At 45.6% G+C, this 71,870-nt stretch overlaps 3 protein-coding genes, 1 long non-coding RNA gene and 3 other non-coding genes across 8 annotated transcripts in view; 3 read left to right on the top strand and 4 right to left on the bottom strand.

Moving 5' to 3' along the window:
- shank1 (SH3 and multiple ankyrin repeat domains 1) overlaps window positions 1-14,932 on the top strand; it is a 68,653-nt gene extending 53,721 nt beyond the window's left edge. Inside the window, exons 17-26 of the mRNA XM_063018475.1 lie at window positions 139-263; window positions 359-494; window positions 1,730-1,810; window positions 2,842-2,850; window positions 3,269-3,295; window positions 3,384-3,440; window positions 4,554-4,666; window positions 5,912-6,032; window positions 8,556-12,108; window positions 13,621-14,932. Coding sequence (XP_062874545.1) covers window positions 139-263; window positions 359-494; window positions 1,730-1,810; window positions 2,842-2,850; window positions 3,269-3,295; window positions 3,384-3,440; window positions 4,554-4,666; window positions 5,912-6,032; window positions 8,556-12,108; window positions 13,621-14,536 — 5,138 coding nt within the window. The 3' untranslated portion in view covers window positions 14,537-14,932. The remainder of the gene's footprint in view (window positions 1-138; window positions 264-358; window positions 495-1,729; window positions 1,811-2,841; window positions 2,851-3,268; window positions 3,296-3,383; window positions 3,441-4,553; window positions 4,667-5,911; window positions 6,033-8,555; window positions 12,109-13,620) is intronic.
- A 4,467-nt stretch (window positions 14,933-19,399) lies between these two features.
- LOC134300109 (uncharacterized) lies at window positions 19,400-21,383 on the bottom strand. Its single transcript, XR_010007305.1, has 4 exons — window positions 21,320-21,383; window positions 20,254-20,284; window positions 20,010-20,055; window positions 19,400-19,751 (listed from the first exon to the last, which is right to left on the bottom strand). It is a non-coding gene; the product is annotated as an uncharacterized LOC134300109 (long non-coding RNA).
- LOC134300446 (small nucleolar RNA SNORD88) lies at window positions 19,823-19,912 on the bottom strand. The gene has a single exon (XR_010007367.1). It is a non-coding gene; the product is annotated as a small nucleolar RNA SNORD88 (small nucleolar RNA).
- On the bottom strand, window positions 20,136-20,226 carry LOC134300447 (small nucleolar RNA SNORD88). The gene has a single exon (XR_010007368.1). It is a non-coding gene; the product is annotated as a small nucleolar RNA SNORD88 (small nucleolar RNA).
- Window positions 20,353-20,442, bottom strand: LOC134300445 (small nucleolar RNA SNORD88). The gene has a single exon (XR_010007366.1). It is a non-coding gene; the product is annotated as a small nucleolar RNA SNORD88 (small nucleolar RNA).
- Window positions 21,384-24,023: 2,640 nt separating the features above from the next.
- si:ch211-51c14.1 (protein kinase C and casein kinase II substrate protein 3) lies at window positions 24,024-40,440 on the top strand. Of its 2 annotated transcripts, XM_063019058.1 has the most exons (10): window positions 24,024-24,108; window positions 29,603-29,670; window positions 31,293-31,449; window positions 32,427-32,662; window positions 33,820-33,975; window positions 35,356-35,531; window positions 35,753-35,873; window positions 36,769-36,863; window positions 37,161-37,240; window positions 38,802-40,440. In XM_063019058.1, the coding sequence occupies exons 2-10, from the start codon at window positions 29,611-29,613 to the stop codon at window positions 38,909-38,911; spliced, it is 1,191 nt and encodes a 396-aa protein (XP_062875128.1). In that variant the 5' UTR covers window positions 24,024-24,108; window positions 29,603-29,610; the 3' UTR covers window positions 38,912-40,440. The 2 variants fall into 2 exon arrangements, with proteins under 2 accessions (XP_062875128.1, XP_062875129.1); XM_063019059.1 differs by lacking the exons at window positions 24,024-24,108; window positions 29,603-29,670 and adding an exon at window positions 30,822-30,861.
- Window positions 40,441-57,842: 17,402 nt separating this feature from the next.
- The window catches only part of syt3 (synaptotagmin III), a 36,515-nt gene continuing 22,487 nt past the window's right edge, over window positions 57,843-71,870 (top strand). Inside the window, exons 1-2 of the mRNA XM_063018998.1 lie at window positions 57,843-57,895; window positions 69,147-69,916. Of these exons, the coding sequence (XP_062875068.1) occupies window positions 69,769-69,916 (148 nt within the window). The 5' untranslated portion in view covers window positions 57,843-57,895; window positions 69,147-69,768. The remainder of the gene's footprint in view (window positions 57,896-69,146; window positions 69,917-71,870) is intronic.

The following is a 71,870-nucleotide window of genomic DNA, read 5'->3' as shown; positions in this document are numbered from 1 at the left end:
GGTGCCCTCATGACATTAAAGACAGGACTTGTGGAAAGATGACTAAGACAAACACCTCATTGTTGACTAGCTTATCATAACCGTGAAAATATCCAACCATAACGCCGCTAATATACACTGTGTGTGTGTGCCTTGTAGCTCAGACCCCTATAGAAGAGTTCACACCCACCCCGGCCTTCCCAGCTCTGCAGTACCTAGAGTCAGTCGACGAGGGAGGCGTGGCGTGGAGGGCTGGTCTACGAATGGGCGACTTCCTGATTGAGGTGCGTAGATTAAAAGCCGTCATGGAACCCACTGATAATTTTTTTTCTAGACTGAGTAGACTCCAAACTGACATGCCAGTTTTCTCTTGCTTTAGGTGAACGGTCAGAACGTGGTGAAGGTCGGGCACAGGCAGGTGGTCAACATGATCCGACAGGGTGGCAACAGCCTCATGGTGAAGGTGGTGATGGTGACGCGCAACCCCGACATGGAGGAGGGATCCCGAAAGAAAAGTAAGAGACAGAGGAAGTAATGAAAATGATGTGGTACTGTGGTAATGACGTACTGTGCACCACCGCTGAAGACCAGGTTCAGGTCTCGGGTGCAACTGGACTGGCCGAGCGCTCTGTGGACATAGTTGGTCTACAAGAGGAAAAGTCTGATGCTACATGTGGTTGAAGGACTGGAAAGAGAAGCTTCACGTGTCAGAGAGAGCATGTTAGTCTGCAGCCCTCCTTAGCCAGCATAGATGCATCGTTTCTAAATAAAAAAGTCACATTTAGAGCCATTTCAGAAAAAGCACAGCTATCTCGAGACCTTTAATTGATAGATAGATAGATAGATAGATAGATAGATAGATAGATAGATAGATAGATAGATAGATAGATAGATAGATAGATAGATAGATAGATAGATAGATACTTTATTTATCCTGAAGGACATTATTGCACACAGCGGGCATTAATAACAGTGTTATACCGGCTGTACAGAATTACTGATTAGGACAGGGCACAGTGTGACCTTACACAGTGGGTACAGCAGGTTACTGTTAAAAAGGTTTTATGTAAGAGCTGTTGAGAGGATTTTTACTCATCAGTCTACACTAAAACACCCATAAAACAACACAAAAAACATTTTAAAAATTAATTAATAATAAAAAAATTTACTATTTTATTTATAAAAGTTTTTAGACCCATTGTAACACTTTGAAGCCCCTTTGGCTGCAATCACAGCTATAGCTATGTCTCAACAAGCTGGATTGGGGCGATTTTACCCCATTTTTCATGACAGAGTCATTTGAGCGCTGTTAGATTGCTCATATTCAGGTCTAGGGTTTAAGTCTAGGCTTTTGCTGGGCCACTTAAGGAAATTTAAAGACTAGCCCTGAAGTTAGACTGGCCCTAAACTTCAATGTTGTTTTGGCTGTTTGAAGATGAAATGTTATTGTTACTGCCACCGGTTCGACAGGTTCGACACTGTGCCAAGCTTCTTTCTTTTCAAAATGATGGAGGCCACGGTGGTCCTGGGATTCTTATATCCTTGCTACAGTTCGATCTTGGAGATCCACGGACGGTTCCTTGGACTTCATGGCTTGGTTTTTGTCCTGACATTGCAGGGTAACTCATGGGTCCAATCAACTTGGATAGAAACAGATGTTATCCCACTGATGTATCTAATAAAGAGGAGAGTACGTTTATAATTGTGATGATGATGATGACTATCATGATGATTATCTCTTTTTCCACAGTTCCACAGCAGAGTAAGAGGCTGAGCACACCGGCCATCGCGCTGCGCTCCAAATCCATGACCTCAGAGCTGGAGGAGATGGGTAAGAACTGAACTACATGGACCAAGAGCACTGAGCTAGAGAGGGTGAAAGTCTAGAGAAATTCAGACAGGCTAAGGAGATGTGTTGGGTGGGCTGGACTTGTTCCACACATGTTCCAAACATGCTAAGGGTGGTGGAACTTGAGTCCCGGACCCAAAGGTGAGACTTGAGTCATGATTTTCACGGCCTGTAACTTGAGTTATGGCTACGACCTACGTCGTTGGACTGGTTCTGTGAACGCTCAGTACTGGCTATACTGGGACTAAACACCACAGTGCAGACTGGACGTGTAGGAAGACAGGATGGAAACTGTTATCCCATCATCTTCAACTTCCTCCAAGTTCTTCCTCAGTGTCCGAGTGTCTTTCTCGCTGTGTCTTATTAACTTTATAACCTTCCGCTTATGAATAAGTGCCAGGTGTTCAATGCATGCCAGTGACGTGCCAGTCTCCACCATATGCCCATTCTACTGCAGTGAATTAATGTAGCTCTGTGTTGCTCATCCCATTTCGCCCCTGATCACCCCTGCAGAAATATACTATATGGACAAAAGTATTAGGACTCCCCTTCTGATTACTGAATTTGCATGTTTCAGCCATAGCAATTGATGACAGTAATAAATAAACAATATAAAGGAATCATCTATGCAAGCTCTATAAAGACATGACCTTTAACCCTGCTGAACACCACTGGGATGATCTGGAATGTTGACTGCAAACAAAGCCTTCTCACTGGTGTTCTTTTCTTCTTTTGGATTGGCACAAATTCCCACAGGTACCCCAATATCTTGGGGAAAGCTACGATTAAAAAATACACCATACATGGACAAAACATTTCCATAATTTAATCTTAGAACAGTAGAACAGAAAGAACAGTAGCAGCAAGAATTGAAATCTGATGTGATATACTGTACATGCTCCACACAGGAGAACTTTTGAAACGTACTGTAGTTGTTGTAGTGCTTTAACCCCTAAACGTACTGACCTTTGCTCTCTCCTGTCTTTCTCTCCTGCCCTGGTTGTGCCATCCAGTCGACAGAGGTAAGAGATTCTGATTTTTACCAGTACAACCAGTGTGAAAAATAATAACACACAAAAGCATCAGGACGCCCTTGTAATATGCAGCTTATGGAAATTATATGCTTCCGACTTTGCAGCAACAGTTTAGGGAAGGCCCTATAAAAACAGAGCCCTGACCTGAAACTGGAACATCAGCTGAAGCTTTCTTGATGAGCATGTGCTGGTCTTTCAGTGCCCAGCCACACAAACGCCATCAGCCTTTGACCGAATGGGCACAAATTCCCACAGTCTTGTGGGAAGCCTTCTCAGACGAGCGGCTGTCGTTGTAGCCTTTGTTTTTGTAATGGGACGTCCAACAAGCTCATGGTCAGCTGTCCAAACTGTGTGTTAGAGGTAGAACATTTAATATTAAGTCACTTTGTGTTTCTGTTCCACACAGCGTCGGCACCTTGGAAAAAGAAACCAGGTAACGGACCGAGCAAAGCTGTAAGTCAGTCTGTTCTGTTTTCCTCATTCATTCAGGACTTAAAATGTGTGTGTGTGTGTGTGTGTAGAGTTGGAATCCTCACAAGCTACAGAGAAGAAGAGGACGGTCTATCAGATGGCTCTGAGTAAGCAATACGGATGTACACCGATCAGCCATAACATTAAAACCACCTCCTTGTTTCTACACTCACTGTCCATTTTATCAGCTCCACTTACCATATAGAAGCACTTTGTAGTTCTACAATTACTGACTGTAGTTCATCTGTTTCTCTGCATGCTTTGTTACCCCCTTTCACCCTGTTCTTCAATAGTCAGGACCCCCACAGGACCACCACAGAGCAGGTATTATTTAGGTGGTGGATGATTCTCAGCACTGACATGGTGGTGGTGTGTTAGTGTGTGTTGTGCTGGTATGAGTGGATCAGACACAGCAGCACTGCTGGAGTTTTTAAATACCGCGTCCACTCACTGTCCACTCTATTAGACACGCCTACCTGGTTGGTCCACCTTGTAGATGTAAAGTCAGAGACGATCGCTCATCTATTGCTGCTGTTTGAGTCGGTCGTCTTCTAGACCTTCATCAGTGGTCACAGGACGCTGCCCACGGGGCGCTGTTGGCTGGATGTTTTTGGTTGGTGGACGATTCTCAGTCCAGCAGTGACAGTGATGTGTTTAAAAACTCCAGCAGCACTGCTGTGTGTGATCTACTCATACCAGCACAACACACACTAACACACCACCACCATGTCAGTGTCAGTGCAGTGCTGAGAATGATCCACCACCTAAATAATACCTGCTCTGTGGGGGTCCTGTGGGGGTCCTGACCATTGAAGAACAGCATGAAAGGGGGCTAACAAAGCATGCAGAGAAACGGATGGACTACAGTTAGTAATTGTAGAACTACAAAATGCTTCTATATGGTAAGTGGAGCTGATAACATGGACAGTGAGTGTAGAAACAAGGAGGTGGTGTTAATGTTATGGCTGATCGGTGTAATTCTGATATTATTGTACCTCCCTCCCAAAACTGTATCAGTCCTCTCGTACCTGCAGTTGTTGGTTTGATTGGTCCCGAAGGCTTTAATCCTTTTTATTTGAGTTGTTTGGACAGATTTCGTCAGTCATGCTTGATGAATTGTGATAACTGTGATCATTTGAAGACACGACGTCCCTCTCTCCTCTCCTCTCTCCTCTCCTCTCTCCTCTCCTCTCCTCTCTGTTCTGTTTTGGTTTTGTTAGATAAGCTGGATGAGATTTTAGCAGCAGCTCAGCAGACCATCAGCACCGGTGAGACGCCGGTGCCACGGACTCAGGGGATGAAGCGGGAGAGAGGACGAGGCTTTTACAACGAGGTACGTGAGGACCATTGTGAGCCGTGTGCATTCATTTTACTAAAGCTGCAACTAATCACACAGATTATGACCTACTAACGCGGCATCCAGGTTCAGGAACATACACTATATCGACAAAAGTATTGGGACACCCCTTCTAATTATTGAATTCAGCCACAACAGTTGCTAACAGGGGTAATAAATCAATAATATATAGGGAATTACTGCTTCCAACTTTGCAGCAACAGTTTAGGGAAGGCCCTGGTTGAGTCCTGATCTCAGCCTGACTCTGGAAAGAACCGGAACATCAACATCAGCGCCCAGCCGTACAAATTCATTCATTCATTTCCTTAACCGCTTATCCAATTAGGGTCGCGGGGGTGCTGGAGCCTATCCCAGCTTTTCAATGGGCGCAAGGCACACAGTAACACCCTGGACGGGACGCCAGTCCATCGCAGGGCAGACACACACACACACACACACACACATATAGGGCAATTCTGTGTCTCCAGTTAACCTGACTGCATGTTTTTGGACTGTGGGAGGAAACCGACGCGGACACGTGGAGAACATGCAAACTAACATGCAAACTCCGCACAGAAAGGACCCGGACCGCCCCGCCTGGGGATCGAACCCAGGACCTTCTTGCTGTGAGGCGACAGTGCTACCCACTGTGCCGCCCGCCGTACAAATTATGGGTACAAATTCCAACAGACATACTTGTCTGCTCAGAAAAATGGCTGATCACATACAGGATAATAGTATTTGTTTGTAAAACACGCTCATGGTCGGGGGTCCAAATGCTTTTGGCGACTGTATATTATTACAGAAATTCATTAATATAAAGAGTGTCTATTAAAATAAGTACATAAGCGACTTACAGTAGTGTGACAGTATACAGTCTGAGCAATCGAGGGTTAAGGGCCTTGCTGAAGAGCCCAATAGCAGCAACCTGGCAGTGGTAGGGCTTGAACCAGCAACCTTTTGATGACTAGTCCAGTGGCTTACCTGCTTGGCTACAGCTGCCCTCTTTACATCGACGATACCAATCAATCTGTATACGTTTATTAATCAGAACGTACAGCTAATGTTAAAAATATAATAATAAGGGGAAAGTGTGAGAGACTCATCTAAGTTTTAATATGAATAATAAATTAATAAAGCAAAAATATCACGTCCAGAGACTTTTGAAAACTAAAGAATGCTCAGATTTTAACTAAATGCTTTTGATTAATAACGAATCTCTTCTTTCTCCCCTTTCGCCAGTCAAACTATGACCAGTTAGGAATGGTGCTGCCATCGTCCGGGGCGGGGCTGGGATACGGCCGTGTCCCCTTCGCGTCTGGCCACGCCCCCCAGCACGGTATGCTGCGACAGAAGTCCATCGGTGAGGCTGTCTGTCTGTCTGCCTGTCTGTCTGCGCAGCTGTGGGTGTTTTTTTTGCCTGTGCCTGTGCTTCTCCAGCGCTCGTGTGCTTTCTGGGGATGCTGAAACCCCGCCTGCAAAGAAAAGAAATTGCACAAACGTTTGCTTTGTTTGTTTTTTACTGTTGTTTATCTATCGTTCGATCATGTCAACAGAGGAGAAGAGAACTCATCTAGATGCCCTCTAAATATCTAAATATCTTACAAGGTGGCATCTTTGGGGTCTCAGATTCAGGATGGTTCGAACCAGCACGTGTTTGTGTTTTTGTAGCTTGTAGTTAAGTAGCACCAGTGTTTACAGAGTAAAGCTAGCTATTAACTATTATTAATTATTATCATTATTATTAGTAGTAGTAGTATAGAGACGCTTGGGTGGCGCAGCAGTAAAGTACACTAGCTCACTAGTGCTGACATAAAGGAATCCAGGGTTCGAATCTCAGCAGTGCTATCGGCCTACATGGACAAGACTGACTAATGTCCATATAAATAGGACTAGTTTTATTGCACTTAATTGATTAAAATGCACCGTGGTCTCCAAAAAAAACAAATAATGCCACAAGTAAATGTGTCTTAATGGTCAGAACATGGTTGGGACTGGACTGTCCATGGTTTGGTGAGTCTTATGTCACGCGTCCAATTGCCCGATTGCATCACGCTTCCTCTCCACCAATGCCGATCCCCGCTCTGATTGAGGAGAACGAAGCTAACCCACGCCCCCTCCGACACGTGGGCAGCAGCCGTATGCATTTTTATATCCATGTGTATGGAGAGACGCACCCTGATCAGCGCACTCCTCATAGGCCCATCAATCAGCCAGCAGAGGTCGTAGTTGCATCAGTTACGAGGAGACCTTATCCCACCCCTATCTTAACAACAGGCCAATCGTTGTTCATGTGGCCGCTCAGCCCAGTCGGATGGCAGAGCTTAGACTCCAGACCATGTATTAGAGATCCTGATTTGATGTGCTAGCGTGTGTTTTACCGCTGCGACACCTGAGCAACCTACGTCGCCACAGGCTTTGAGGATACCCGCTCCAAAACTAGCATCCTAAAGGGCTTTTATTCATGCATGATCACCTTAAAGCCTCTGGTGACACCACCATGTAATTTATTTGTAATAATTATGTTGCGTCCGATATATCTGAAGAAAACTGATGATCTGTTCAGTGAAAGCGCTTCAATTTGTGTTTGTATACTGTCATACATAAATGTTCGACCTGTTGTATAATGTTTTATTAGGTTGTGTTAGACTAACCACCAACGAACACTCAATACTCAAACTGTAACAAACAGGCAAGCAGACAGACAGACCGGCAGATGGAACCAGTGCAAGATGAACTTTGGTCCTGTTTACATTTAGTCATTTTATGTGTCTTGAGGATTAAAATAGGCATCCAGATTAAGATTATCACTAGTTTTGCATAACGTAAGGATCCGTCTGTGTTCCAGTCAGTTGTTGATTCGCAGGAATGTTTTAGAATGGTGGGATCCCCACCCCTACTTGGTTGATTTGGTCCCCCTTCATGGCTACACTGACGAGGCATAACATTATGACCACTGACAGGTGAAGTGAATAACACTGATTATCTCTTCATCACGGCACCTGTTAGTGGGGGAGTATATTAGGCTGCGAACATTTTATCCTCGAAGTTGATGTTAGAAGCAGGAAAAATGGGCAATGTGAGGATCTGAGCGAGTTTGACGAGGGCCAAATTGTGACGGCTAGACGACGGCTGTGACGGGTCAGAGCATCTCCAAAACTGCACTTCTTGTGGGGTGTTCCCGGTCTGCAGTGGTCAACCGGTGACAGGGTCATGGGCGGCAAAGACTCATTGATGCCTGAATGGGAGAGAAGGCTGGCTCGTGTGGTCCGATCCAACAGACGAGCTACTGTAGCTCAAACTGCTAAAGAAGTTCATGCTGGTTCTGATAGAAAGGTGTCAAATACACAGAGCATCAATGTTGCAGGGACCCAATATTAGGAAGGTGGTCATAATGTTATGCCTGATCGGTGTATGTCGTGTCCCTTGAGGTTCATTAGTGACGGGGAACCAACCCATTCTGGATATAAGATTATATTGAAAAGCAACTAACAGTTCAAGCAATTGAGGGTTAAGGGCCTTACTTGGGCCCTTCCTTCTTTAAGGGCCCAACCTACGGATGTAGGATGTAGGGCTTGGTCCAGCAACCTTCCAAACACTAGTCTAGTACCTCAAACACTAAGCTGTGTAAAAATACGTGGTTAAAACTTAATACAGTCCTGATAAAAGACACATAAAATGACAAAATGTGAACAAGGTGTGACCGCATTTCCATTTTATGTAATTATTCCTGCATCCTAAATTCTGATCCCTCTTGCCCACCCCTTTCTTACTTTGTTTTGCTTGTTTGTCCTCCAAAATTTCTATACTACATTCTTTAAAATCTATTTTTTAAATGTATTAGAATTTTACTTCTCTCTCAAACATGTTATCTCTGGATCTGTAGGGGTTCCAGAAGAGGAGAAGCAGTTTCTCCATCCTCCCGCTATGAAGTTTACACGAAGCCTTTCGGTCCCCGGGCCAGAGGAAATCCCCCCACCGCCCACCACAGCTCCCCCTGAGCCCCCCTTCTCCTCGGCACCCCCTCTGGGCTGGAGAGGGAAGACGTCTCAACAGCCGGCGGTCTCTCAGTCTACCGCCACTTCAGCTCACTATCAGCTTTACTCTCAATCCTCTCACTACGCTCACGGACCCAGGGACAGGTCCCCCGGACCCCCGACGAGTTCTGCAGTCACTGACAGTGCAACCTCTTATTCCCATGCCCAAGCGCACCCATCTGTGCCCACCAGGACTGCCTCCAGGAAGGTGATGGGCTACACGGGAGAGACTTCAGGGGCTGGAGGAGCAGCAAGTGTAAGGTCGGCCGGTTTGAGAAGAGGCTACAGCAATGCGGTCCCACCTACCAGCGTGGCCACGGTGATCCCGCAGCAGCAACAGACCGCACAGAGCCAAGTGGCAAGGACAGAACGCACAGTGGCAGCAACGGCAGCTGCCGGTGTTGCGAAAGCGGTTCCACGGAGAGGCAAGGGGCCCTTGGTGAAACAATCAAAGGTGGAAGACCTGCGTTCTGGTCAGAGTACCCTAGTAGGAAAAGGCTCCGTGGAGAAGAGCTCCATCCCCATCCCTACCATCATCGTCAAAGCCCCGTCCACCAGCAGTAGTGGGCGCAGTAGTCAGGGAAGCAGTGTTGAGGCTGAGCCACCCCTTCCTGGAGAGAGCGACAGCTCCAAACCCGCACCCGTGGTGCCCCCTCCTGCCCCCAACATACCCCCTCCTGAGCCACCCTCGGTACCCCCGCCTCCACCCCCTTCATTGCCGCTGCTCAGAGCTCAGGAGAACCTTGACTACACCAGCCAGTTTGGCGCCGCCATCGTAGGAGCAGCCCGCAGAGATCGTGAGCGCTTTCACGAAGCCCGAAGGAAAAGCGCATCATTTTTTCTTTCTGCTGAGGAAGAACTCGGAGGGAGTGCTGGTCTTGGTGGAATGGGAAGGAGTCCAGGCTCCCAGCAGCAGCTTCAGCAGCAGCAACTAAGCTCTCAACCCTCACCCCGCCTGAGACCCTCAAAGTCTATAGATGAAGGCATGTTCTCAGGAGACACGTTTATCCAACACACCCGCAGCATGCCACCTGCATTTGGCCTGCCAGAGTACTCCACACAGGTACCACCGGGGGACTATCAGCCCAAATCTGTACCTGCTGACTTTTACCTGGGAGCAAGCCGTCAACAGCCACAGCAGCAACAGCCTCCCACCACCACCTTCATCCACCCACTGACGGGGAAGGTCCTGGATCCGTCGTCTCCTCTAGGACTGGCTCTGGCTGCAAGGGAGCGCGCTCTCAAAGATGATGGGCGTATGCGCAGAGAAAGAACCAGTGATCACCATTTTACCCGTCAGCTCTCCAGTGTGGGGCCGTTTCCTTCATCCGCTGCCCCGCCGGCATCTGTTCTCTCGTACTCTGTTGCTCCTTCCTCCTCCATCGGTGCTTCCGCCGCTCAGTCCTCCAGCACCTCCTCGTACCTTGTCACCTCATCTTCACTGGCTGCTACCACCACCTCCACCCGGCCTCCGTCACCCAGGATCCTGAGGAGAGCAGGAGGAGGCTGGGACGAGGAGGCCGGGGAACGATCTGAAAGAGAGGCCGCTCCTTCCAGAGAAGGGCTAAGGGTTCGATTCTCAGAGGACAAAACAGTCCACACGCACCACTACCAGTCGCAGCACTACCAGCCGACGCAGAAGGAACGGGAAAGGGAGCGGCAGAGGGAACGTTCCCGGGAACGCGAAAGAGAGAGGGAGCGAGAGATGGATAGAATCCAGGGCCATCAACAACCATCCACACAGCAAACTCCTCAGCAGCCTCGGAGACCGTCGTTTTTGAGAATGGAAAGCGAGGCTGGGCCGTACATCCTCTCCCTGACCCCTCCGTCTCCTCCTAATGTCATGCCCACACGCCAAACAGCAGGAGGGGGACCTGTCAGGGAGGGAGGCAGCGGGATGGGAATGATGGTCCTACCTCCTCCGGCTCCCTCAGTGGATGCAGATGATGAGTTTGTGTTTGCTGAACCTCTCCCACCGCCACTGGAATTTGCCAATAGCTTTGATCGTGGAGTAGGTTATTCCGGGATGATGGCTAACAACCTGGCGACTCGACAGCAGCAACATCACTCGGTTGCTCCCCATCCTCCACCCCCACCCCCTCCACCTCCTGCAAAAGAAACCTTCATGACGGGCATCCCTGCCCACACACCCTTGCCCTCCCCACAGGCCGCTGACTCCACTACCTCCAGTCTTACTTCCTATGATAGTGAAGTTGCTAACTTGACTCAGTCTGCCCCATCGCCTTCTTCTGCGTCTCCCAATCCTCCCCCACCTCCCTCACCTTCCACTCTGCAACCATCTGGACCTCCTCCACCTCCATCTGTGTCGCCTCCTCCTCCACCGTCCTACCACAGACCCTCTGGATTGTCCCAGTCGCACCATCTCTATAACAACACTCCTGCAACCAGACGTGCCCTTTCCCCCACACCTCCACCCTCCTCAATCCCAGCTCCACCTGCATACAGGGGTGCTACTTCAACCCCAGCAACATCTGCCCCTTTGAGGGGCACCTCCGGCCTCTCCATGACCACAACCTGTGCCGCAGAAACGACCACAGCCACTACAGTTGCCATAGTTGCTAGCACTGCGGCCGCCGTCAGCTTGCACACCCAGCGCATCGCAACCGTTTCCACGGTGGCCATGGGAAGCAGAAGTAGGAGGTCCAGCACCGAGCATCACCCACCACCCCCCACAACCAGGGTCAAGAGTGGGGAGTCACAGGAGACCGTGGTGGACTCCGGTATCGAGGAGCTGGACAGCCGGAGCAGCAGCGACCATCTGGACAGCATCCTGGCACTTAGTGGTGGCAGCGTCAGAGAAAGGATGGAGAGAGCAGGAATGGGTGGTTTCAGTGGAGGAGGAGCAGAAAGTGACCGGATAAGCGGAGCAGATTTCCTAGAGTCCTACATGAGCTATCTGGACGGACAGACGTTTGAAATGCACAACACTAAAGCAGCTAGTTCTGCCTCCACGTACCCTAAAACACAGCGATACCGAGAGGTCAGTCGGGACCTCGCGCGACAGACCAGCACGGCTCCGCCGGCCTATCACAGGCGTCGTGAGGAGGAAGAGCCGGAGGAAGAAAATGGAGAGGAAGAGGACACGCGGGATGGTTACAGCATGAGGGAAGGACAGGGACTGTCTCGCTCCGCTGTTATGTACTTTGATCGGCCCCGGACACCCGAGATTAAGCCTCTTTGGGGTGAAGGGTTAACTGGGGCGACCCAGGTAGTGGCGGAAAGCGGGGCTCAGGCTATGGGGACGTATCTGGACGGACGTAAGGTCCACCCTCCCGTATCCAGCATGAAAGCGAGCATCATCACTGAACTAAGTACCAAATTGCAACAGAGGGGCAAGGGAATGGAGAGCTGGGGGTCACAGCGGTCACTCAGCAGACACAGGTTTGTTCCAGTTTGCTGATATCTGCACGTATTCATGCTTGATTGAGCCACAACTACAGGGTCATCTTTAAGATTGCTTCGAGCTGGCATGGTGGTACGGTAGCCGAGCCGCTCCAGGGTCCTTGAGAGCTGGGTTTGTTTTTTGCCTGCTGTCACTATGTGTGAGGGGTTTTGCACGTCCCAAACATGCATGTAGGTGGACTGGCAATGTTTACCTCCGTTGGGCACTTAAGCAAAACATTTAACCCTCAATTGCTTTGATTGTATTCATCACAAACGTAAGTTGCTTTGGTAAATGTAGACGTCACTACACCATCATTTCTTTGCGACGGTTGGCTGCACATGGATCATCTTCCTCCAGTGCACTTTGACTTGTGTCCTGTAAATGATTAATAACACAACTATAAATGACTAATAAGTTCACACTACACGACTTTCCAAGTCGTCGGGTCGCTGTACAGTTCACACTACACGACTGGATCTCTTGTAATCGGGAGTCTTTCAAGTCGGTGTGTATTTCACACTACACGACTGATCGGTGATAGGGGGTTTCACACTACACCATCTATTACCAACTGGAATCGCAGACGAGCTTCTCTGGTCTCCCAAACTACGTTTTGTCACGGAATCAAACACGAGAAGTGACGAGTGCACATCAACAAGTAGCGTGTGATCAAAGTTTGCGCGCTGATGTGCAGCGTAAAAACAAAGAGGAAAAATAGGAATGTTCTGTAGTGAGTTGGAGGTTAATAAATATTTTTTGCAATGTTATAAAACTATATAATACTATAAAACTTGTGTGTGCGCTGATGTATTCTGATATAAACTATATTACGCCCCTGTCCTACCTTTTTACACTCCTTCCCTGCGTTTCCCCTTACACCGTATCTTGCGTTCTCATTGGCTGTTCGACATAGCACTCATTGCCGGTCAGGCAACTCGGATCCTAGAAATCTCTTTTCGGTCGGAGCCGCTCGGATCGAGTTGTTGAGTAGTTCATACATAGCGATTGAGAGCCGAGTTTCGATCGTCGAGCGAACACCGAGTTGCTCCCGGGCCGGCAGATCTAGCGCCGACCAGTCGCCGAGCGAAAATCAGGGCAAAAAACGTGTAGTGTGAACTAGGCATAACTGTCAGTGAGTGTATACCTAAACCATGTGCCTCTGTAGATGTAAGGCAGGCGTATCTAACAAACTTGCAACTTAACGCACCATGCATGAATCCTACCGGAATGTCTGCACCAGTCTCGCATTCGTGTTGTTGTGTGCATGCGCCTGTTTCAGAATCATTTCTGAATTGTCGTCACCGTCTGTAGATACTTTGTCCAAATGTATGTTCTTAACTGTCCCTTCTTCTGTGATTTCTGTCTCTGTCCATCTGTCTGTCCCTCCTCAGACACAGGTAACTGCCTCAGTGTTCTGTCTATATACATTTGCCTTTTGCTCTCGATCTATTTTCCTTTCTTTGTTGGCTTCGTCTCTTGGTCACGCCGTCCGACCTTTTCTCTCCTAGATTCTCTGAGGACTCGACGGGTGCCCTCAGCCCCCCATCGGCGCGCTCTCCCTCTCCGTCTCCTCTGGCTCAACCTGTCCTGTCTCCGTCCCCGACGGCGTCCTCCCATCCTCCTCTGTACCCAAACTGGGCTCGTTCGCCATCCCCGCAGCCGCCCGGTGCCTCTTCTCAACCCTCGACTGCAGCCCCTGGCACCACTTCCCGCTCTCATTCGCCGGTCTCCCCCTCCGCCTACGCTCCCTACCCAACGTCTCCCAAGCATCGACCAGTTTACCGCTCCAAAGCTCTCGAGTTCCAGTTCATCCCGAGCAGGGAGACGCGCAAGGCCGAGTCTCAACGCCGCAGAGCTCCGAGTCCCCTCATCTCGCCGTCGGAGCGCCCCAAATTGGGTCCACCACGCCCTTCTTCCCTGCCTATCCTTCCTACATCGCCGCTCTACAGTAGTCTTTATGACCTGCGTGGTTCCATCACTCCTCCCTCACCGGCGAATCCGCTGGGCGATGCGTATTTCTCTCCGTCCCCACCTTTGTTCGCTCCCTCTGGAGCACCGCCGCCTCCCAACTCGTCCCTGGTGGTCTCTCGCTCCCTCTCACCTACCCACTTCCTCTCCGGTACATCCTCACCACCTTTGCACTCTATAGCCCCGCCTACTTGTCTAAGCTACCCTCACTTGCCGCCTCCATCCCCCTCCAAGCCTTTCGCCTCCAAGCCGCTGCCCTATTGGACCAAGTACGACGTTGCTGATTGGCTAGCGTACCTAAATTTAGCCGAGCACAGGGAGCGCTTTCTGGACAACGAGATCGACGGGACGCACTTGCCCTCGCTTACCAAGGATGACTACCTAGACCTGGGTGTTACCCGCGTGGGGCACCGTATGAATATAGAGCGGGCACTCCGGAGGGTAATGGACAGGTGAGAGCGAGAGACTTGGGGAGGACTGTTAGGGAGGCAAAGTAAGTGCTTGTGCAGGATGATGAGCAAGAAGTTGGGCAAGGAATGGGAGAAAGACCTGGGCAATGAAGAAATTTAGAGTTTTCCATTTCCCCAAGACCCACAGACGAGAGGATCGAAAGTGAAGACGACTGTAGAAAAACGAGCGTTTGTGAACTGTAAGACTAATCCGTTCCCAAAAAGAAGAGGACATCACTTGACCAGAGACCTTGTACAAACAGAGGGAAGCCCAAATGGAGGAATTATTTACCCAACCACACCCTTCAACTCACACAAACTCAGATACAGATACCACACAGTCAATTTTAACACGTTCACCACCTCATACAGTTCAAATAAAAGCCAACTGTTAGCAAACTGAGCCAAATATTATTCAAATCTCTCGCTCTATTGCACTCTTTGGTACGATTGATTCATTTAGGGATGCACCGGCCTGATACTGTGTATTATTATCGGGGCCAGAGACAATCGACGTAATATAGACATGGGTCCTGGGTTAAAATGTGAATAGACTGTAATGCTAAGGGTATCGTAGGGAGATCCAGACGACTGGTGTTGACAAACTGGCACATTAGTTGGTACTGACAGAGGGTCAACGGCGATACCACGACGTACAGTAAAAGAGGGACTCCACTTAACAGATATTTTTCTTAATGTGAACCATTGTCAAACTTTCTCAAGTATTTAACCACCTGTTTTTAAATAATATCCTTCCAATGCATGGATGCACCCCAACACCATGTATATATAAAAGGGGTGTTTATACATATATATTTTTGACCATAGAGCACGATATTCAGAGCTGCCACATCGGTGCATCCCTAAATCAATACTTTATTTATTTATTTTTAATTAACGGCATAACGTTGCGATTTATTGGCGTAAGATAGGGAGAAAGATGGATATTGGGTCATCCATTGCTTTCTTTCTCTTTTTCTTGGTCCGTTTTGGTCGCCGGTGACTCTATGCCTTACTCTTCTCGTTCTGAGTGCATTCGGTCATTGACCAAAAACAACAACAACAAAAAAAAAACATTGGCACAGATACTGGACAGAAGGAGCTGATTGGTGGATGCCAATAGGTGCTTAAGCAGTGGCCAGTTTCCGGCTAATACCTGCGTACAGATGCGTAAATCCCTATTCGGTGTGAATGCGCGTGCGAGTGAACCGAGAGGCATGAATGTGCCGTTTTTACACTCACTGACGGTGTATTTTGCTAGAACTTTCTTTATCTACTCACGCCGTGGAAGTAAATATATAAATATATATATTATAATATATAGACTGGTCACTGTATACGAACCCGTAGCAAAAAAACATAAACAAAACAAAACAAAACGAAAACAAAGTGCCCAGACCAACAGAATAGACACACATACATTCTAACACACACACACACACACACACACACACACACACACACCACCAGACTTACAGTGCTTCACATCGTTTATTACAAATACGGGACCTTGATACAGACATAAAGCTTCAGACTTTATACGAGCCGAATGACGGTTATACAACACGCAAAAAAAGAAAGGAAGAAAACCTACCACCATTTTTACAACAGACTCTCTACCACGCCAATTAACCACACAACAACCCAGGGGTTCGACAGGGGTAGAAAAACGACGCAAAGAGACTGGAGGAGACGACCAAAATCTTTTCAAATCGCTTCTCGTTTGCTCTTTTATAAAAAACAAACAAAGAAAAGCAAAAAGCACTCTTTAAAAGGAGGCGGAAGGTACAGCGAGCGGATCACGTGGGACGTGCAGACCCCCTCGGCCCGTGGCATCCATCCTCACACACGTTTTAATACGATTGTTCTTATTACGAAGATTTTTAAACTTTAAAATGTCTAGAATACTATTGTTATATACAGAGAGATTTATTGTTGTTTAGGGTTCGGTTCTCATGGTCCATGCTGTTATCGGTTCGCTTCCATGGTGAGCAGGGAATCATATTGGATTTATTTATTCCGACTCCTCGGTGACCTCAGTTTCTCTACATTTGTTGTAGTTTCGTTATCATGCAGCTGAAGTCTAAATGATAAAACGTGGCTGAATGCAGGACGACCTTTTTTTGCCTGTCACATTGGCTCAATCTGTGAAAAAAAGGGCTTTTATCATCCCCGTTTCCTGCCCCACGCTCGTCACTCACTTAAATCATTGTGGGTTTTTTATTTTATTTGTTTTTTCATGGCTTACGTGCAAACTTTCCGTTTCTCTCATGACGTGTTAGAGATATCAGCTCGACGCCATGTTGAACAGAAAGCGTGCGGTTACGTTACAGCACGTGGTTGCTGATAACAGTAGGGACGATGAAACACGCTCATCTTCACTATGGTTTGAGATGTAAAGTAAAAGAGTTCTAAAGAATCTCTGTCTTCCAAATAATGTTTAAGACAAAAAAGATGTTTGCTATTTATGCCTAGTGCTTTCTACACATCCTGTCTGTCACATTTACACAATAGGTTTATTTTCATTGTAGTCGTTCAGCAGAGACGTGCTTGGTGTCCGACGTTTGCCTCTTTAGTTTTGTGCTGGAGCTGCAGGGCGAATGTGACTCACAATTTACAAGCAATATTGCGCCGGTCAATATGGAACTATTAACATTCACAAATTACATGGTGATGAAACATCGTTTCTGTAAGTGTATCATAAATCTGAGCAACCGTTCAATCATTCACCAATGCTTTACCCTATTCAGGGTCACGGTGGGTACAATTCAGCGAGCGAAAGGTGGGAACCACACACACAAAGTGCAAACTGTGCAATTTTTATTAGCTCCAATTGGCCTGACTGCATGTCTTTGGACTGTGGGAGTTAAACCAGAGCACCCGAAGGACCCGGAGGAAACCCACACAAACACATGCAAACTTCACACAGAAATCTGGGGTTTGAATCCAGGACCTTCTTGCTGTGGGCATCATTAGGACCTGCTGTCCTGTGGGTCCTGGTGTCCACTTTGGTTTCCTCCGGGTGCTCTGGTTTTCTCCAACAAGTCCAAAGACTTGCAGTCAGGCCATTTGTTTGTTTTATTAGGATTTTAACGTCATGTTTTACACTTTTGGTTATGTTCATGACAGGAATGTTACTTACTAATCAGTTCACAAGGTTATATTGAACACAGTCATGGACAATTTAGCGTCTCCAATTCACCTCACCTGCATGTCTTTGGACCGTGGGAGGAAACCGGAGGACCCGGAGTAAACCCACGCAGGCATGGGGAGAACATGCAAACTCTACACAGAAAGGACCACCTGGGGATCGAACCCAGGACCTTCTTGCTGTGAGGCTTGTGATGGACTGGCGACCTGTCCAGGGTGTTTCCTGCCAATGAATCGGACCCACCACAACCCTGACAGTGATGGTAAAACAGACATGATTGAATGAATTTGCCTAAATCTGCATTTGGAAACTGATAAAGCTAAATATATAATATGTATAATATATCAATTATAGTATTTATTGTCAGTCAGTATTATCAGACGATTGACAGTAAATGCAGTGTTGGTGTTTGGCGCCACCTCTCGGTAGAATTGCTGAATTACATGCATTCAATTGTTAGTCTCTAGTACAAAACTAGGACACCAAACATGTCTGGTTTAATTAATTGCAACTGAGGTGGAGGAGGATTAGGTTATGTCCAAACTGTCCTTGTTTTTTAAAGTTATTGCTTCTTCTTCGACTAAGTTACTCACTCAGCTAAACACACTCTTGTTAGGCTTTATGCTAGCTTCATGTGAACATTTTATTCACCACATTATAAAACTGGTTTATTTAGAGTACCAGTCGGATGCATTGGAACTACACAGGGCTATGCAGTCACCATACAGGTCAACAAACTCCATATAAACCCCAACGATTCATTACAAACAGGCCAAGTGGACAAACTGGCCATCTGATGCAGTAGGTAACGGGGTGTGCAGAAAGCAACGTTTTTAGTTTCCTTTAAATAATCAAAGCGCTATATGGAAGAATATTAACTCTAAAGAGATGAAATATTATTAACAGACTATATATATAAATATATATGTATATGTGCTATACATATACGCATTCATATACACATATATGAATTACAAATGTTTTAAGAAATGAAAAAAAGTTATTAGACTTTAATAAAGATGCAGGAATTACTTTTGAGTGGTTTGCAGGTTTCTTGGAATTGTGTAAGATAAATAATATATATCATTTTAACACCTTGGACATCTTTGCTTCATCGGTGAGTCGATTGTTCTTGGCAGAGACGGTCATGAAGCTACAGATATCAGATTTGTGATGTTTTTTGTACAATGTTGGTTCAAGTTCATTTATTAGGATTTTATGGTCGTGTTTTACACTCTTTTTACATTCATGACAGAAACGGTATTTACTGGTTACACAAGATTCATCAGTGGGAGGAAACCCACAGACATGGGGAGAACAAAAACTCCACACAGAAAAAAACCCGGAAAGCCCTGGGGTTTGAACCCAGGACCTTCTTGCTGTGTACCCACCTGATACATGTTTAGCTCTTCACCTGTGGAAAGTGTTCTGACCACTACTTAACCTTCCCAGTCTTATATTGCCACCGTCCCAATTTTTTATGAAAAGCAATCACATTAACTTGGTAGCACACAAAACGTCATGTGGCTTTTAATAAATTACCAGTAAATGGTAGCATGCAAAGCACTTGGTACTGGCTGTACCAACTTTTCCTGGAGTTGGGTTTGTATTCTTAGATTCTACTTGGACATGAGAGAAGCAATGTAATTCTACACTGCCATAAATATTAGAATAAATAAATTTTAGAAATACATTTCAATAAAGAAAAGACACCAGTCATGTGTGCACAATAATACAAGTTTAATAGACACCAGTGTTCATTTCTCATTTAAATGAAATACAACTGAAAAGCTCATGCACATGTTATAAAACTCACCTGGGATCCAAAATACAAGACATTCCTCCAACCACGATGCTTTAGATCACAATAAATTCAAAGCAACAAGTCACTATGGAGTGACTTATTAGCAGCATTTTCATTTCTGATTTTAAATCATGATCTCTCTGTACATGGCACAATAAAAACGAATATTTTTGATTTACAACCCCGCTGTCCAGTCACGACAGATTTCAGGTAAACATCACAGGAGAAACACTACACACCTGCAGCAATTCAAGTGCCCATGATGCCCTGCAAAGAAAATACAGAACTGCTTAATAACCAAATAAACACTAGCAAAAAAAATCTGTTTTATTAAATGAGGTCTCTTCAGACTCTGCCATGTCAGGAGCAGAGCTGCACGTTTATCGCCACAGATTATCTGAGCCCAGTGCAAAGCATCATCAGAGAGTTTACAGAACTGTAAACGCTACCCAAACTATTTCACCACACAAGTATTTAAACCTACTCAGATTCTTATTTTAATAGCCACACTTCTGTTCTACCCACCTCTGTTCACCACAGCACGCCAGGGCAAATCACTGACTGGCATCGCCTGCAACACAAAAACTCTGAATGAGTCCTAATTCAGGATCACACATTAGTGAACAGTTTAACATCAGGATTGAGAAAACGCATCTCCTCAGGCTCTACCATGTCAGGAGTAGAGCTGCACTTGTATCTCCACAAACATTCAGAGCCCAGTGCAAAACCATCACAGGAGAACCGTTCATAATGTAAACTCTATACATACCTTCAGCAGTTCAAAAAGTGCCCACGACACCCTGAAAAGCAGAACAATAGAACTGATTAATATTTATTGGGTGTAAACAACAAAAAAAAATTAATAAATGGTCTCTTCAGACTCTGCCATGTCAGGAGCAGAGCTGCACGTTTATCGCCACAGATTATCTGAGCCCAGTGCAAAGCATCATCAGAGACTCAAGTCTGCTCATAAACTCTATATCAGCACTATTATTTCATATTTTTATATATTTACAGGACTGAATTTTAATGGAACTGGTGTGCATTGACAAATTATAAACAATACAATCTCAGGGGTTTTTATTTTGTCCGCAACTGTTTGGACAATGGTCAGAAAACATTCCATATTGTCATTTAAATCTGAAACCTGTTATGTTTAAGATTTTATTTGCATAGAGAAGTCACCAGCTATAAGCAGGCTAGTTTGACTGCACCCATTAACGTTAATGGAACAGTGGTCTCCTGCCAAGGTCAGAAGAAAAGTTAACAAAAACACAAGGGAGCTCATCTAGTGCACAAAATAAAAACTCAAAAAACAGACATAAAAACGGTAGATTGCTTTAAAATATATTTAATGCAATTACTGAAGGTTCTGTAAATCTATTCAATATGTAAACACCTGTTTCCTGCCTTATTGTAAAATAAAAAAGTTAGATAAATACTTGATAAAAAATGACTTAATATATGTATAATTTCATAATTAAATAACTTAATATATGTATAATTTAAATAAAAATGCATAAAATCGAAATTCAATTGTTAAGACAGAAAACTCCCAATAATAAAGTGGTGGGTAATAATGAGAAGGCACTTTTGGATGAAGTGCAATATTTAATCCTTTAAACCTCCTGAATAATAATTAAAATAATAATAAAGAATTTACTGCTCGACCTGATTTGACTATTGCAACGTGGGAGGACAAAAATACTTAAACCCCAAAACGAGTGAACTTCAAACACAAAGCATGTTTATACGATATAAAATATAAAATAAAACCAGGTTTGGTTAGAATTGTATTAATTATTCATTTAAAAATGCTTTATAAATGTACTTACCGAGCTGAAGCTAACACGCGGCTCTGTTACCGCTCAGCTCACATGCTGAAAGGAAAAGCAGAGCCAAAATGGCCGGTTTTGTTTGCTGCAGGTCCTTTTGGTGTCTGCCGATTTAGCCTGATGAAAAACACCCTGAGGAAATAAAAATAATAAACATAAATGCTAATTTTGTGTTGATTACGTGGTGCATTTATGTTCTACGTTACAATCGTAGCTAAAAGCATACACAAACGCAGATAAATCCTAAACAAACTGGTGATTTTTAATTACTGATTATTTTAAACTGGTGGCCACTATGGCTAAACGATAACGTGTGATAATCACGGTGTTTATACCGATATAAAAAGTCTGTATGACTATATGATCATAAAATAGTATGTAATAATGATGTAGTATATTATAATAATGTTTATAAAGAAGTGGAAATTGTTGCTCTTTCAACCCTTATTACAAGAAGCTTAAAAACCAAATCATATTAGCACACTAGATCTGCTGTCTAAAAAAAACTAATCATGTTTAAAGTCTCTATCATGTTTAATCATTTCTTTTACATGTTATACAAGATATTAGACTGTCTGTACAGACGATATAAGATCAGCAGCAACTATATTTTGTGACGTTAACAGCACATTTTGGTCATCTATCTGTAACTACTAGTCACCTCCATTTTACATCAAGTGTATTTTAATTGTTCATATAAACATGTATGACTTTATGAAGAATGTGTAAAACCAGGAGTGCCATATGCAAAAAGTGTCATCATTTGATGTATTAAACACACACATCATTTACATGTATATTCATATGAAGTTCATATGTGAATAAGCCTGTTTCACATGTAAATTGCCCTTATTGTAAGACTACGTTCATCATCAGATGGGTCAATTCATTTTCATCAACCGCTTCATCCTGGTCAGGAGCTCGACAAGTCCGGTTCTACAGAGAAACACTAGATACAAGGCAGGAATACTTTGGACAGGGCAGTATTGAGGGATAAACATTTACATTTTACATTTTCAGCATTTAGCAGACGCTTTTATCCAAAGCGACGTACACAATGAGCTGAACACGATGAGCAATTGAGGGTTAAGGGCCTTGCTCAGGGACCCAACAGTGGCAACTTGGTCGTAGCGGGGCTTGAACCGGCAACCTTCTGTTTATTAGTCCAGTACCTTAACCACTGAGCTATCACTGCCCTTTAAATGGAGTTTCATAATTTATGACATCCAACACTTGGAATATTCATATGATGTTATTTTATTTGTAAGATGCCATGGTCAACATGTAATGCGTACTATTTCAAAAAAGGTAAAATATGTATAGAATTTGATAAAACAGTGTAATCAAAGTAAGAGTGTTATATGATTGGGAAATAGCTTCTGAAAAACACTGGTTGGCTGGTAGGCTTGTTTTGTGGACTTTATTTTACTGCCATGTCATATTATGGACATACAGTACTCTTAAGAAGCCGGTACTCTGCCATGATCATGACTACTCACAATGAAAAACGACAAACTCCCCTGCTAAATTATCATCTCTTAAATCATCTCTCAAGGCTTTTCCAGATGCATTATATCCAAAGCAACTTACAATTGTGACGGAATACAATGCAAGCATTCAAAGGTTAAGGACCTTATTCAGGAAACCAGCATTAGTCTTGTACCTTAAACACTAAGCTACCACTGTGTTCCACTGCCAAGTGTTAATACTGTGGTTGCATGTAAGGACACGATATGCTAATTTAGTAAGTTATTAATATGAATTACTGTATGTGTACGGAGTATTTGAGTGCACTGTTGATGTTACACACTTGCAGTATTTCCGTAATTACAGTTCAGACTGGTAAAAGCTGTTTACATATTTGTCAAACTGAAACCAGTAATTTTCAGAATGCTTTGACAGGTTTTTTTCTTTTCTTTTGGCTGCGCCCGTACTCATTCGTCACCACAGCAGATCATTCTGGTCCACATACCTGATCTGGTATCAATTCCTTATTTCATCCAAGCTTGGGCACCCCACTATGACTAGACTGTTCGACCACTTTTTATATGTTATATGTTCGGCAATAAAGTTCTGTTGAAATTAACCATTTAAATTTGCATCCACACTAACTGAGAGATGTGAGTTCAAGTACAAAAGATGCTTCTCCCATCTACAGCGGAAGGTCTAACAAAGTTAGCTGCTTTTGCATGTCATACACCATGTACAGTAATTTCTTTGTCTATGAGAAGTTTTGCATCTTCTCCTCTCATCTGTGTGGGGTTTCTTGCAACCACCACACACATGCAGAAGTTGGATTGGTTATTTTTAATTGCTTTCATGTGTGACTATCTATCTATCTATCTATCTATCTATCTATCTATCTATCTATCTATCTATCTATCTATCTATCTATCTATCTATCTATCTATCTATCTATCTATCTATCTATCTATCTATCTATCTATCTATCTATCTATCTATCTATCTATCTTGTTGCCTGGTACATGTTTGTTTTCCTTTGATTTACTGTAAATTGACTGCAGACCAAACTGGCAAACCAGTCTGGCAGTTAAGGAGGAGGAGCACTACTGTATAATGATTCAACATGAGGAGAGAGAGCACGAGAGAGAGAGAGAGAGAGAGAGAGAGAGAGGGAGCAGAGCCACCTCATCAAACACTGACAGTAAGTCAGAAGAGTGCAGGAGGAGAGGCAGGGTGCGGTGGTGGAAAAAAGGAACTCCAGCCAGAGGAACTGAAGTTACTTTTTGACATTTGAAAGAAGAAAAGCAAAAGAAGCAAAGCTGAAAGTAAGTCTCCTTTTCTTTATTCAGCCCTGTTTTCCTGCGTGGCCCCTTTACGACCCCCCACTGTGACTGTGTGTGCTCTCTTATTTAGCAGAAGTCACTGCTGTGGCATGCAAATGCACGATCCGTTCTCTATTTCTGGACTGTGCATTTGTACGCTGCTATGTATTTCTTGGGTGTTGGTGCATCTGAGTTCAGTTATGCATGACTGTCAAAATGGGGGCCGGGGGACGAGAGGTGGAAATGGGACGCCTGAACTCGTGCTCACTGAGCCCAGATTCATATCAGTCCCAGATCTCTGCTGTGTTTGGGTCAGTGTCTTGTGTCTTGTCAACTCTTGATGTTGGACAGCAACTTTAAACTCACCTGGAACAGTTTCAGTATTGCTGCTGTGGAAGAAATGATCTTTATATTCTCTCGCCCCCTTTTAATGGCAGATCTGATCTGATCACGAGTAGGAAATTGAAACAATCTAATAATTCACTTCATTAATGCTTCCTCCTGGTCAGAATCTTAGTAAGTCACTCGGATTGGGCGTCAATACATCACAGGGCATCACACTCAATTAAAAACAACCAATCCACCTTCTGTGTGTGTGTGGTGGGTGTAAGAAAACCCACACAGATGAGGGAAGACTGGTGACTGGTGGCACAGATTTGAATTGGCTCTGTTTGCCAACATGCCACCCATGCATGCCACACATTTCGGTTCCACACTGTGCAAACAAGGGAAGTACTGGGTGCGAGGCAGGAATATTCTGAACAGGGTATTTGTTTATATGTATGTATGTATGTATGTGTAAATATTATATAAGCTGCTCGGGTGGCACAGGGGTAAATTACGCTAGCTCACTACCACTAAGATCAAGGGTTCAAATCCCTATTGGTGCTGCCGATCAGCGTCTACATATAGATAGAGGAGGGAGGATGGTCAATACCCTGCAATTGATTGCCGTCCTGTCCAGGGTGTGTTACCCAGTGTTATATAAACTATATATTAAAATGAAATACACAGTACATGTACGTATATATGCATATATCACTTGCTGCAAAGGAAAAACAATTCCTGTAATTACGATGTGTATTAAACTGGGGGATTTCACAGTAGCAGACAAACAGGCTGAACCAGCACAGGTTGCAGTTACCATCCCTGCAGCTATCTGTGCATGTTTCTACATATACTTCACTCTAAACAACACACAGTGACATTTCAGATCAGAACAGGGAGGAAAATCTTCTTTATTCACCTGTCACATCAAGAATTCATTCTCTAAGTGAAGTTCAGGAAGCGTAGTCAGGTGACGTGTAGCCATTTATACTTATTTATAATTTTAGTATCATGATAGACATTATTAAATACTCTACTGAGTATATAGGGAGCATTTTTAACAATCATTTATTAACATGGGAGCTGTAATAACTTCGCCTGGAATCGTTTGCGAGTGCATTGTGCCTTTATTCACAGTGAGGAGGATGGTTAAAGAGGCAAAAACAACTCTCTACGGCAGCGCTTCTATGGTTTCATATAAGATATAATTTCACGGACCGGCGGGGGGGGGGGTTATATTGTTTTAACTAAATACAGGTTCAAGAGAGTTTTTTAAATGACGCTTTGTGCTTTTATTAACATCTGTTCCACTGATTTTTTTAAAGAATTGAGGTTTGTATAAATAAACCCCTATATGGAAAGAATCGCAGCGAAGGTCCAGAGAACAGAAACGAAGCCAAACAGGAAATGAGGGGTGGGGTGGTGGGGGGTGATGAGACCCTATACAAAACATCACATCCGTAAATGTGTAGCTCAGCGAGTAGGGGGGTCACATCGCCAGAACAGGAAAGGAGGTCGGAGGTCATCTATAGCCTGGTTTATGGGAAAAGGGAGCGGAAGAGCAGGAGTGACGTCTGTAACTCCGCTAATCAAACCGAAAAAGAGATGAAAGAGAACGACCTGAGCTGAACAGTCAGTGCAGGTTAAAACAGGAGCATCATGGGATCCTCTCAACCCCAAAACATAGAAGAACCCTCCTGATGTACAAAAATACAACAATATAATTCAGAAACACACTGTGTGCAAAAGTTTAGATGCCCCTGGTCACATGGTCTTATTACAGGGAATGGGTTTGTTTGATTTTGACCGTGCCCGTGAGCTTGCTGGACGTCTCATACAGAATTAAAATGCCCACTAAAGATTTAGTGCCATAATCACCATAAGCTTCCTCTGGTTATGGGATCCATGTAAATGCCCCACCCACCCCCTGCACCGCCCTTATTGCAACCCTCTACAAAAACGAGTCATAATTGAACTATCCTGTAATATGATACAGAGAGAGGACGGCTAATGGACACTAACGCTCATATAATCACTAATATAATCTTCACTAGAAGGAGAAAATCAAACCAGAATAAAGACCACAAAACATTAAAGAGCTCAAGCGCCAGCCGAGGGACGGAGAGCGGGGTGGAGTGTTTTGAGAACGGACCATTAGCAATTTAACCAGACCTGATAACAGAGAGAAAGTACCAAGGGTCAGATCTGAGCAAAATATGATACAACAACCACGTCCCTGGGTCTGATGTTCTCCTTTTTGGGGTCTGATGTTCTCCTTTTGTAGTCTGATGTTCTCCTTTTTGGGGTCTGATGTTCTTCTTTTGGAGTCTGATGTCATCTTTTTGGGGTCTGATGTTCTCCTTTTTGGGGTCTGATGTTCATCTTTTGGAGTCTGATGTCATCTTTTTGGGGTCTGATGTTCTCCTTTTGTAGTCTGATGTTCTCCTTTTTGGAGTCTGATGTCATGTTTTTGGGGTCTGATGTTCTCCTTTTGTAGTCTGATGTTCTCCTTTTTGGAGTCTGATGTCATGTTTTTGGGGTCTGATGTTCTCATTTTGTAGTCTGATGTTCTCCTTTTTGGGGTCTGATGTTCTCCTTTTGGGGTCTAATGTCCTTCTTTTTGGGATCTGGTGTTCTGTTTTGGGTATAATGTCCTTCTTTTTGGAGTCTGGTGCCCTCTTTTTGGGGTCTGATGTTCTTTTTGCGGTCTGATGTCCTTCCTTTTTAGGGTTTTGGATGTGGCCACCCTAATCAGCCCTTCTTATTCATTTTTAGTCTTTAAGTTGTTGTTGTACAGCTTTAAGGTTTAAATTTGTAATGAAATGCATTGTAATAAATTCAAGAAAAAGCAAAAAAGAAGTGATTTTATTGGTGGTCTCAGATTCTTTGCTCCCTACTCGGTCTTCCAATAACCAATTAGGAAATGAGCTCTAGCCATAAGAAGTAAGATGACTAGATGACTCCAAGCAAGTATAAAGGCTAGATGCAACCCTGATGGACACCCACCCTAAATTACATCCACTTACTCCTAAAAGACACAAGTCTAATCCTAAAATAATCTGTGTGAGCAAAAGCAAGTGAAGGGGGAGAAGATGCCGGTCTGATGGACTCTGAGACCTTCTCCCTGTTCCCTCTGCAGTCTTGTGATAGAACATGCTCGTCACTCGATACGCCTCGAGCTATGCGGGTTTGTCAGCGGGGTGTGTGTATGTGTGTGTGTTGGCCTGTTTGGACACGTCTGCAAAACACATGTTTGGATGTCCGTGTGTCCTCATGCTCATGCAAGTGGCCTCTGGCTGAAGATACCCCGACCCACCAGATATGAGTACGAGCGTCGTGGTGATGGTGAACTTTGGAATGGCTCATGTTTCCAGGCTGGGAAGTCTGGGTAGACAGGGGGGTAGACAGGGGGGTAGAGGTTCCTCGGCTCCCACATGCAGTGAGTTTTGCGTTTATATTTCTTTAAAAATCCCTTAAATCCTTTACGGTCTCTGTGAGTCTTTAGTGGCGGACGGTTCGACGTCTGCTCCAGTCCATAAAGCATGTTTTACACACAACACATCTCATAAAGGATACCACACGCTTCAAGGTTGCTGGCACGTCTCCAGGTCTTTATTTTACACCCCTTTGGGCTCAAATTAGCCGAGACCAAACATACATCTACACAGGGGGTGTAGTTCTGTAATTCAGAACCATGAGGATTGCCCGACAATTGGTGGGAGCTATAGTATTCGGCAGGGGTGCGAGCCATACAATTCAGCACCGATTATTTATAACAACATGTTGTGTTGTTGGGGGAAGGGGAGCACAGTGGTGGGTTCGATTCCCAGAGAGTTCTTTCTGTATGAAGTTTGCATGTTCTCCTGGTGTCCGTCTGTATTCAGGATAATAGCGTGCCATGTGATGGACTGGCAACCTGTCCGGAGTATTTCCTGCCTTTTGCCAAGTGAATTAGACCCACTGTGACCCTGACCAGGATAAAGTGTTGGTAAACTAGACCATGAATAAATAAATGAATGACACTCATGGGTTCAGGTGTTCAGGCCAGACTCATGGCTAATAGGTGTGTAAAATCAATTTTACATTTTGCATCATCAGTTTGGGGAAGGCCCTTTCCCGTTCCAGCATGGCTGCGCCTGTTTGGGGTCTGATGTCCTTCTTTTTGGGGGGTCTGATGTTCTCCTTTTTGGGGGGTCTGATGTTCTTCTTTCTGGGGTCTGATGTTCTTCTTTTTGGGGTCTGATGTTCTCCTTTTTGGGGGGTCTGATGTTCTCCTTTTTGGGTTCTGATGTTCTTTTTGGGGGGTCTGATGTTCTTTTTGGGTTCTGATGTTCTCCTTTTTGGGGTCTAATGTTCTCCTTTTTGGGGGGTCTGATGTTCTCCTTTTTGGGGGGTCTGATGTTCTTCTTTTTGGGGTCTGATGTTCTCCTTTTTGGGGGTCTGATGTTCTTCTTTTTGGGGTCTGATGTTCTTCTTTTTGGGGGGTCTGATGTTCTCCTTTTTGGGGGGTCTGATGTTCTTTTTGGGGGGTCTGATGTTCTTCTTTTTGGGGTCTGATGTTCTTCTTTTTGGGGTCTGATGTTCTCCTTTTTGGGGTCTTTTTGGGGTCTGATGTTCTTCTTTTTGGGTTCTGATGTTCTCCTTTTTGGGGTCTGATGTTCTCCTTTATGGGGGGTCTGATGTTCTCCTTTTTGGGGGGTCTGATGTTCTTCTTTTTGGGGTCTGATGTTCTTCTTTTTGGGGGGTCTGATGTTCTTCTTTTTGGGGTCTGATGTTCTTCTTTTTGGGATCTGATGTTCTTCTTTTTGGGGTCTGATGTCTCCTTTTTGGGGTCTGATGTTCTTCTCTTTGGGGTCTTATTGCTAATAGGTGTGTAAAATCACATTTTGCATCATCAGTTTGGGGAGGGCCCTTTCCCATTCCAGCATGACCACACCCCTGTGCAGCAGTTCAGTCACAAATGCTCTTTTGGCACAAATGACCACAGACACACTTTAAAATCCTCCAAAAACCGTTCCAAAACAGTGGAGGGCCGGAGGTAAGCTATACAAAAATGCTTATGGTTTTTGGGACGGGATGTTCGATCACACACTTTTGGATCGGGTGTCCACACACTTTTGGCCTACAGAACAGTCTCACGTGCTAAACCCACTTTATTTTTACATTCCAGGACTCACGATGTCATCGACGTGTACAGAGAAGAAGGCAGAAGATGCCAAACATCAGAGCTTCTGGATGGTGAGAGATAAACACACACGTACATACCTTTCACTCGAGCTGGATGTTTCTCCTGTAAGAGCAACAGGCCGTAACGGCAGGAAACCGTCACTCACATTCATGCAGCCATTAAACTCTGGGTCTGAATCACTGAGCAAAAGGCAGGAAACACACCGGACAGGACGCCAGTCCATCACAGGCCACACACACACTCATACCTAGAGGGACTTTAGTATCTCCGATTATCCTGACTGTATGTTTTTGGACTGTGGGAGGAAACCGGAGCTCCTGGAGGAAACCCACACAGACACAGGGAGAACATGCAAACTCCACACAGAAAAGACCCTGGCTGCCAGGATGGGGAATCAAACCCATGACCCTCCTACCCACTGAGCCACTGTGCCTCCTAAAAACAAATTAGCAACAAGGGTGGTACAATGGGTAACACTATCGCCTCACAGCAAGAAGGTCCTGGGTTTGATTCCCAATAAATGGACCAGTGACCTGTCCGGTGTGTTTCCTGACTTTTACTCAGTGAACCCACCGTGACCCTGACCAGGATAAAGCGCTGGTAAAACGGACACTGAACAAATGAGTAAATAAATAATACACGTTTTTGTTATAAAATCTGCATAAATGTGAGGAACTGGTGTCAGATTTCCAGTAAATAAGCTTCTCTTTTCCCAGTAACACCAGTTTGACTCCTGAATCGGCGTCTCTGGGTTTTTTTGGCTCACGACATATTTTTCCCCCCATCTTTAAGTATTTGGAATGTCCCTACTGGGCTTCTGTTACCGTCCAGCTCCAGCTGTTTACAGGCGTGATGCGACGTTGGAGGTTGGCGAAGGTGGCCGGCAGCGCACGTTCACCGCCGCTAGGTCGTCTACGCGCGGCGGTAAAGCTGCGACCGGTGGAGTGCTTGTATGGGAGCGTACGGGCTGCTGTGATTGGCTGGCACGTCGCTCTCCGGCGCTCCGGCGTGATCTTGGCCGACGGAGCGAATTCCTCAGCTGTTTTCATTTTTCACCAAGACTGAAGAGAAAGCGAGACACACACACACACACACACACACACACTCACACACACACACACAGAATAAGATGACGCTAGATAGTGAGGATGAAAGTATAAGATTAAGACCTACAGACGCTGATAAGAACAGAATCAGATCAGCGAGACAGAGACGCAGCCGCGATGCCGGAAGATAAAATCGTAAGAAACCCGGAAAACCGTCTCAGATTCCAGGAGAAGAACGGATCTGGTTCCAGGATCCACATCCACAAACAGGATGTCGGCCGTGTGGAAATGTTATTACACGCTCCCGACTCCATACGCCTTTCGCTCTCACACACACCATCCTGCTCTCTCTCACTCTGAGTGCATCAGAGAGAATCGAACCCGGGTCTCCAGGACCCACGTTACCGTGTCACACCTATTCGGCTAAATATACTCTACGTGGACAAAAGTATTGGGACACGCCTTTTAATTTTTGAATTAATGAACAACTGCTGTGACTGAAACACACGAATTCAATCATTAGAAGGGGCGTCCGGATACTTTTCTGCACACAGTGTTAATGTTTATACTCTCGGGACGAGGACACATTTTCCCCGAATGAACAGTCTCAGCTCTTTTTGTCTCAGCCAGGGAACTACCAGACGACGGTGAAGAGGACGGAGGACGCCTTCCAGGCCTGTAACGACCTGGTGACGTGTTTACAGGAGCGGGCGCGGGTGGAACGGCTCTACGCTCAGCAGCTCAACGAGTGGAGCAGCAAGTGGAAGCCACTAGTGGACGCCAGTGAGTAGAGCTCATGTTACAGTCGGGTCATTCTGGCGGCTCTGGATTCTCCTCCCGCCTGCAGCGCCCATGGTCGGACAGTCCCGGAGCATGTGACAGGCAGGAAAAAGTTTGTGCACCTTTAGGACTGATCAGGAATTTGGCATTAATTTTACATAAATTGTTCCTTAAAGTCCCAATAATTGAGGCATTTGTTTATTATCAGTTTAATATAAGTTAATATTTTATCCTGGTCAGGGTTGCAGTGTGCCGCTCTATCTCAGAACATCACACAGTTACACACTAATAACTCTCATACAAACACCAGAGACGAGGATCAAACCCGGGTCTCCAGGACCCATGTTGCTGCATCATACCTATTCTACCAAATACTCGACGTGGACAAAAGTATTGGGACACGCCTTTTAATATTTGAATTTATTTCTTTCAGCTACTGTACATTGATTCCTAACAGGAGTAATAAATCAGTTATATAAAAGAAGTGATACGCTTTCAACTTTGCAGCAACGGTTTAGGGAAGGCCCACAAATTCCCACAGACATACTAGTAAGTCTTGACAGCCTTCCTAGAAGAGACGGAAAGATCCCTGAAATTATCACAGAGGTCGCTCTGATTTAATACTGTTTGTTTTTGAAACTGGACGTCCAACAAGCTCATGCTCAGGTGTCCAAATACTTTTGACCATACAGTTTGTCCCTTTCAGGTTCCTATAAATATGTGAACCTGCAAAAAAGAGGTTGTGCATCAATCTCCTCACCCCTTGTGTTAATTGTGGAAGTTGTATTTATAGGTCAAACATTTTATTATATTAATAATTATTAATTTATGCATATAATTAAAAAATAAAAGACATTGTTCTTTTTAGATTGCAATTATTAGAATAAAACTGTTCATGTGTGTGGGGTTCCTTTAGCAGTCAGTTTATCTGATCCGTTTGTGGACTTGACGTGGACTTGACGTGTCCGTCCTCTGTCCAGGTCCTCTGTACGGCTCCCTGATGCGAGCCTGGCAGTGCTTCGTCTCCTCCGCCGACCGTCTCTCGGGCCTCCACACCGACATGTGTCGCTCCCTGGTCTGTGAGGACGGCGACAGGATCAGGACCTGGCAGAAGGAGACCTTCCATAAAAAGGTGTTCGGGGGTTTCAGGGAGTCGCAGGATTTCGAGACGGGATTTGCTCGAGCTCAGAAGCCCTGGTCCAAAAAACTCAAGAAGGTCAGAACCTCCTGATCAACGTCCCTGCATGTGTTTTTAGTAGGATTATGGAACGGTGGTTTAACCCCGGAGTCCCTTTTATTCAGCCTAAACATTTTAGTTGGAACTATTGATTTTAAATCGTTCAACCAGTACAGTAACCAGTATTACCTTCCCATTTAACCTTAACTAGTATAGCCCACTCATTTAACTTCAACCAGTATAGTCCTTCCATTTAACCTCAGGCAGTACAGCCCTCCTATTTAACCTTAACCAGTATACCATCCCATTTAACTTAAACCAGTATAGCCTTTTCATTTAACCTCAACCAGTATAGCTCTCCTATTAAACCTTATCCAATATAGCCCTCCAATTTAAAACCAGGCAGTATAGCCCTCCCATCTAACCTAAACTAGTATAACCCGCCCATTTAACCTAAACTAAAATAGTCCCAGCCATTTAACCCAAACCAGTATTACCTTCCCGTTTAACCTAAACCAGTATAGCCCTCCAATTCAACCTAAACCAGTACAGTCCTCCTATTTAACCTAAACCAGTAGAGCCCTCCCATTCAACCTAAACCAATATAGTCCCAGCCATGTAACCTAAACCAGTAAAACCCTCCCATTTAACCTAAACCAGTATATCCAGTATATTAAACCTAAACCAATATTACCTTCCCATTTAACCTGAACCATTATATCTATCATATTAAACCTAAACCACTATAACCCTCCCATTTAATCTAAACTAGTACAGCCAATCTATTTAACCTAAACCAGTATAGCCCTCCTATTTAACCAAAACCAGTATATCCCTTCCATTTAATTTCAGGCAGTATAGCCCTCTCATTTAACCTGAGATATAGCTCTCCCTGTAAACCCTATCCAGTATAGCCCTCCAATTTAAAATCAGGCAGTATAGCTCTCCTATTTAACCTAAACCAGTATATCTATCATATTAAACCTTAACCAGTATTACCTTCCCATTTATCTAAACTAGTACAGTCAATCTATTAAACCTAAACAAATAAAGTCCCAGCCAAAACCAGTAAAGTCATCCCGTTCAACCTTAACCAGTACAGTGACTCCCAGTTGTTAGATGTTGATGTTATATCTGGTGCTCTCTCTCTCTCTCTCTCTCTCTCTCTCTCTCTCTCTCTCTCTCTCTCTCTCCAGCTGGAGAAAGCGCGGGTGTCGTTCCACAAGGCCAGCCGTAAGGAGCACGCGGTTCGAGAAAGGGAAACACACGCGCAGGGGAACCCCGACGTTGCCATGGAGAAACAGAGGAGGATCCAGGAGGAGCGAGACCTGGTGCACCAGGAGACCGAGAAGGTGAATCTCAGTCACATGTTACACACCCGGGCGCGGGGTCGTGGTGAAGCTTCCCCAAATCACGTGTGGTGTTACAGGGGGTCGTGGTGAAGCTTCCCCAAATCACGTGTGGTGTTACAGGGGGGTCGTGGTGAAGCTTCCCCAAATCACGTGTGGTGTTACAGGGGGTCGTGGTGAAGCTTCCCCAAATCACGTGTGGTGTTACAGGGGGGTCGTGGTGAAGCTTCCCCAAATCACGTGTGGTGTTACAGGGGGGTCGTGGTGAAGCCTCCCAAAATCACGTGTGGTGTTACAGGGGGTCGTGGTGAAGCTTCCCCAAATCACGTGTGGTGTTACAGGGGGTCGTGGTGAAGCTTCCCCAAATCACGTGTGGTGTTACAGGGGGTCGTGGTGAAGCTTCCCCAAATCACGTGTGGTGTTACAGAGGGTCGTGGTGAAGCTTCCCCAAATCACGTGTGGTGTTACAGGGGGTCGTGGTGAAGCTTCCCCAAATCACGTGTGGTGTTACAGGGGGTCGTGGTGAAGCTTCCCCAAATCACGTGTGGTGTTACAGGGGGTCGTGGTGAAGCTTCCCCAAATCACGTGTGGTGTTACAGGGGGGTCGTGGTGAAGCTTCCCCAAATCACGTGTGGTGTTACAGGGGGGTCGTGGTGAAGCTTCCCCAAATCACGTGTGGTGTTACAGGGGGGTCGTGGTGAAGCTTCCCCAAATCACGTGTGGTGTTACAGGGGGGTCGTGGTGAAGCTTCCCCAAATCACGTGTGGTGTTACAGGGGGGTCGTGGTGAAGCTTCCCCAAATCACGTGTGGTGTTACAGGGGGTCGTGGTGAAGCTTCCCCAAATCACGTGTGGTGTTACAGGGGGTCGTGGTGAAGCTTCCCCAAATCACGTGTGGTGTTACAGGGGGTCGTGGTGAAGCCTCCCCAAATCACGTGTGGTGTTACAGGGGGTCGTGGTGAAGCTTCCCCAAATCACGTGTGGTGTTACAGGGGGTCGTGGTGAAGCCTCCCCAAATCACGTGTGGTATTACAGGGGGTCGTGGTGAAGCTTCCCCAAATCACGTGTGGTGTTACAGGGGGGTCGTGGTGAAGCTTCCCCAAATCACGTGTGGTGTTACAGGGGGGTCGTGGTGAAGCTTCCCCAAATCACGTGTGGTGTTACAGGGGGGTCGTGGTGAAGCTTCCCCAAATCACGTGTGGTGTTACAGGGGGGTCGTGGTGAAGCTTCCCCAAATCACGTGTGGTGTTACAGGGGGGTCGTGGTGAAGCTTCCCCAAATCACGTGTGGTGTTACAGGGGGTCGTGGTGAAGCTTCCCCAAATCACGTGTGGTGTTACAGGGGGTCGTGGTGAAGCCTCCCAAAATCACGTGTGGTGTTACAGGTGAGAGGGCGATACGAGAAGGTTCTGGAGGAGGTGACGCGCTACGCCCCGCGCTACATGGAGGAGATGGAGTCCGTCTTCGACCAATCACAGGAGGAGGAGAGGAAGAGGATCAGCTTCCTCAAACAGGCCTTCCTGTCCATCCACCGACACCTGGATGTCACCAATAATGAGAGGTACCCTGTGTTTCTGAGTCAAAAGTATATGGACGCACCTTCTAATGATTGAACTTTGCAGCAACAGTTTAGGGAAGGCCCCTTCCTGTTCCAGCATGACTCCTGACCTCAGTCCCACTCTAAAATGAACCAGAACATCAACTGATCATCAACGATGTCATCTTTCGACTGACCGGGCACAAATTCCCATAGACGTACTTCTAAACCTGTATTATTTTCAGTGTGAAGGCGGTGTACAGTGAACTCCACGACACTCTGATGGGCATCAGCGAGCAGGACGACACGCGCTGGTGGAAGAACACGCATGGTCCAGGCATGCCCACAGACTGGCCTCAGTTCCAGGTAGGTTCACACACACACACACACACACACACACTCTCTCGTCACACACACACTCTCTGTCACACACACACACAAAAACACACTCTCTCTCGTCACACACACACACACACACAAAAACACACACTCTCTCTCTCATCGTCACACACACACACACACACACTCTGTCACACACACACACACAAACACACACTCTCTCTCTCTGTCACACACACACACAAACTCTCTCTTTGTCACACACACACAAACACACACACAAACTCTCTCTTTGTCACACACACACAAACACACACACAAACTCTCTCTTTGTCACACACACACAAACACACACACAAACTTTCTCTATTTGTCACACACACACTCAAAAACACACTCTCTCTTTCTTTGTCACACACACACACACACACACACAAACACTCTCTCTCTCTCTCTCTCTCTCTCTCTCTCTGTCTCACACAAACGGCACTATAAGGCCAAAAGTATTCGGACACCTGATCATGAGCTTGCTGGACATTAAAATATCGTGACCTCTATGTTAACTTTTCTGCCACTTTTCTAAGAAGGCTTCTCACAAAACTTTGAAGTACGTCTGTGGGAATTTGTGCCCGCTCAGTGAAAAGATGAAAGCATTAGTACGGCTGGGCACTCGATTGACTTTTCGGTCCATTCCAGAGCTGTTGAGTGGGGCTGAGCTCAGTGCTCTGTGCTTTTCAGGAAAGAGTCTTCCCTAAACTGTTTCTGCAAAGTCGGAAGCATGTCATTTCCTTTATATAATTGATTTATTACACCTGTTAAGAGACTGTCGTGGCACATGAATTTAATAATTAGACGGGGTGTCCGAATACTTTTGTCCATATAGTGAATCTTCCGTCTTAATGCTTATTTTTGATTTTTTTAGGAATGGGTACCAAACAGGAAGCACAAAAAAGGAAAGAAAGAGCCGGAAGAAAAAGAAAAAGAAAAAGATCCAAACGTGGTGGTGACGGAGAGAAAGTGAGTTTGTGGGATTTAAAGTTCAGATTTATTTGATGTTACATTTACATTTTCTGCATTTAGTGGACACTTTATATCCAAGCGACTCACAGTACAGTTGGGCCTTGCTCAAGGGCCCAACAGTCGCAATCTGGCAGTGGTGGGGCTTGAACCAGTGACCTTTAGATTACTAGTTCAGTAACCACTAGGCTACAACTGCCAAAGTAATCATGAAGTGATTCTTTACAAAATGATAGAAGATGAAGGTGTTATAACGTGTGTGTGTGTGTGTGTGTGTGTTGTCACTCTCTCTCTCAGTGTGCTGGTCGGTGGAGTCCGGGTTCGAGCTCTGTACGATTACGTTGGACAGGAGCAGGATGAGCTGTCCTTTAAAGCAGGTAAATAACAGTACTGGTTATGCTGCATTCACGTCACCTCGAAGTTACGGTAATTACAAGTTTCACACTCGTAAAAAAACAGTCGTCAAACTTGTAATTACAAGCGGGGGAAACTCAGAACCTTCGACTCATCAGTTTTAAAATCACATCATGAGACGATCTCTCCAAAAAGACCAGGACATCCAACATTCATTCACTTTAATGATCAAAACTAATACGAGACCAGGACTAATGAGTGTGAGACCAGGACTGAGGCGGTTTATAGTTTGTTTGTTGTTTCTACAGCATTTTCTGTCAAACCAGGCCAAACCAGTCCGGCTGCCTCTTTAGTCAACAAGGTGTTTCTGTCTGCACTTCGTCTCTGTTTGTTGTTCCACATAATTCTTTAATTTTAAGTAATTTGTGATGAACTCAGACCAGCCAGGATTGGGACCAAGTATTTCTAATCTAGTATTAAAATCTAGTTTTTTTTAAATCTAGCATTAAAATCTAGTTTTTTTTAAATCTAGCATTAAAATCTAGTATTTTTAATCTAGCATTAAAATCTAGTATTTTTAATCGAGTATTAAAATCTAGTATTTTTAATCGAGTATTAAAATCTAGTATTTTTACTCTAGTATTAAAATCCAGTATTTTTACTCTAGTATTAAAATCCAGTATTTTTAATCTATTATTAAAATGTAGTGTTTTTAATCTAGTATTAAAATCTAGTATTTTTAATCTAGTATTAAAATCCAGTATTTTTAATCTATTATTAAAATGTAGTGTTTTTAATCTAGTATTAAAATCTAGTATTTTTACTCTAGTATTAAAATCCAGTATTTTTAATCTATTATTAAAATGTAGTATTTTTACTCTAGTATTAAAATCTAGTATTTTTACTCTAGTATTAAAATCCAGTATTTTTACTCTAGTATTAAAATGTAGTGTTTTTAATCTAGTATTAAAATCTAGTATTTTTAATCTAGTATTAAAATCCAGTATTTTTAATCTATTATTAAAATTTAGTATTTTTACTCTAGTATTAAAATCTAGTATTTTTACTCTAGTATTAAAATCTAGTATTTTTACTCTAGTATTAAAATCCAGTATTTTTACTCTAGTATTAAAATCCAGTATTTTTAATCTATTATTAAAATGTAGTGTTTTTAATCTAGTATTAAAATCCAGTATTTTTACTCAAGTATTAAAATCCAGTATTTTTTATCTATTATTAAAATGTAGTGTTTTTAATCTAGTATTAAAATCTAGTATTTTTACTTTAGTATTAAAATCTAGTATTTTTAATCTAGTATTAAAATCCAGTATTTTTACTCTAGTATTAAAATCTAGTATTTTTAATCTATTATTAAAATGTAGTATTTTTACTTTAGTATTAAAATCTAGTATTTTTAATTTAGTATTAAAATCCAGTATTTTTACTCTAGTATTTAAACACTTATTTAAAAGGACTTTTATTCAACATCAAGACCAAACAGACTTGAAACTAAGATGAGACTTTTATATTATAATAAAAATAATTATTACTCGTAACTGTGTGTGTGTGTGTGTGCATGTGTAGGTGAGGAGTTTTTGAAGACTGAAGACGAGGACGATCGGGGTTGGTGCAGAGGGATGATGGACGGAGGAAAAGAGGGTCTTTATCCTGCCAACTATGTGGAACTGGTGTAGCGTTCAACAGAGCCACTTATTAACGTGCTAAACACACACACACACACACACACACACACACACACACACACACACACACACACACACACACACACACTTTTTCCTACCTTTTTCTACTTCCTCTTTCTGTAATGGACGTGTGTATCACACACAGCAGTGTGTCGCTGTGTGTAAACAGAGTCATGTTGACCTAGGGAGCTGCTTAGCATGCTAATTAGAAGAAACCAGCATGCTAGCTAGAAGGAGGCTAAATTCTATCGGTACCTGCGTACATACAAACTGTTCGCACTTAGTTTTTACTTTAAAAAAATTATATATATATATTTAGTTCACAGGCATTTTTAAAATAACAGACAGACTTGTAAATAAAGTGCCTAACCTTCTCTAAGCACAGACTGTGACTGTGTGCATTAGCGCAGGAAAACATGCAATCAAAAAACATGCAACAGTTGCAGATGAAGCTCAATCACTCTGTCAGGGGTCTAAAACTAGTTTTGTTTTTTTTAGTTTTTTTTTTGAGTTTTTTTTTTTGCTTTGTTTATGTTAAAGATGAAAGTTTGTGCTTAATAAGAAAGTCTGGAGAAAGTGTACAGCAATGAAGTGGTGTGTGTGTGTGTGTGTGTTTATGGAAGGAGGGATTTTTCGCTAGCGAACAAGCGCTGGAATTCTGAATTTCTCCGAGTTTGAATCCCAGCTCTGCTACCGGTCGGCTGGGCGCCCCCTATTGGACAAAATCGGCCACTAGTCTGCTGGCTGCGCAAAGCCTGGACTAAAAAGTGGACGGGGCCTTCGAGGCTGTCTAAGGACCCTGGTTAGTAGTTTGAGGCGCCTGTACAGAAGTGGAGGAACAAGGAGATCGGCGAGTGACTCTCCATGCGCGAGACCAACCTCATGCACCGATCCACGGAAGTACGGGCGAATAAGAAGAGGTCGGAGGAAGCGCGTGTCAGGAGAATATACCCTCCTCGTAGGCCATCAAGGTCTCCAGCAAGGGAAGATTAATTGGCTATGACTAAACTGGGATAAAATGAGAAAGAATCCATAAATAAAACAGATATTGAGCCACTTTTAAAGGTACATTTGAGTAAAGTTTGTCTTGATAAAATGTTGCTGTTACATCCGTGTGTATTACAGATTTCCCTGCTGTCCAAATGTAAATCGTTCCCGTGAAACCTTACGTCAACCGAAATGCCGTAAAGCATAGAAACATTTATCGTTAATTTAAACGGGAAAAGGCCGATGTGGGTGGGATTAACGGAAGTGATTCCTCATAGATGCTGCAGTTACGACCTATGCTGGCCGATCGAGGGCGCTGCACAGAGACGGGGGAATAATAGAGACCAGCGCGTGACTCTCCGTGCACAATACGGATCTCCATATGAAAATGTCTCGTGTAAAGAAAAGAAGCAGCCGGCTCTGTACACATGTCGCAGGGGGGGTGCGATGGTTGTGGGATCGGGCCTGGAGGATTGAATGTATACATAGTGTGTAGATTAAAACCTGTGAGAAATAAATCTGGATTAAGAGATTATTGTTTGATGTATTTTTTTAATATCTGATGCTGTGGTACCACATGATATCTATAGGATTGTGTCACATCTGTAGATTCACTTTTACTGTTGGGCTTATAATAAATATACCAACCAAGTGTGTGTGTGTGTGTGTGTGTGTGTGTGGAGATTTACATTTCAGTATTTTAGGACCTGTGTATCAATCCAAAGATCAGAACCTTATTTCTATATTTTTTTTTATATTTCGAGCCTAACGGCAGTTTATATTCTGTTGCTCTGAGTTCATCAGTGTTAATACACGTATAATAAACCATCGTTTGAGCTTTATAAGCGCTGAGTGTTTAATCAGGAGTGTGTAGATATTGTTGTTATTTGTGTGCACTGTTTATTATTTGCTTCTTATTTGGTGTAACTGTTGCCGTCCTGCAAATCTGAAAATGTCAGAAATGGAATAAACACACGAGCGATCAGTTCATCTCTGTCTGTTTTTGTTAAAAGATGTGGACAGTGTGCTGTACTTGCTTGGGCTTGAACCAGCAACCTTCTGAATACTAATCCAGTACCCATAACCTTCGAGCTACCACTCACTCTTTGGGGTCACTTAAGACAAAAAATATGTGAAGAGTAAAATCTATACCCACGGTTTAGTAATCTGTACACTCAGTCTATAAACTGTACCCTCAGATCTGTAAACTGTACCCACGGATCTGTAAACTGTACCCACGGATCTGTAAACTGTACCCTCAGATCTATAAACTGTACCCTCAGATCTGTAAACTGTACCCACAGATTTATAAACTGTACCCACGGATCTGTAAACTGTACCCACAGATCTGTAAACTGTACCCACGGATCTGTAAACTGTACCCTCAGATCTGTAAACTGTACCCACGGATCTGTAAACTGTACCCACAGATTTATAAACTGTACCCACGGATCTGTAAACTGTACCCACGGATCTGTAAACTGTACCCTCGGATCTGTAAACTGTACCCTCAGATCTGTAAACTGTACCCTCAGATTTATAAACCATGGGTATAGTTTTGCTAAATTGAGGGTACACTTTACAAATTCGTGGGTACAGTTTATAAACTGAGAGGACGGATTAGTAAACCGTGGGTACGCGTCTATTAATTAGAAGCGATCTAAAGAAACAAAGACCGCCACATCCAGCAGAGGGCGCTGTGAGATCAGAAAGATTAATGCAGTACCGGATTACTGCAAGGTTAAACCGGTATGGCGGCGCTCCGGTGCTCGTAGCTGATAAGGTCACCCACCGATTCTCCAGGTAGAATCTCAGCTGTGCTACCGACCCGACTAACTAAATAATACCCCAAATAATAAATAATAAGTGGTCTGATGTGTAAACAATCACCATAACTCCTGATTTACATTCGCAGGAAGCCAAATGATGCCTTTAACCCCCCAAAAACCCCTAATGGTGCACTCAGTACGTGGCCAGAAATATGTGGACACCCCTCCTAATAATTAAATGTAGTTGTTTGTGCTGCTGTGAATGAAGCGAGCTCCTTAAATACACAGTTTGACTAGATGTCTGCAAAGGAGCTCCACTTGCTTGGGCTTGAACCAGCAACCTTCCGAATACTAATCCAGTACCCTTAACCTCTGAGCCACCCTCCCTCATGCACTGCATGGACAAAAGTATCGGGACACACCTTCTAATTGGTTGGGCTTGAACCAGCAACCTTCCGAATACTAAGCCAGTACCCATAACCTCTGAGCCACCCCTCCCTCATGCACTGCATGGACAAAAGTATTTGGACGGCCTTTCTAATTATTGAATTCAAATGTTCGAGGCACAGAGTCTCTAACAGGTGTATTAAATCAACAAGTTAAAGGAAACTACATGCTTCCAGCTCTGCAGCAACAGTTTAGGGAAGGTCCTTTCATGTTCCAGCATGACTGTGCACAAAGCGAGCTTTATAAAGACCTGAAGAAAAGCCTCAGCTCCAATGAACAGCTCTGGAACGAACAGGAACGTCAAATCAGCACCCAGTCACACAAATACTGTCATATTTTGACTAAATGGGCACAAATTCCCACAGACATACTTCCCTTCTCAGAAGAGCGGCTGTTGTTCTAGCTGAGAATATCACATAGAGGTCGCTCTGTTTTAATAGTATTTGTTTTTTAAATAGGATGTCCGACAAGCTCATGGTCAGGCGTCCAAATACTTTTGACCGTCCTAAGCACTGTTATAGCCGCCTGTGATCTGGAGTCCTAGAGAGTGTAACCGATTGAAAAGAGGGCAGCTAGCGACGTTACATGGAAGCACATCAGCCGTGCCCGTCCACATCATAATAATAAACAAACCCAGCCTATAGATACAATATATGACCAAAAGTATGTGGACACCGGACCATGACCTTGCTGGACATCCCGTTCCAAGACCATCTGTGGGAGTATGTCTATGGGAATCCATGCCTGTTTGGTCCAAAAAGCATTTCAAGGTACCCAGAGGAACGCCCAGTTGTGTCTGGAGCGCCCGACCAGGATTGTGGTGCCACCCATTTTCCATGCGTATGGTATATTCCGGTTTCCGGGGGACCCCATGTCGTAACAAAGAGCCCACGTACGCCTGCGTGACTGTGAGTGGGATATTCCTGATTTGGGAAATCCGTGCTGTGGTGAAATAAAAACACCCACAAGCATCTGGATGTGAGAGTGTGTGTGTGTGAGAGAGAGAGAGAGAGAGAGAGAGTGTGTGTGTGTGTGTGTAAGAGAGAGAGAGTGAGTGTGTGTGAGAGAGAAAGTTATGACTCACACCCTCCTCCAGAGATTTAAAGCACATAAGTCGTTCGGGACCCTGTCAGTCACTCACCCCCTCTCCGAGTCGGCGTGGGCGCTGGTGTGTGCGCTCGATGCTGCTGCTTCATCTTGTGCCAGTGTGGATGCCCGTGTGGGTGCCAGTCTCAGCGATGACGCTAAGCGCTAATCCTTAGCCTGCGTCTAACGGAGCCGATTTGTTAGAGCGCGGTCGAGATGAAAGCAAACTCGGGATCCATGTGAACTCCTTTCATGTTCGTTATCTTTATAATAATGATTATAAATAATTAATACTAATATATAATATATAACATACTGTAGTATAATAATAAGTAGTGAATATAAGTGTCTGTTTACCACCGCTTTATCCTGGTCAGGGTTGCGGTGGGTCCGGTTTATTGGGCAAAACACCATGCACAGGTCGCCAGTCCATCACTGGGCACACACACACACACACTCTTAGGACAATTTCTAGTAGCTGCATTTAACCTGAATGCACAGCTTTGGATTTGTATGAGGAAACCGGAGCACTAGAAGGAAACCCACAGACACAGGGAGAACATGCAAACACCAGCCAGGGAGTCGAACCCAGCTCCTTCTTGCTGTGAGGCGCTACCCCACCCTAAAACACATGCATGCTGAATTCAATAACATGATAACACAGAAACATGGGCAGTTGTAGCCTAGCGGTTAAGGTACTGGACTAGACAGCAGAAGGTTGCTGGTTCAAAGCCCACCACTGCTAGGTTGCCACTGTTGGGCCCCTGAACAGGGCCCCTGTAAGTCGCTTTGGAAAAATGCTGAAAATGTAAATCTAACAAGTTGATTAATGAAACAACACGTCTATATATGAACTATACAGCCAAAAGTATGCGGACACCAGACTATGAGCATGTTGGACGTCACATACTCGTGCTTGCTGCATGTAGGTGCCGTGGAATGAGAGAAACATCACCACCGGTGTTCGGTACATCAGAATTCAGCTGGACGAAGCTGCGGGTCAAAAGTTGGTCTGAAGTTGGAGAACTTTCCTGCAGGTCTTGCTGGGTTCAAGGTTTTGGAGCCAGAACTAGAACATAAATATTAATCATGACCTGTTTGGATGGGGTGAGGTGTGGGGTGGAGGGTGTGTTGGGGTGGGGTGTGTAAGAATGTCTGCAGAGTCGGCATGCGCCGGTCCGACCGCCGTGGGCGTAGGTGGTGGAGTGGAGTCGAAGCGGGGGTGAAGCAGACGCCGCCTCGCTCCTGCAGCCCTATTTTTCATGTCAAGGAGTCCAGAATATTGAGCGCTCAGGAAAACGGCTCCGCTAGCTTCTCAATTAGGCTAATTAAATAAAGCGTTGGCAGGAGAGCCAGGGCGGGGCCAGGACGCAGCATGGGTTTGTTTTCATCTCCGCCTCATGGGGGCTAGAGATAATTTAGGGACTAAAATACCCGGTCGCTACGAGAAAGAACGATTTGAAAGATTAGGATGATGCTGCAGTTTTAATGCAGCATTAAAACCACATGAACTCGGACTGATTTTGGAACACGACTGCTGGGATTCACTTCCATTCAGACACTGAGGTTGGGAGATCACAAAGTCATTACATGGTGCACTATATGGACAAAAGTATTGGGACACCACTGTTTTAGCCACATTAACTGCAAACAGGTGTACTAAATCAAGTCGCAGCAACAGTTTAAGGAAGGTCCGTCCTGTCCGTCCTGAATGACAAACTCAAGCTTGGGCACAAATCCCCACAGACGCACTCCAAGCCTTCTCAGAAGAGCGGCTCTTCCCACAGCTCATAGATCTATTTTAATATCGTTCGGTTTTAAAATGGGACGTCCAGCAATCTCACGGTCAGGTGACCAGATACGATATGATAGCCATCAGGTCCGCATACGTACAGTCAGTCACAGACTACCCTCACGGTAATGCCCCCGGGCGTGTAGGGACTGATGTGAGGTATGAAAGGGAGTGTTTACGAGAGCCAGGCTGTAAGTGAACGACTCCTCGGCCGCTCGTTCGTCTCTGAAGTGGCGCCGGTGTTTTATGCACGCCTCCGTCCCGCGTCCCCGCCGACTTCCTGTCAGAGCGCTGATGTGGGATTTACTGCCTGAGCACATTAAGCGACGCCGCACGTGTGTGTGTGTGTGTGTGTGTGTGTATGTGTGTGCGTGTGTGAGTGCTCAGGGGTCCGTGTGCTTCCGTACATCATGAGGAGGAAGACATGATGGCTCACGCCTACTAATCCTCAACACTGCAGCGATCAGTAATTGTTTGCTGCTAAAGACGCGTCGTGAGAAAACGTTTGTGGACCCTGACAGGGACGCGTCTCTCACCGCGGCCCTGACCGCCCGCCCGCCGGACATCACAAACACTGTTCAAATAAAGTGACCGCTGTGTGATGTTTTCAGCTACAACAGGTACAAAAGCCACATTAAAATGATGACAAAATTTATATTATTAATAATAATAATAATAATTATTATAATAATTATTATTATTCTTTTAAAAAATTATAAAAAAATATGATAATAATAAAAAATAACAATTATATAATAAGAATATTATAATAGTAATTAAAATAATAATAATATAAAAAAAATAAAAATAATAATGATAATAAAAAATAACAATAATATAATAACTATATTATAATAATTATTTAATAATAATAAAATTATAATAAACAAATAAAAATAATTATAATAAAAAATAACAATAATATTATAATAATAATTTAAATAATAATAATACGTTTTAATAAATATAAAATAATAATAGTAAAAAATAACAATAATATAAGAATAAAATTATAACAATTTAAAAAATGATGATAAAAATTACAATAAAATAATAATAATAAAAATAATAAATACGTATATAATCATTAAAAAAAATAAAAAATACTGATAATAAAAATTTACAATAATAATAATCATAATAAAATTAAAATTATATTTAATTAAAATAATAGGTTTAAATAAATTGTAATAATATTTTATTTCTGTCACCCGGATATTTACACTTAATTTATTATATTTAGAAGAAAAAAACCTGAATTATAAATATAGCAGCAGCAGCACAGTGAGGGTTTATTCATCACTTCAGCATCACTGAACCACAGATGGCTGAGAGAGACACACACACACAGAGAACACACCCCTACTACACACACACACACACACACACAGAACACACACACACACACACAGAGAGAGAACACACCCCTACTACACACACACACACACACACAGAGAGAACACACCCCTACTACACACACACACACACACAGAGAGAACACACCCCTACTACACACACACACAGAACACACCCCTACTACACACACACACACACAAAGAGAACACACCCCTACTACACACACACACACAAAGAGAACACACCCCTACTACACACAAACACACACACAGAGAACACACCCCTACTACACACACACACACACACACACAATCCGCATAGACACACACAATACACACACCCCGACTACGCATATACAGAGAGAGAGAGGGAGAGAGAGAGCACACACCCCTCACTCACGTCTACACACAAACACACACTAATACACACCCCGACTACACACACACACATACACACAGAGAGCGAGAGCACACCCCTCACACACACCCCGACTACACACACACATACACACACACACACACACAGTGAGAGAGCACACACCCCTCACACACACTAATACATACACCCCGACTACACACACACACATACATACACACAGCCATAATACACTCATTCATACATTAATACACACACACACACACATACACACACCTCTTGCTGGATTTCACACACATTCATACACACACACATTTATACACACTTACACACTCATACTTACTTGTATACCATCTTGACAAAAGTGTTAACACAAGGACATGAAGCTGGTGTAGACAACCACACACACACACACACACAAACTACACTGAATCGTCAGCCACACACACACACACACTGAATCGTCAGCCACACACACACACACTCCCACTGTGTTTAATCGGCAGGTATCAGGAGTATCGAGTGTGAGAGCGGAGTAACAGGGAGTAACAGGTGTGTGATGGACTCACAGGGACGTCAGACTGTACAGATTTATTTATTATATGATCCTTATGTCACCCCCCCTTCCCATATTTAAGGTGTTTTGTCCCCTGTTACTCTCCCCCAGTACTCCTCCGGCACTCCACGCTCGGTTCCTCTCTTGTACTTCCAGTCACACTCCGGCGGCCATGCTTAATTAGCAGCTGTCTAATTGCTTCTCATTAGCTCCGGCAGCCGAGCGCCGCCGACACAACAAACAAACACAACAAACACAGTCGGCCTCTGTATTTCTCCTCCGATCCCTGAACTACCGGTGCTCCTTCATCTTCCTCCTCCTTCTCCTCCTCCTCCCTCCGGACCTGCCAGGTTCCTCCTTTCATCATTTTCATCTGAGGACATAAAAGTTCCTTTTAGTTCATCCGGCCTTTCATCATCAACTCCATCATCACTTACTTTCCGACCAGGGGTCAGTCTGGTCCGTGAGATGATGATGTGATCGGTCCACATTGAGCCCAGGGTTTTGTCTGTAACCATAACAACATTACAGGTCCGACTTTTTCTTCTTTGGCTTCGTTTTGGGTAAAACACGCTACATGAACAACGTTTGGCTGTTGTTCATCCAGGTTGGGAGCTGGATAGGGACCTCATTACTGACGCAATTCTGACCTCTGCTGGCTGATTGATGGTACCGCACAGAGTAGAGGAATAATGCTGATCGGGGTGTGGCTCTCCATGCACAAGGCTGATCCGCATATGAACTCGCCTCGTGCAGGTGAAAAGATGCAGTCGGGTACTGCTCATGTGTCGGAGGGGGCATGTGTCAGCTCGCTCTCCTCAATCGGGGTGGGGGTCAGCACCAGTAGAGAGGAAGCATAACGCAAACGGGTAAAAATTGGATGCTTTGGGTCTGTGATGGACGATTTGCAGAGTGCATAGTGTGTCTCTCCTAATGACATATGGCTCCCTGTGAGACTAGCAAGTGAAAAGATGTGGCTGCTGCCTGCACTCGTGTTGGTCGGGGTGCGTGATAGCATCAAGCGTCAAAAGAATTCCTTTAGGGGAATCGGAAATGATTCAATTGGGAGAAATATGGTAAAAAAATGCTCCCCCTAGGTGCCCAGGTGGCGCAGTGGGATATTCCACTAGCACACCAGCACCGAAATTCTGAACGCCTCGATTTGAAACTCAGTCTGGACGCCTAATCTAACGGGCCTGCAGCAGACACGGTTCTGCTAGGGCGGGATGACCGGACTACATGGGTGGGGTGATAGAGAGGTACCTGTGCAGAGTGCATGGGTGAAAAGGGTTCCGCTAAGGGCTGCACGCGGGTCGGAGGAGGCGTAAGCAGCAATATACCCACCTCGACTGCACTCAGGGATCCACCAGCAGGGGGAGACAGATTGACTACGCTAAATTGGGAGAAAATGCAAAAATAAATAGAAAATAAAAGCCCCCCAAAGATTATTAGCGACTATTATTTGCTGTCCTTTTGTTTTTGATGGTACGACACTCATTACACACTGTACACACGTTTGTAATGTATATACGTGTATACAATTTGCTTCTCTTAAATCCTGAGACAACAACGTCCTTAAATACATTTAAACGTTCGTTCTGGCTGAATTCCAGCGATCCGGTTGAAGGCTGGGGGATGGACGGGTCTCCAGAGCTTTATGACTGACAGATCCGGGTCACTGAGCTCGTCTGATATGGAATCTGGACTGACGTAGATTCACTGAGCAGTAACTGGATCCTCTGGGTTCAGGATTTTTCCCATTAGAATCTAAACGACATATTTATTAACTTTGGGTTTAAAATCGATTAGATTTCGTGTGTGTTTGTACTAAAATGTGAATGCAGTCCGTTACGGTACGTCCGGATGCTTCCTTTCGGACTCTGGTGCACTGAATGAATGGACCCTGACCACCTGAGCATGGGAGGAGGGTCTCGATTCACCAAACACAAGATGTGATGTCACAAGATGCGAGGAGCTGCTTTGGTGAGCACCTAGAATTTATGGCACTATTTTGACTTCTTTATCCGTTGTACCACCTTTTGTTGTGTTTCCAGGGGTTTGAATCTTGGCAGTGCTATCAGCCGGTCGGGCGTCCGCACAGACATGATCGGCTGAAGTCCTAATATAAGGTTGGTGGTGGCTGAAAATGACCAGTCATTTTGAGGTGCACTTATCAGTGCAGGTCCCATGCCTGGATAGTAATAGGATGGTTGCTTTATGAAGCGCCCAAGTCTGGTACACGGACTAGATCCGCCATGGTGACCCAAAATATCGTAATCCCTCTTTAAGGACACAGAAGGCCATGATGGTTCCCCTCTGATCTCAAGGACACGCCTGGGTTCGGCACATTTGGGATTAGAACCCTGACAGCGCTCTAGCGGTGCTGATTATAATATCGTGTTTGAAGCTGTTTGAAACGGAGGCGCTTGAAGTCGAGGCTGCGCGGTCCCACGTGAAAACCTGAAAAATAAAATGATTACGCGGCGAGGGGAGCGCGAGCTGGAAACGAGACATCAAAGAGCTTCTCCGTGCCAAGGGCAAAGAGAAAGTCGGCGTGGCAGGAGGAGGGTCTGACGATCGGTGCTGCTAACAGTATCGCCGTTGTTCTTATTTGATCTAAAATCTAGTCCTGGCAGGAGAAGACGGACCTTCAGGCTTGTGGGCACCCGTCTATATTGAATATTATTTTCAGAAGTACAACCACAGCTGCTGACGCCTCTTTGTAAGCCTTCGAGGTGGCGACCGGAGGCATTAGGTCTATCAGGATTGGCAGATAAAGACACTGGCGCGATCGTCCTCAGAATCCCTGCTGTTGTTCACACGTTGGGAAGGTGACGACAGGTTGGCGGCGGACGTGTTTCTGCTGATACGGCGTCGTTCTCCCTCGCGACATCACGCCTCTTTAGCTAAACGCTCCTGGCGTGAGGCGTGCGCTCGAAAGGCCGATGCGCCGCTCCGGCACGGGCTTGGCAGGCGTGGCCGTGAAGCTCTCCGACCGAGAGTGACCGCACAGAGGATCAGAGACAGGATGTGAGGGATCGCTTCTTTTCACCTGCCAGGGGCGGAGTCTTACAGATCCCTATATGCATGGAGAGATGCCCCCTACTGTCAGAAAAACGAGGATCCCTGTTTCCGCCGTAGTCCCTCCCTTTACAGACTCACAGCCAGCCGTGTGTCTGTGCAGGCGCCTGGCCGGCTGATAGCAGAGCCGAGATTCGAACTCGAGAGCCTCCAGATGTCAACACTGGTGGGCCAGCGTGTTTTACCCTTAGCAGAAATAACCTTCTGCACCCCAGATAAGCTTTCTGTTCTGTGCTGCATTCATGCTACCACCACCGTACTTTACACTTGTAGCTGTATTACCTGAAAACACGTTTATGTTCCACTTTAATCTCAACAGGCCACAAGATAAGTAAATCTCAGCTCTGCTATCAGCCAGTCAGGCGCCAACAGGCACAGCGATTGGCCGGTCCGAGGGTGGCATGCCGGAGGGATTCCTCATAACTGCTGCAGTTATGACCTCTGCTGGCTGTTTGATGGAGCTGCACAGAGACGGGGGATAATGGAGACCAGTGCGCGACTCTGTACGCAATACAGATCTCCACTTATCACCTCATGCAGGTTATAAGAAGCGGTCCGTACAGCACACATGTCGGAGGTGGAGGTCTGAAGCAGTAGAGGTGATATATGGTCCGGGAATTGGATATGACTAAATTTGTCTAATCAAAAGGTTGCTGGTTCAAGCCTCACCACCGCCAGGTTGTCACGGTTGGGCCCTTAAGCAAGGCCCTTAACCCTTAATTGCTTAGACAGTAAACTGTCTCAGTGCTGTAAGTCACTTTGGATAAAAGCGTCTGCTAAATGTCATAAATGTAAAAGCAGAGCTAAACCTAAATCCAGGTCGGCTACAGTCAGTCCGGGTCCGATAGCGCTGGACGGTACTGACCAGGCCGTCTGAACCCTGGTCATTCCGGTAGGCCGGCGACTCTGCAGACATCCAGTCTCTCCCTGACGCTTCCATTTGGAACCGAGCTCGAATATTTTACACCCGAGTTCATCGAGGAATAAAATAAATCTGCTTCTCGAGGAGCGACACGAGGGGGGGAAACGGAGAGAAAGATGAACGGAAGTGTGTGTGTGTGTGTGTGTGTGTGTGAGAGTGTGAGAGTGTGTGTGTGTGTGGTGGAGTGGGCGCAGAATCAAACGTCAAACAGGTGGATAAATAAATAAGAAGAACTGAGCGTGTAGGGAGTACCGTGGGTGAGGGGGGCAGCGGGAGGGTTAACGTGGAAGACGGAGTCACGACAAGGGAGAACAAACAATAAAATGAAGGAAATGATTAAGGGGGAGAGGTGTGGGCGACCGTCGTCATGGTAACAAGGCGGGGAAAAAAGAACGAGGCGACTCGGGAATCGGCACGGCGTCGTCGTGGCGACGCAGACGCCGATGCCGCCTCGCCCGTCTACCGCCTCACGAACTTGGGCGGCAAGTTTTAAATAATACAGAAGCTTCACGGTCCGGGTTCATATCGACTCGTTATGGATTTATGATCGTTCATGATGGAATTTGTTTCCAAAAGGATGGTGAGCAGTGAAGGGGGGCTTTACAAATTCTTACGCTGTCCTACAGGGGTCTGGTCCTCTCTGACCCAGCATGAGTGGATAAGACACAGCAGTGCTGCTGGAGTTTTTAAACACCTCACTGTCACTGCTGGACTGAGAATCGTCCACCAACCAAAAACATCCAGCCAACAGCACCCCGTGGGCAGCGTCCTGTGACCACTGATGAAGGTCTAGAAGATGACCGACTCAAACAGCAGCAATAGATGAGCGATCGTCTCGGACTTTAAATCTACAAGGTGGACCGACTAGGTAGGAGTGTCTAATAGAGTGGACAGTGAGTGGACACGGTATTTAAAAACTCCAGCAGCGCTGCTGTGTCTGATCCAGTCATACCAGCACAACACACACTAACACACCACCACCATGTCAGTGTCACTGCAGTGCTGAGAATCATCCACCACCTAAATAATACCTGCTCTGTGGTGGTCCTGTGGGGGTCCTGACCATTGAAGAACAGCATGAAAGGGGGTAACAAAGCATGTAGAGAAACAGATGGACTACAGTCAGTAATTGTAGAGCTACAAAGTGCTTCTATATGGTAAGTGGAGCTGATAAAATGGACAGTGAGTGTAGAAACAAAGGAGGTGGTTTTAATGTTATGGCTGATCGATGTATATATAACCACAGCCCCACTGAGCAGCTCTGGAGTTGAGGCTTTTTGACCAACCCTGACTAAATGGGCACAAATTCCCACAGACGTACTTCAAAATTCTGTGAGAAGCTTCTTCAGAAGAGCGGCCGTTGTTCTGGCTGAGAAATACGTTTGAAAACTCGAACCCCGGCGCTTTTATTAGCAGGAACTAAAAATATAAATCACTCGTTTTATTTCTGCTCTTCTTTATTCCGCCGGCTGGAACTTGTTCACGGGTCCGGACTCCTGAACGGCTCTTTTGAGAGGGCTGAGCATGCCGGCCTTTTTATTTCCAGCAGTCTTGTGGGATTGTGGGTATTCTGCCAAACAGTGTGTGTGTGTGTGTGTGTGTGTGTGTGCGCATGCATAAACCGAATGTGTGTGTGGGAGAGAAAGCGGCGGCGAGTGCCAGCATGTGTTTGCTAAATGACGAGGGTCGAGTTTGGACAGCGACCGCTGCAGGGGGTCCCGATTTCACCCCTCGCGTTTATCACTCCTCCGTCTCTAACAGTCAGTGTAAGAACCCAGTCGCTCTGGGCTCATACGCTGTGTGGCAAAAGTATTCGGACGCCACGTCTAATTTCTGAATGAATGTGTTTTAGCCAGAGAGGAAATGATGAAGCATGACTGACCCACTGTGTCCTGACCTCGGGGATTTCTGGACCGAGCCGCTTGGGTGGCCCAGAGGATCGTTCCAATGGTTCGAATCCCCAGCGGTGCTATCGGCCGGTTCATTGATCATCCACATCTGTCCTCACACTGGATGGATTGATCCAAGAGGAAGTGCTAGCGTAATGAACCCCGCACGCCCTGCCAGCACGCATAAAAACAGGGTTTATACAGTAAGCTGTCATATTACTGTGGACACGGGCTGATGAGATGAGACCTGAAGCTGCTGAAGTCTGGTGAGAAGCTTCTCAGAGGAGCGACAAGGTCACCCAGAGGTCGCTCTGTGTTCATTTTACCCAACAACTCACGGTCAGGCGTCCACATACTTCTGTGTTTCCAGCAGACCTGAAGGAATCGGTGCTGCAGCTCATCTCACCGCCGAGCTTCTCCCGGTGTAATCCAATCTCAGCTCCACCGCCTAAAATTATTAGCGCACATTTCCAGAGCGTCGGCTTCCTGCTCGGGTTCTTACAGTATCTCGCTCCGCCGGGGGGGCTGCGCTGACGGGTTTTCACTTCATACGCAGCGCTGGCATCCGGACAGGACCACAGGGCGCGGTGACGGACGCCAGGACGGAAACCGGCAGCTTCAGTAGGTCGGTGTTACAGTCGGATCACCTACAAAATCGACTAAGCCAGACAGAGGGCCTGGAGGGTGCCGACGCCCTTATGAAAAGGGTAATCAGAATAGAACACGCCCATGTACCATGTACCCACCGCAACCCTGACCAGGACAAAGCAGTGGTAAAACAGACCATAAATGAATGTAAAAGAAAATAATAAAAAAACTGGAGGACAAATGGAGAAAATGCAAGAAAAGATGAATAATAAATAAATAAAATAATAATAATAAATAATACAAATAAGGCAAATACAATAATAATAATAAAGAAAGAGTAATAATAATAATAAAAATAATAATAATAATTAAAAAAAAAATAATAATAAAGAAATAATAATAATAATAATAATAAAGAAATAATATAAAAAATATTATAATAATAATTAAGAAAAAAATAATAATAAAGAAATAATAATAATAATAATATTAATAATAATTATAAAGAAATAATAAATATATAAAAAATAATAATAATAAAGAAATAAATAAATATAATAAAATAATAATAAAGAAATAATAATAATAATAATAATAAAAAAATAATAATAAAGAAAGAAATATAATAAAATAATAATAGTAAAAATTAAGAAAAATAAATAATAATAAAGAAATAATAAATATAATAATAATAGAATAACAAAGAAATACATATGATAATAATAATAATAATAATAATGAAACAAATAAAATAATAATATAATGATATTAATACTAAAATAAATAAATAATAATAATAATAATAATAATAATAAAATGAAAAAGACATGTATGAAGATGTATTTAATTTCTTTGAGCTGCTGCAGATCTCGTTTTACTCAGTACTGCAGTAATTAGCACCAAGCAGAACCAAACCAAACTGAATCTGCATTTAATAAACAGGTTGTGGGTTTAACAACGGCTCTTTGATGACAGCAGAGGTACATGTCGACCCCCGTCCAAATAAATGAGACCTTTTCAAGTCTACTTTTATAGAAGCTGCTGTGTTATAGCTGTTTAACAGGAACAACGTTACGCCTGATACTGCTGATACTGCTGATCTGTTCTGTCTAATAGAGAAAATAAAATAATAATAAATAATAATAAAGAACAGAAATGAAATCAGGACGAGCGCAGTAATCATTACAACTGAAACAGGCAAAAGAGATTCTGAACTCCTCGGTTCGAAACTTGGCATCGCCACCGGTCGCCATCTAGCGGGCATCATTGGCAGTGCCTGCAGCATACATGTCTCTGCTAGGGTGGGATGACCGGACTATGTGGGCGGGGTCTTCAAACGCTGTGTAAGGACCCAGATTAGCAGGTAGAGAGGCGCCTGTGCAGAATGCATGGGTGTAAAAGGGTTCCGCTAAGGGCTGTGCGCGGGTCGGAGGTGTGAGCAGCAATATACTCTCCTCAACTGCAATCAGGGATCCTCCAGCAGAGGGAGACAAACTGACTATGATAAAATAGGAGAAAATAGAAATAAATAGAAAAAAAAAGAGGGACCTTTGTGAGGGTGTGTCCACTCAGGCAGCTGATCCTGACTGCACCAGCTCGAGCGGGCAGCGCCACGTTGGGGACCGTCGATATTAACGTTGTTTTGTTTGCTGTAGCTGCAACAACCGCAAAGGACAAAGTGGATCAATATTTCAACACTAAATGCAGGATTATTGATTTATTGCCTTCGGGGGGGGTGCAGTCCTCCACCGTCACACAACCGAAGATACGAGGCCAGTTGCACAGCGGGTAAAGCGTCGAGATGCCCTCGTTGTGATGTTCATAAGCCTCTTCAGGTCAAATGTTTGTGAACGTGTGTTGGCGTGTGATGGATTGGCGCCCTGTTGAGGTGGGATACCAGATTGCTGTGTACCCAGTGTGAAGTGGACCCAGGCATCCCGGTGGCACAACACCGGTGGTGGAACTATTTTTTCCAAAATCATGTGGGAGCCACTTTTTAAGGGACAAAACGTCCTGGTACCGGATGCCACAGGGCTCCTTGAGACATCGGGCGGGTCTGAGCTGTCTTGACAGCATGTCGGTGGGCGGTGAAAACCTAAAAACCTAGTGGCGCAGAAGTCAGACATGTGCCCTGAGATTAGTGGAAGATTGGCGACTTTGCCCCGGACAGTGACCAAGCCGTGGTCTTAAGAGCCTAGGAGCCACAAAAAGAGACGAAGACCCATGAGCGTGCGGACGCGACGAAACGTCTCCAGAATGAATCTGACGAGCAGCCGAGCTGTATTTAGCTCATGAAACCCATCAAAATACCTACTAATGCCCTGCCAGAGCCATGAAAGCATGATCGATCGGCTCTCGGGGCAGGAGGGTCGGCGTTACCGTCTCTGCAATCAATCAAGTGACGCGAGCCAACCTTGAGCATCTCGGTGCTTCAGGGAGCAAAAGGGGGCAATTAGCGGCATAAATATAAACGTGGGGGCGCCCACAGCGTGAAATTCCCACTCGTTTGGCCTCTGACGTCTTGATTGGCGCATCATTACGCCATTATCCCAAGCCCTGCTCGACCTTGAGCGAGAACGCCATGAAGTGGAGCCAACTGGGGGCAATTCCACAAACCCAGAGTAGACCGAGGGCCCATCGTGCCCCCAGGAGTGCAATTTCTTCAGAGGTCATTTGCTGGGGGCGGGGAAACGCGAGTGCTTTCATTCAGCACAACAGAACAGAACTGACCCCATCATCCAAAGGTTGCAGGTTCAAGCCCCGACGACGACGCCCGTAATCCGTGGCCAGGAGCAGGAAATAGACGCTGTTACGATTTCACACATCGGTCCGTGCAAAACTCAAGGGCCTCAAGGGTTTTTTGTTTCTTCCTTTTGAAGTGTGACATTCACATTCTGTGATACTGACACGTGTGGAAAAGTTGGCGTTTTCAGGGCATCAAGTGACACCAATGAAAGTATTCACCTTATATTAGGAGTTCCTGAATGCTCCGATAATTCCAGGCCATTATTACACAGCAAGCTGTAAAACACGACCTCTTGATCTGTTGGTAATTAAGATAACGGACTAGTGATCAGAAGGTTGCCGGTTCAAGCCCCACCCTTCCCAACTTGGCCATAAAGGCTACCTAGTCTTTCCCAGACATAAAGACATGGTTTGAATTACGCTGGTCTGACCCTCCTAATATTTTGCCCAGTGAAACTGACACATGTGGAAGAGTTGGCGTTTTCAGGGCACTCAAGTGGCACCAATGAAAGTATTGACCTTATATTAGGAGTTTCTAAGTGCTCCGATAATACCAGGCCATCATTACACAGCAAGCTGTTTCAACCAGAGCACTGGCTTCTCACTGGTTAAGATACTGGACCAGTATTCAGAGGGTTGCTGGTTCAAGCCTGACCACTGCCAATTTGACACCACTAATGGGTCATAAAGGCTGCATAACAAGGTCTTTCCTAGACATAAAGATATGGTTCGAATTACGGGGGGATTGTGGGGGTCTGACCTTTCACACACCCTAACACTTGGACCCCTTATCCCCCCAAAGAGGTAAAAAACAACAGTTTGGGGAAGGGGGACCCCAACAGTCACATTGTAATGAATATGGATTTAGCAGACGCTTTTTATCCAAAGTGACTTAAAGCACGAGGGTTAAGGGCCTCACTCAAGGGCCCAACAGTAACAACCTGGCAGAGGTGGGCCTACGAGAGGCTGTGTAAAGAAAACGAGGGCGACTGAAGCAAGTGATGAATCACTACGCTCGCTTCGGGGAATCAATTCATTGGAGTGAATCGAGTGAATCAGCGGAATGAATCAAAAGAGCATCGGGGAGGTTGGTGGAGCTGCCGAACGGGGACGGAGCTCGTTTGGTATTCCAGGCACACGCCGGAGAGCGAGAGGAGCAGCGGGAGGAGGGAGGGAGGGTGGAGAGATTAAGAGAGAGAGAGAGCGGGAGAGAGGAAAAAAACAAGCTGTGAGAGAGAGAGAGAGAGAGAGAGAGAGAGAGAGAGAGAGAGAGAGAGGAGAGAGAGCGGGTAGCCGAGGAGGGACGATGCTTTTTCTTCTCTCCGTCTCAGTCTAGCCTTGACATCCATCCATCTCCCGCATCCTGCATCCGTCCATCCCAGGTAGAGTATGTGGACTTTTTTTGTTCCTTGCATGCACCAGGCGTCCGAGGCGGCACGATCGTAACGGGCATGACGGCGGGCGCAGAAAGGCTGGAGGATTCAGGCGACCGGGACGCGTTCGGATCTGCGTTTTCGCTCCGTGCTTTCGTTCGACCGGCGCTGCGTCTGAGACGGCGAGCTGTGTTTTATAGTCGTTTGATTTATGAGTGTGTGCGTGCGAGCATGCACGTGCACGGTGCTCGTGAGGAATTATGGCACGCCGACGGGAAGCTTGGCTCCCGGACGTGCGCCGCGAGAGGTAGCGTGAAGAGATCGGCGTGTCCGAGACGTGTCCGCGTCCCGTTCCCATCCCGAGCGCTCAGGCGTGGAGGACGGATCCTCGTTTCCGTCCCTGCGACCGTGTGGTTCTCCGGAGTGGAAGTGCAGCGCACGATTCCCCCCGGACCAGGATGACGTTGATGAGTAGAGCGCCGTGTGTGTGTGTGTGTGAGAGACGCCCAGACGGCCTTCTTTCTATCCGTCTCTCCGCTCCACGATCTTATCGATAATTTAGATGGAAGGATGGAGCGAGAGCGGGGCGAGATCAAGCGCCACAGAGAGCGAGAGAGGAACCGGATTTTGTCAAAATTATGTGGACGCCTGACCGTGAGCTCGCTGGACATCCAGTTTTAAAACCATGGGGACCAACATGGAGTTATAATCTCCAAACATCACCCCCCCTTCCCCACCGCCCTTTCTGCAAGGCCTATCATAAGATTTCGGAGTGTGTCTGTGAGAATTTGTTCCCTTTAAGCTCAGAGTGCTTTAAGGTGTCCGGTGCTGAGGCGACACAACAAAGGTGTTCAGTAGGTTGAGGTCTGGGCTCCGTGCTCCACTACTGAGTTTTGCTTTGTGTATGTTTCTGAGTCGACCAGGGGTGTGTAAACTTTCGCTGTTCCATCCTGGTCAGGGTCGTGGTGGGCTCTGTCCCCCAACCCCCCTATTCCCGGAAACAGTGGGTGCAAGGCAGGAGCACAATTTGGACCATCAGCAGTTGAGGGAAGTTGTAGCCTAGTGGTTAAGGTACAGGACTAGTAATCAGGAGGTTGCTGGTTCAAGTCCCACCATGGCCAGGTTGCTGTTGTTGGGCTCTTGAGCAAGGCCCTTAACCCTCAATTGTTTCGACCATATATTGCCACTGTACTGTAAGTGGCTTTGGATAAAAGCGTCCGCTAAATGCCGAAAATGTCAATGTAAACGTTAAGGTACTAGACTAGTCCTCAGAAGGTTGCTGGTTCAAGCCCCAAGTCTCAAGTCACTTTGGACAAACGGCACAAATGTGAGCGTCTGTCTAGGCGCCCCGCAGGCCGACAGCACAGCCTGATTCATTTCTGCGCCCGTTCCTCTTCTGTGACTGAATGACTGGAACTCGTGCAGCTCTTATATGAGACGTGATCGACTACACACTGTGACTTCTCTGTGCCCGTATAAACAGAGCTGCTTTGATTACACGAGTCCTAAGTAATGGAACAGTGGTTTCAGGTTCAGGATGGGAGGAAGTTCGTCCAGTTAATCAGAAGCGTCAGTGTGAAGCTCGCTCGACCTCGGACTGTCAGGTTTTAATTCACGGTGGTTCTTGAATCTCACCGAACCGTCCTGGGACCAGTTTATAAAGCAGACGTCCAGTCACTGGTGGGTCCGGCTATGACGGCACCACTGACCATTACCAAGACATCAAACAAAACAAAGCGCTGGGCATTAGGGGCCCAGAAACATGATAGATACTAATGTGTGTGTGTGTGTGTGTGTGTGTGTGTGTGAGGGGACCAGCAGGGTGAAACACACACCCAGGTTAATGGGGGGAGGGGAGGGATGATGAAGTCAAAATCGTCCATCACAGGATGTGGAATTGTGTCCCGCTGTAATGCTCACATGGAAAAAAGCAAGAACCAGTGCGGTTCTGGAACCCAAAACGGTTCCAGAACAGTTCTGGTTCTGGACTCGGTTCCAGAGCAGTTCCAGAACGGTTCTGTGCTTATTCACTGAATAACTGGTGCTGTTCTGACCCCATAACCTTGCTGGTCCGGAACCTGCGACCCGCAAACGACCGACAGGTCAAAAGTAATTGGACGCTTGCACGTGAGCTTGTTGGACCACCAATTTCAGCCGCTCCTCTGTGAAAAACTTCTCACAATACTCTTACAAGAAGTGTGTCTGTGTATGGGAATTTGTGCCCGAGTGGGGCTGAGGTCAGGGCTCATGTCATGCTGGAACGGGAAGGGACCTTCCCTAAACTGTTGCTGCAAAGTTGGATGCATAGAATTTTTCATACATAATTAATTTAGGATCTCATTGGCATGTTTTTCACTTGCACTGCACATTACAGAGGTTTCCTGAATCTTTTGATAATATTTTGCACTGTAGAGGGTAAAACACCTCAAATCCTGGTAACTCAAGGATTTAAGAAACACTGGTCTCAAAGTATCAGGGCCGACAGCACCGCCAAGATTCAAACCCGGATCTCACCGGTGGTGCACTAGCGTAACAGACCGCTGCGTCACCCAAGCCTCGTATGTTAGACCACGGCTGATTGTTTTAGAGCCGACGTCCCAAGCTTGTGGGTTCGAATCTCAGCTCTGCTCAGGACCGCCCGGGTGACTATACGGACAAAGATTGGCTCGTCTGGGGGAGGGAGGGTCGTCAGGATTCCTCATAAGTGCTGCAGTTACGACCTCTGCTGGCTAAATAGTGGCGCTGCACAGAGACGGGGGATAACGGAGATCAGTGCGCTACTCTCCGTGCGCGATACGGATCTCCATATAAACAGAAAGAAGTGGTTGGCTGTGTCACGTGTTATGGTGTGTGTTAGTTAAGGCTCTCCTCAGTCAGGACTGGAGGGCTGCAGCAATAGAGATGAAATACGATCAGGGAATTGGATACGACTAAACAGGGAGGTATATTGGGGGAAAAATGTGTAATTTTTGATTATTCGCCACCAACTCCCCCCCAGCCCCACCACGCCCGTATGGCGGCCCCGTCTCAATAATGCATCACTTATACCTTGATATATGGACACATCACACAATTCCCTGAACATCCAGCATCATAAGCACCACACACACGCACACACACACACACACACACACACACACACACACACACACACATGCTTTATCATCCACCCTCATGAATAAAACACACACTGGCTAACACATCTATTCTCATCATACACAAACCGTACCGGCCCGGGACACGCCGCAGAGATGCGCCACAGAGCCTCGTATATCAAACGACAACTCTTCCACGCTTAGTTCTGCCCTGTGAAAAAGTAAGTGCCCCCTCCTCCTGATCGCCCTTTTATTTATCACACTGCTGGCTTCTAGAAACAGAGCGTAACAACACACAGAGGAAACCGCACAACAACACAGTCAGAAGGGCATGGGTTCGATTCCCTGGTCAGGGTCCAGGGTCCTTCCTGCGGGAGCTCCGGTTTCCTCCTACAAGTCTATAGATTACAGAACTCACACACACACACACAAGCTCAGACACACACACACACACAAGCTCAGACACACACACAAGTTCAAATACACACAGGCTCTCTCTCTCACACACACAAGCTTAAAACACACACAAGCTCAAACACACACAAGCACACACACAAGCTCACACACGAGCTCAAACACACACACACACACACACACACACACACAAGCTCAAACACGAGCTCAGACACACACACATGAACACACACACATGCTTTAACACACAAGCTCACACACGAGCTCAAACACACACACACACACACACACACACAAGCTCAAACACACATAAGCTCCAACACACACAGACACAAGCTCAGACACACACACAAGCTCAAACACGAGCTCAGACACACACACATGAACACACACACAAGCTTTAACACACAAGCTCTCTCACACACACACAAGCTCAGACACACACACACACAAGCTTAAACACACACTAACATACACACACACAGACACAAAAGCTTAGACACACAAGCTCAGACACACACACACAAGCTCAAATACACACAAGCACACACACACACAAGTTTAAACACACACAAAAGCTGAAATACACACAAGCTCACACACACACACACACACACACACACACACACAAGCTCAAACACACACACACACACAAGTTTAAACACACACACAAGCTCAAATACACACAAGCTCAAATACACACAAGCACACACACACACACACACACACAAGTTTAAACACACACAAAAGCTCAAATACACACAAGCTCAAACACACACACACAAGCTCAAATACACATAAGTTTAAACACACACATGAGCTCAAACACACACAGATGAGCCCAAATGCACACACAAGCTTAAATCCGCCTCAGAAACACAGTGATGTACCTACACATGAAACACACACGCACACACACGCACACACACGCACACACACGTCACTCAGTTATAGCATGCCCCTGACAGTGAAACGATCTCCGTCTGTGTGTCCACGGTGAGGAGATGAGACCTGGTGCCGCCCTCAGTACACGTTCAGTTCTTCTCCTGCTGGAGTCCATCAGTGCTGCCCTGATGCCCGATCACGTACGCCATCACGCCCGTCTGATGCCCTGCCAGGTCATTCAGTCGTACAGCTGAGATTCGAACCGCTGCAGTACTTATCTTATGTCACGGTCACATGCGTAAGCAGATAAATATGATTTAACCTTGATTTAACGTTTTACCTTCCAATAAATCATCACTGTGAGCACGAATGCTTAGCGTAGCATGTTTACTGTTGAGTCTGATACCATTACATGTAGCGCTCAAGCACCTCACATGGGCAAAAGTATTGGGACGCCCCTTCTAACTGTTGAATTCATGCGTTTCAGCTTTACCAGTTGCTAACAAGTGTAATAAAGCACTTAAATGAAGGAAATTAAACTTGTAAAAAGTGTAGAAAATTGGAACATTTTAAATAATTAAAAATAGAAGTTTTTTATTTTTATTTTACATTTTCTGCACTTGTTATATTTTAAAACGTTTCTATTTTTTATATAAATATTAATATAAATATATATACATATTTTGTCCATTAACGTGGGCAGTCACAGAAGCATTTCACTGCCTGTTGTGCTGGGTATGACTGTGTCTATGTGACAACTGAACTTTTAATTTGATTTACTTTGAAATGACATGCTTTCAACATTGCAGCAACAGTTTAGGAAAGGTCCTCTGTGTCATCTGTGCACAAAGCAAGCTCTATAAAGACATGAGGACATGAGGAAAAGCTTGTTTTAAAGAAACTCAGAGTTTTGATCCATTTCTTTTTGAAACGGGATGTAGAGCCAGGTGTCAGGTGTCCAAATACTTTTGGCTATGTAGTGCTCTACTGTACAGGACTCACGACTGAAGTCGAATAAACACTTTAGGAAACGACCCAGACACGATATTAACTCCAACAAGCAACCGTAACGCAGCTAATACAACAACTCGTTCAATAGTTCAGCATTTATATCGTCGTTTTAATTCATTTATACATTTTATTTCATGCTGATGTAAAGAAAAACTAATAATATATACATTTAACTCTTACCTGAAGTGTGAGGGTGACAAATTATCTCCGCAAATTCAACACAAACGAGACGATGCGAATAAAAGCAAGTTTCAATAAACGTCAATGAAACAGCGCCACCACGCGGAGGGATCCTGGAACTACGGTTACCGAATGTCATGTAGATATTTATTTATTTATTAGGATTTTAAGGTCATATTTTACACACTGGTTACATTATGGACAATTTCGTATCTCCAGAGAACATGCAAACTTCACTCAGAAAGGACCCGGACCACTCCACCTGGGGATCGAATCCAGGACCTTCTCGCTGTGAGGCGACAGTGCTACCCACCGAGCCACCATAAAATGAGTTTATACAGAACCTTATTTTATACATTTTACATTTATTTGTATTTGTAAAGGGTGGCTGGGGGGTAGCACTGTTGCATCACAGGAAGAAGGTTCTGGGTTCGAGTCCCAGGTCCTTTCTGTGTGGAGTTTGCATGTTCTCCCCGTGTCTGTGTGGGTTTCCTCCGGGAGCTCCATTTTCAAGATAATTGGAGATGCTAAATTGAGTTGGTTGAAGGGCTCTGGGTTGATCTTGTTAACTTGTCCATATTAGTCAGACCCTAGTGACCAGGTAGTTACTCCTTACACAAGATTCATCAGTTCAAGTTTTAATATCTAACACAGTCATGGACAAATTAGTGTCTCCAATTCACCTGACTCCACATAGAAAGGACCCGGACCGCTCCACCTGGGAATCAAACCCAGGACCTTCTCGTTGTGAGGCGACAGTGCTACCCACTGAGCCAGTGGATAGCACTGTCACCTCACAGCAAAAAGGTCCTGGGTTCGAGTCCCAGGTCCTTTCTGTGTGAAGTTTGCATGTTCTCCCTGTGTGTGTGTGGGTTTCCTCCTGGTGCTCCAGTTTCTTCCCACAGTCCAAAAACATACAGTCAGGAAACTTGGAGATACTAAAATGAGCTGGTTGGGCGTCTAACAAGGATGCGCTCTAGTTCACTCTCACTGGACAGAGACTGACCGGGTAGAACTTGAATCTTTGGCTGGACCTTTTATCACAGCAGGGTTGGATAAAAGCTGAAATCTGTGGATCTTCTGGGTTGAACTTGTTAACTTGCCACCACAACAATCCTCACCAGGTCTGTAATATCGATATTGGTGTCCAGATTAGTGGTACAACGTCCATACTGGTCAGACCCTAGATATGACACATGGTGCTGAGGACATGTATGGCTTGTATTTAACTCCAGGGACGGATTTCACTTTCCCAAACACACTTGTCATGTCAGGAGGGCACATGGGTACACGGAACCAATCTAAGCCTCGACTCGTACCTAAGCTGTCGGCACAGTCCGTTAACAGTGAAGGAAAAACGGCCGAGGGAAGAAGGAAAAACCCGGTTAGGTTATTTACGCCGGGCCTCGCTGGAAAACCGTTCCGCCGTCATCGATCCTGCGAGACGTCTGGCACGGCGTAGAATCAGATTTAGCAGGAGGGCATGGAAAAAAAAAACAGGACCGAAACAAAAACAAGCCCCAGAGATCAGGTGGTGAAGAAATCGGCAGCGTGGAGTTTCCACAAAAGCAGCAGTGCAGCGTGACGGTATGGTAGAAACATCCTGTTAGATAAGCGTAATGGATTAGCGCGCTGTCAGTCGCAGCGTTCCGGATCATAACAGGAGAACCACCAGCCTTCGTTTCCGATTTGCCGCCTCAGTCGCGTATTTCGCTTTCGGTCAGGATTTAAGAGGGACCTGAGAGGAACTGATGGATGCGGGTGATTTTTTGTGCTCCAGGTACCACTAATAGTGGTAGCCTAGTGGGTAGAGCTATCGACTGAAAGGTTGAGAATTTGAATCCCAGCTTTGCCATTCAGCCACTGCTGGGCCCCTGAGCAAGGCCCTTAAACCTCTCAGCTCCAGGGGCGTCGTACAACGGCTGATTTCATTGTACTGTACATCTGTGTGGCGGCACGGTGGCTCGGTGGGTAGCACTGTCGCCTCACAGCAAGAAGGTCCTGGGTTTGATCCCCAGGCAGGAAGTTTGCATGTTCTCCCTGTGTCTGCGTGGGTTTCCTCTGGGAGCTCCGGTTTCCTCCCACAGTCGAAAAACATGCAATCAGGTTAATTGGAGACACTAAATTGCCTGTGAATGTCTGCCCTGCGATGGACTGGTGCCCCGTCCAGGGTGTTACTGTGTGCCTTGCGCCCATTGAAAAGCTGGGATAGGCTCCAGCACTCCCCTGTACAGATAAGTGGTTAAGAAAGTGAGTGAGTGAGTGAGTGAGTGAGTGTACATCTGTGTATATATATATGGCAAATAAAGGCGTTCTATTCATCGTGCCCGCTAGGGGGCGCCGAGTCGACCGGTAGCAGAGCTGAGATTCGAACCCAAAGAGTCCAGAGTCTCTGGTGTGCATCATCTGAGTGATTTAATCTTGGTTTCTAGTCTTGTTCTTTACATACATCGATCTCTCTGGATTCTCTGAATCTTTTGATCATGTTAAATCAGAAGGTCTGGCTCACAGTCAACGTTCCAATTCATCCCAAAGTCTTTTAATCTAATTGCGGTCTGGATTTTCTGCAGGCCAGTGGAGTTCCTCCTCACCAAACTCTGTCAAATGTCTTTATAGGCCTGGCTTTGTGCGCACCAGCGCATTCACTCGGGATCGATGACGGACCTTCCTTTGATTAAACAGGAAGTTGCTGTTTGAATGTAGTCCAGTGTGTACCTGTTAAACCTCAAACCCCCCGATATCATCGATTCCTTTCCTCAGATGGTGTTTGATAACGGTGCTAAAATGGATCTGGTGCCTCGGGCAGAAACAGAACTTATTCACTGTTTGGACAAAAGTATTGGGACGCCCTTTAATGAACGAGCCGTCGGTGTCGGTGTCGGGATCTGCCGCGTTTTACAGCCGAGTTTTCATCACGTTGTGGGATTGAATGATGTCGGACGTTCGTGCAGTATGATTGGACGTTGACCCTGCTGGTGACCGGACCGGCTGCGGTGTGATTGGACGGTGACCTCAGCGGTTCCCGGGTCCCAGCTGCAGTGTATTGCTTTTTTCCGGAGGATATTGAACCGGCGAGAGGGTTCGGGTTTCAGAGACGCGGCGCGGATTTGGATTTAGTAACGTGACTATTCGGAATGGGGGGGGGGGATGGTTTTCCTGTAAAAACAAAAAAAGGAAACCCTCCCCCCTGTAAGTCTCACATTCGGTGAAGAAATGTCCTCGTTTTAAGGACGTATTTGTCTGTCATACATATTAGAAAACGCTGCAAGACTATCAGTCGGCCCGGCGGCTACACAGACGCAATTGGCTGTGTGTCTGTAGGGGGAGGGACAGCCACTGAAACAGGGTTTGTCGTTGCCGGATCAGCAGGGGGCGGCTGATCCGTACGGGATACTGCACCCTATGAGGCCAGTGAACAGTACGAGCACTAAGCGCATTTGGGATGAATTGGGAGCCCATGCTCAAGCGTCCACATACTTCTGGCTGTGTAATCTACGTCACCAGTCATTAAACCAGTAAATAGGAAGAGTTTGGAATCTGGCAAGAGTTAACGCTCAATAAAGCTCTCGCGTGTGAGAAGTGGGACACCGAGGGGAACAAATGAGGGGGAACAAACGCACCCCGAATTTAACAGCAAGCAAAACAAACGACCTGAAATAAAACCTACCGGATCTTCCTCCACCACCTGTGCCGGCACTGTTCTGGCCAAGGAGAGCCACAGACTATCACCCTCCCCCTCCGACATGTGTGGTATGAAACATTAACACATATAAGCAGCTGCTAACATCTGTAATAAATTGCTTTTATAATAAAACGATTTGCTTTATATGCTTGATAAACAGCTCTGGAATGAACCGGAGCATCAACTGAGACATGGGCACAAATAACGCCGTAAAAGAGCGGCTCCTGTTAAAGCTGCTATTCTGTCCAACAAGCTAATAGTCAGGTGTCCGAATCTTCCACTCTTTATTTTCTTATTTACCTGGATCTTGACCGAGCGTCCACATATCGTCCTGTCGTTTCCCTGTATAGCCGTGTTCGTTTCCTCCTGCTCTTCCTCCTCTCGTCTGTCCATCACTACGATTCCTCATTAGCATTCTCAGCCTTCTCCGTCTCTCGATTCGTTTTCGGTCTCTCCGTCGCTGGCGTCTATCGCTGGCGTCTCTCCAGGCCGCCCGGTGCCAGGCGTCCATCTCTCACTCTGAGCCACGCAGCGTTTTAGAGTCGAACTCGGACAGATTTACTGATCCTGCGATGGAAGCGAGAAGCTTTTTAATGCGCTAATCTCCAGCTCGTTTGTGCGGCGGACAGAACGTCCAGACGGGCCGAGACGGACCGAGACGGACCTGCATTTTTTCGAGTGAGAGAGTCTGTCTGATTAATTGATAACTGGGGACACTTTAGAGACCGGGGGTCTGGGTTCGATTCCCCGTGTCTGTGAGTTTTCCTCCTGATGTTCCGGTTTCCTCCCACAAGTCCACACACACGCAGTGTGTGTGTGTATGTGTGTGTGTGTGTGTGTGTTAGCCGAACATGTCCATGCAGACGCCTGACCGGCTGATAGCACTGTTGATCTCTACATTTATATTTGTGGCACTTAGCAAAGAGACTGAATATATTTCAAGCAACTGAGAGTTAGGGGCCTTGCTCAGGGGTCCAACAGCTTGAACTGGCAACCTTCTGATTACTAGTTCAGTGCCTTAACTGCTAAGCTACAACTGGGGAGTTTATATAGTAGGATGTGAGGTACAAATTAGTTCTGCTGTGGTCCTTCCCCAAACTTTATGTCTGTCTTTAATCCAGCTGCCGTTAATCTGGGACAAAAGTCTTGAACCGAGTCTCATCTTGTCTCATCTCGTCTCGTCTTATTATGTCTCATCTCTTCTAATTTTGTCTTATTTTGCCTGGTCTTATCTCCTCTAATTTTGTCTTGTCTCGTCTCATCTTTATTGTCTTGTCTCATCTTGTCTCGTCTTATCTCGTCTCATCTTGTATTATTTTATTTTGTCTCATCTCGTCTTGTCTTATTTTGTCTTGTCTTGTCTCGTCTTGTCTTATTTTGTCTCGTCTTGTCTTATTTTGTCTTGTCTTGTCTCGTCTTGTCTTATATTGTCTCATTTCATTTTGTCTTGTCTCATTTTGTCTCATCTCGTCCTGTCTCGTCTCGTCTCCGCACTCGCAGCCTTGAGCGGCTGATAAATGGGAGCGTTGGGACGATAGCTGGAAAAGAAACTTCACAGGAGAGCGAGGCGCTGGGTCGTAGGCAGGTGTTCGGGTTTTATTATTAGCGCGCCCCGCTCTCACTAGGTTAGCCCCGTGGCGAGACGCGAACCCAGCGAGGAGGGTAAAAGAAGAGAAGAACAGAGAGAGGCGTAGGTGGGGCGTCGACCTCGTTTCTTCAGACTAAATGAGCTCGGGGCGAAGCAGCCCTGCCGACCGAGATCTCTCAGATGGAGCCGGTCTGACACGCAGACAAATTACCCGCGCTGGCTCTCTGCGGCCGGGAACGCTAGCAACGACGGCTAAACGATTAGCAGGTGCTAGCTCAGCGTTTAACATACCAGCAATCAGAAGGTTGTTGTTTCAAGCCCCACCCCCTCACCCCGCTTAACCTCTTATTTCTTGCTTTGTGTTCGGTCGATGTTCTTGAACCTTGTTTATTGTGATCCATGTAGACAACAAGATCCCTCAGGAACCAGGACGGACGACCCATAATCCAGCTCGGCTCTGACAGACCGAATCGGAACACCTACGGCCAGAAATATCCGCAGGATAAACAGGACAGCTCTAACCACGAGAGAGCGAACCAGGAGACGAGAACGAGAGAACGTCTCCACCATGACGAGGACTCCTGAGCCTCGGCACCACCTTAAAATATGTAAATAAATAAACTCTGATCAGCGAATGTCGACTCTTCAGCTTCTGCTTTTATTTTTTTCTTCCTCCCGGCCGAGAAACCCGGCGGAAGATTGAGCGCCGCGCCCGGGGCGACGGTCATGGCATCCAGGTGCTGTAATTAAACTAAGTGGCTCCGGATCGTCTCCCAAAAAGCGCCGTGGAGTCCAGGAGCTGCGCCTGAGCCGGCTAACCAACCCACGCTGTCACTCGGAAGGATGAGCGTGGCTCGCCAAACCCATGGACGCACTTTAATTAACTAAGTGGTCCGACGGAAAGGGCGTGGTCTTCAGAAGCGTTCCCGAGAACAGCCTCGTCCGGTCGGCGTCGGGTGGCTGAGGGCCGTACAGCGGCCGGCGGAGTTTTTCGGAGGGGGGCGCGGAGTGCGATGCGGATTGGAGGATGTCGGGGGACTGGGAAGAAGACCTGTGCAAGAAGGCGCTGCTGCTGGTGGAGGAGCTGTGCTTCAACGTGGGCGGTCAGAGTCAAAGCGCCAGCTGCCAGGAGTTCAGCCACATGATGAGGGGGAGCAACGGACAGATAAACACAGGTAACGCCACCTTTACATCCCACCGGGGGGCGCTGTTTTGCATGTTCCACAATTCCCGATCGTATTTCACCTTCACTCTGACATGTGTGCAGTACCAACCGCTTCTCTTCACCCGCACTACAAAACATACTTATAAATATATATAAATATACTGATCTGGTCCCACTGTGGGTTACAAGACGTAGCGTAAAGCCTCCACAAGAAGGCGTTTGCGCACATGTTCATTTCTTTACCATGTGCCTATTAAAATTTTATTTCGTTTATTTAATTATAACTATTTTTATCTGTGACCCGTTTTTTTCGGCTCATGACCCACCTAAAGTTTTAAAACCCCTGATCTCGGCCATCCCGGGAGTAAGAGGAGCGCGTCCTAATTTCGTCAGACCTGTGGCGGCGAGGGCTGTGTGTTAATCATGGAGAAACTAGCGCAGCGGTATGGGGGTGGAGACTTTTTCTTATGCACGGCATGCCTTCTGCTTCAGCGCATGTTCTGCTCTGCTGCAGCTATTAGCGCAGTCATTAGCGCACAGCAGCAGGGAAAAAAGGCTGCAAACGACGCAGCATTCCATCCCACGTTCCTTACCGAACATCAGATCATAATAAGAGGGACTGGATCTGAGAGTCTTTTAACAACTGGAATGGTTTAAGTTCAAAACTGTATGGAACGAGGCTCATTAGCCAGTGAATTAGCCAGTGAGTCACGTTTAAGAGATGCGTCCTTCTGCGTTGCCACTGTTGGCCAGCAGAGGGGGCATGGAGGCGCCTTGTTCATCCGCTCCATGTGGAAGTTCTTCTATATATCACAGTTTCTTCCTCTCACACTTGCTTTTGGGGTTTTGGGGAACTCACCCCAGTGTGGTGGTGTTTGGGGGAACTGCCCCCTAGAGGTGGCGAGGTGGCCTGATGTCCCTTTTTTGAATCCACAATATATGCGAGGTGCACCAGTTAGTGGTGCAATCACATGTTCAAAACACAACACGTGCCGGTCAGTGTGCAGGAAGAGGGCGGGGGCATGTGACCATGATCGGGTTGAGGTGGTTACTAGCAGCGTGTATCGTCCTCTACCTTCATGAACAGACTGGTGCATTAACCTAGTGTGTGTGTGTGTGTGTGTGTGTGTGTGATTCGTGTCTGATTCAGCGTCCGCTCCTATCAGTTTCCATTCCTCTCGCCGCTGCTTCCTCCTTCTTTTCTCATTTTTCAATTTCCTTTAATCTGCTTCACCCCGCTGCTCTCTCTCTCTCTCTCTCTCTCTCTCTCTCTCTCTCTCTCTCCGCCTCTCTGCCCCCGTCCATCCACACCCCACACCCCTCACCCCACACCCCTCTCGGTGCCCCTCGTATTTCACGCTTCTTCCACGTCACCCCGTTATTTCTATATTTTAATCAGATTGTTCACTAAAAGTAATGAATGAATGAACGAATGAATTACCGCCTTCATTTATCACATATACGTGTACACTCTGTTTTACCACCTCTTTACTGATTCACTGAACGATTCACTATCTGATTCATTATTCGATTCACCGAACAATTCACTATCCAATTTACAATACGATTCACTGTCCGATTCAGTTCCTTTCTTCATTCATTGTCTAATTCACTATGGAGCTGTCCGATTCACTGTCCGATTCACTGTCCAGTTTACTGTCCGATTCACTGTCTAATTCACTGTCTGATTCACGGTCTGATTCACTGAACAATTCACTGTCCGATTCAATGTCCAATTCACTGTCTGATTTACTCTTCAATTTAGGGTGGCCAGATTCATAGTAACAAAAAGGAGGACATTACACCCCAAAATGCCGGACATTACACCAAGTAAGGAAGTCCGTTCCTCGCTGCCTCAAAAGTTTACTTTTTGGCATTTTCACCGCGTTCCTGATCATGAGAGCTGAGTGCTGACTCAGGTAGAGGTGTTTACAGCTTAGAGCAGGCGGGCGAAATTTAACCAC

This window comes from Trichomycterus rosablanca, chromosome 22 (genome assembly GCF_030014385.1).
Source record: "Trichomycterus rosablanca isolate fTriRos1 chromosome 22, fTriRos1.hap1, whole genome shotgun sequence".
NCBI lineage: Eukaryota > Metazoa > Chordata > Actinopteri > Siluriformes > Trichomycteridae > Trichomycterus > Trichomycterus rosablanca.
This window is presented reverse-complemented; position numbering and strand designations above follow the sequence as displayed.

Bases quoted from the DNA above. Each gene is read 5' to 3' on its own strand.
- si:ch211-51c14.1 (XM_063019058.1), top strand. From the start codon at position 29,611: ATGTCATCGACGTGTACAGAGAAGAAGGCAGAAGATGCCAAACATCAG. The intron at 33,976-35,355 runs GTGAATCTCAGT...GTGGTGTTACAG, and splicing joins TGCACCAGGAGACCGAGAAG to GTGAGAGGGCGATACGAGAA. The intron at 37,241-38,801 runs GTAAATAACAGT...GTGCATGTGTAG, and splicing joins TGAGCTGTCCTTTAAAGCAG to GTGAGGAGTTTTTGAAGACT.